Here is a 72,089-nt window from a genome sequence, read left to right on the forward strand (position 1 = left end):
AATGATGACAGGGAGTTACTAAACTCCCAGCACATAAACAGAGCATGTATAAACATATACATCATATATATCAGAGCCCTGATCCAACATAATTCCACCAGCTGGGCTCTTCCCTCCGCCCTAGGAGAGCTGCACTTTTCCTTTGATAGAGAGAGAAATCTCCCTCTGAGCTCCTGCTATTTTCTCTGAGGTTCTTATACCTCTTTTGTCTCCTGCCTCCCTAACGTTAAGACCAAACCACATGATTGCTTTTTGCTTAACATTGCTTCTTCCTCTTGTGGTGGAGTGGTGGTTTCCCCTCGATGCAACTCACAGCTGCTTCCTTGCCCTGGCTGTGAGAGGTTCCTTGATCTTCAAGTGTCTCTGGTTTCACAACTTCTTCCCTGAATCATGCTTTTACCTTTACAATTTCTTCTCACAAATTATTAACATCCCTATCATACAATGGCCATTAGCAGTGACACACTTCAACCATGCAATTTTACAATAAATTCCCTTGCACAAAGATTTTATTTTCTTTATTATCTCTTGCATTTCCCAAGAGTTACTCCTGCACCTACAGTAGCAGGAGCTAAATTTATTTCAGGAAACCAGCTGCTTTCTTCTTCCCTGACTCACCTTTTGCTGTGTGGTCCTGCTCTCAACCTTCAGCTTTTGGTCAAAGTTATTCTTGTTAGTAAAGCCAACACAAGGTACATGAGGGATGTATGGGCTGTCCTTACATCAACAAAGAGACCTAAGGAGACCTTTTCATGAACTTTGCAAATCTGAACTAAAATGTTTTTAAAAGGCAAAGTGTTACACAATACTTTAAAACAATGCTTCTCCTCTTTTCCAATTAGCAAGGTTAATAGCAAAAACCCAGTCTTGTATATGACTAAAGTAGTAAATCACCTTTTTTTTTTTTTTTAACACTTATAACTTCGTTTTCTGGAAAGTGGAATTAGTTATGCTTTCCTACAGAGAAACATCATATAAATTACATTTTTGTGTGCTAACGGACCCTAGGGTTTTATTCCGCGACTGCATCTTCTGCGCAGCTGAAGATGAAAAACTTACCAGGATGACACAGATGGAAAGGTCATTAACAGAGCTGGAGAAATCCATCTGCAAATCTCACTCTGTAAAGGTTTTATGTAACAGCTCAATCACACTGAGATGCTATTGAATAACAGGCAGCATGCTGGAAATCTTCTAATGCTTTACAAAGCCTGGATTTATGGACAGGGGGTTAAGTCATTGCTTATTGTCTGAAGGATGAAGAGTGGAGAGTTCTAGGCTGGTGATTTATTAAATATAGATGCTGTTATGATTCTTTCAAAATGAAAAAAAAAGCTCAAAGAATGATTTATTCTTCATTTAACACAGTTTCAGAAATGAGCAAGTCTTCAAAAGTTCTTGAAAATTTTAAGGACTAACCATTTTTCAATCAAATAGCATCAGAAAAAAAAATCAGATGACAAAGGCAATAAGATATTGTTTGGTTAACTAGAGTTACTCCTTGGCAACTTTAGTTACGACTTCCCATGCAGTATTTTTACCTTCATGAGAGAGTGTGAACTGTTTCACAAGACAGAAGTTTATGAGCTGTGTAACCAGTATCAGAGTTATCCAGTTCCCCAGCTGATGGAAAGTTCCTCTAAGTCCAATGCTCTCTGTTGTTTTATGATCTGAGGTTGTGGAACTTCTTTCCAGTTCTTACCACAATTCTGGCAAACCTAAGATGCTTAGCTGCCACTTCTTACTGCTTAGCTGGATTCACTTATTCTCTCAGGTTATCTAAATTTTCACCTTATTTACTAATTTTGCTAAATATGTGGTAAAGGAATAAACTGCAGCAATCTGACCACTAAACTTGAGCAGCACGAAATCAAAAAATCTTAATGGGCAACAGCAAAACTTACACAACTTCACTGTTGGATTTCACTGCATTTGAGAAACCTGTGTGTAAGCACAGATATCTTGGCTTTGATTCAGCTTCACAAAATTGTTACTCTTGCAACTGAAATTCTCGTTAAGATACAAGAATTGCAACATTGTTTTCCTACACATCTTGATGTGAAGTTGATCATTCTTAGCAATTTGCATTCCCCCATTTTTCCCTACTTCCCTACAGAGATGTACATTCATTTTTCTATGTAATTTTGTATGCAACGTTATTGGAACAATGGTGCTTCCAGGACTTAGGGTGAATACCTAAAAAAAAAAAAATTGAATGAAAAAAATTTAATAACTTGGAGGAATGAAAATAAATTCTCCTGGTTATGTCCTATTAGACCAACCTCTTAATACCTCACTTAAGTTTAGATACACTCCCCAGTTTATTGTCAGCAGATGAATTTATGATACAAGAGCCTTTTCACCAAAAACAAAGGTATCCCTGTTTTGCCTACTTGCATAATATTATTCCATCCATTCCTCAAACAGTCATAGACCTCACTCTAATGCAAACTGTAAATTTAAATTCTATGCAGCACCTGCCATGGAAGTAAACAGGTGTTTTCAAATACCTCCCAAGCAATGTTTATGGAATATTTGAGTAACTGCTGAAGTGCAGGGATCAAATATGCTTGAGCCTGGGACTTCAGAGCTACAGGCAGAAACAAAGCTGTGTGCCACCCCTTGCAGGAAAAATAATACTGATGGGCTTAGCCACGTGAATCCCTAGAGGACAGGTCTGGCTTCTAATACATGTAACTTCTACTCCTAACTCAAGCAATCAGAAACTTTTTAGCAGATTTTAGCAAGATTGGATTTCTGGTATCTCATTAATAGTTGATCAATAAAGCACAAAATATTTTTTAAAATAATAATATTAAGTTAATTCCCTAAGAAGAGTGCTGATGAATCAAAAATGCACCTCCAACAATTCCATATACAAGGAACTTTAGCAGCAGAAGCTAATTTAACAAGAAATAATATACAATTTAAAGACTTTCAGAACAGTCTGGCTGTTGCCTCAAATTTGGACAATTATTTCAACATCAAAGAGAGTCCAGATACACAGCAGCAATGCCATTTCTCCTTCCCTTTGCTTTTTGACTGGCCACAAGCACCAATAAATTGAAAATACTGAACAAAAGGACTCTTCAGCAGGACCAGAATGCAACTGAAAATACTGGCAAGGACTTCTCCCCATAGCTGGATCCCAAGAAGCATTCTGTGCATGTGCTTATGTGCTGGGGTAAGAAAGTGCAACTTATCCATTGCTTAGACATTTAAATAAAATACTTAAATAATTTAAATACAGCTATAAGAAAGCTAAGAAATTGACCTGCCATTTCATGTGTCTGCTTTTGAAGTGAAACTGTTTTGTTTACACAGAACACTTGTTCTGTTTACTCCGTGCCCTCAAAACAACAGACAGACACAATCTGTGAAAACCAAGGACTAAATGAGGAGCAAAGAGCACTGGAGAACCTGAGAAGTAACTCACAGCTTTTTCCTTGCCTCAGGTCACACTCATGCACAAAGCAATTACTAAAAGATTATTAAACAGAAGAAAGCACAGTTTTATTTCCGGTCACCTCTACACTGCTGATGGTGAACATGCAAGTCTTAAGTTTCAAAACAGCCCAAATAAGAAAATTAGCTCATGCTCAGGAGGAGTCATATCTGACAACATACCCATCACTAGATGTGGGTTGGTCTTAGCTGGGTGCTGGGTGCCAGGTGCCCACCAAGCCACTCTATGCTTCCCCTTCCCAGAGGGACAGGGGAGGTATAATAAGACACAAAACAACTTGTAGGTTAAGATAAGGCAGTTTATTAAAACAAAAGTTTGTGTGTGCACAAACAAAGAGTAAAAAAAAGAAAAATGTTATTCCGTACTTCCCATCAGCAAGCAATGCCCAGCCACTTCCTGAGAAGCAAGGCTTCAGCATGGAAGTGATTTGCTTGGGAAAGCAAACACTGTAAAAAATGAATGCAACACCTTCCTCCTCCTTTCTTTATCTTTTAAATGCGAGCTGATGCCATATGGTATCGAAAGTCCCTTTGGTCAGTCTGTGTCAGCTGGCCTGGTTGTGTCCCCTCCCAGGACCTTGCCCACCCCCCCCCAGCCTACTCCAGGCAGGTGGGAATGCTGAAGGGACAGAGCTGCTGCTGGGCCAGCACTGAGTTATCAGCACCCTCCCAGCTCCCAGTGCAAAGCACAGCTCTGTCCGGGCTGCTGGGGGAAATCAACCGCAGCTCAGACACACCCAGTATACCAGAGTAATAACATTTTACACTGATTTCAGATAGTTCTGTTCAAATGCATTACTTTGCTCTGAATGTATATATTTGACATATTTATTTGATAGGAAGATGGAAGCAAGAGAATGTGAACACCAATGAAAAACTACCAAAGAAGAACACCCAGGAAAACATCAGTGTCTCCTTATTAGGCTTAGGTTATCATTAATATTAAATATAGAAATATTCCTCTTTTTTAAGAATCAAAGTATTATTGGTATTATAAGTATTATAAATAACTACTATACTTAGTTACTTTAAAATACATAGTTCATGGAAAAAAGAAAAAGGTTGCTATATATTTCTCTAAATCATATTATTGATCTGTACAAATAGAGTCCTTATTTGAATACTACAAATTATTTCACCAGATTAAAAAAGCAATTAAAAAGTCCATAAAGTTTTTAGTTTACAGAAATGTAACTTCAACATGTCCATTTCTCATATTCTTACCGAAGCACTGCAATTCATTGGAAAGTTGGGAGATCCATGTTCTTCTTTCTTCCATACAGAACATCTAGATTTCATTACCAAACTCCTGTTTGCTGATGCTTAGTTACCACTATACTCAAAGAACATGAAATCCTAAGGAGATTAAAAAAAAAAAAAAAAAAAAAAAAAAAAAGAATCCTTAAATGTGGCTCTTAGTTCCAAGATCCCCTGGCTGCACTGCAAGGTGTACAGATGTACACCTTCCTCTAAGAAACCTGAAAGGGTGAGAAGAAGGAAGAAGGTGGGGGCACATTTACCATGCCCTCACAGCCTGGGTTTCTCAGAATGGGACATCAACAGGGACAGAAAGATGGTGAAAGATCAACATGGGAAATTTTAATTGATCACTAGCCAAAGCTATGCTTCCTTTACTCAGGACTTCTGTCCTGACTTTGTTCAACCTGACTCATTCCCTCTCCTTTTACCTCAGACTGGAGTCCATCACAATAATGGCTGTCTTTAGTTTACTGGTGGGGCTCCATTTCTGTGCCTGAAAGCTGGGGTTGCTCACACTGGCTAGTGCTGCACTTGGTAATGCAGGAACACACACAGCTCATCAAAACCTTGTTCGTGCACAGGGCTGTCAGAGGTTGGTGAGACCTACCCAAATGCAAGGTGCTTCACATGCCCCTTTCCTGCCCATCAGCAGCCCAGCCAGCACAGAAGCAGTGCATGTTTTGAAACGGTACCTTGATGCAGAATTGTACTGCTAGGTGGAAACAGGAGTGTGTTCCACACTGTTTCCAAAGAGGAAAGTGAGCGTCATTGCACTATTGACACTCTGAGTGCAGCTGAGAAGTGCTCTGACAAGTTCAATGAGCTTAGCCTCCACAGCAGTCCCTCCATTTGGAAATCACTGCTCTGAGAACATTAATCCTGCTCAATTCAGTGCTTCCCATGCTTCCAAAGAGACTTGGGAGGCAGTGGCTGCAGCACTCAGCTGTCCACAGCAGGCTGCTCAGGCTTTCGATGGGTCTCTTGGCTATTGCTAATCAGGATTTTTCTGGTTTCATCACCCATAAACTTGCTTTCCTCTGCCTAATGAGTCTGCAAGAAGACTTCCCTTTTCCTTTTTTCAGTCCCACCAAATATGAAACTCTTTTAAATACAATTAGCACTTCATGTAGCCTAGAACAAGCTCCTTGTCTAAAATAATTCTGTGTTGCCCTTTGTGGTCAGTTTTACTCACAGAAGTTCACAAGCTGTCACCCACTTGAAGGAGCTCAAAACTGACTCCTATACTACCCCAATTTAAACATGGAGATGAAAAAGTTAGTTTATGTTCATGTATCAGTGAATGACAGACTTACAATAAGGAAGCAAGCACCAATCATGACAGCTTTCATTTTCACATCAAGGTCCATTGGGAATGAGATTCCAAAGTTATCTGCATCTGTAAACATTTCCCGCACCAAACCAGTCCACTTCTTAGAAATCCTCCCAACAGCACAAGTCTCATCCAAAGACTGCACCTATGGTTTAACATAAAATTTAAAAAAGCATCATCAAACCTCTCATTCATAATATTCCCAAATCCATTTTGGAATAGATCCATTTAAAAGCTGCAGACTTTTATTTTAATTAATACAGTTATGGAGTGCAAGGGTTTGTACCAAAAGGCAATCAGGCTATCAGAAAGTTGGTCTAAAGTATCAGAGCCATAAACCTGACACTGAATCTGACTGGGAAGTTGAATTCCTTGATGGTGCTGGGATACAGCAACCACGTGCACACACTGCTGGCAGTGGTGTCTTTTAGCCAAGACAGTAAATCAGTTTCTCCTGCCATGCATCAGGACCCACTCAAGTGAAAAATTAAACAAAGTACATTCTTCTGTTCAAAAGCAGAGATTAACCCTCTGGCAACATTGTTTTCTACAGTGATATCCAGTCTTCTGGGACATGTAAAAGATTATTTTCCAAAATAAAGTGATATAAATTTGCTGTAGTAGCTATTTGCAACATTATTTTAAACATGTAATCATGGCCTTGTATATCTTCTACTTAATGCCCACAAAAACAATGCTGCATTAATCAATATTATTTTAAAAGGAAAGTTGTTACTCTTCAATAATTCAATTCTATATTTCAGGTCTAAATTATCTTTACTTACTAGTTTATTGGATGATTATTAGATGATTAAATAAGTGATTGAGGGAAGTAATTTTAATAAATACCTGACACGGCTGAGTATATTTTTCTTAGAGCCTGACAAAACAGAATCAAAAAGATTTTCCTGCTAAATATTTTAATTAAGTGATTTGTGTGCAGCCACTGGGAATTTTCAGTGATCACAGATGAGTGGCTTTAACACGTCATCTCTGGAAGTTTGTCTGGTTTATCAAGAGTAATTTAGGTATCCAGAGAAGTCATTTGATTATACCAGCATTAAAAGATGATATAGCAATTACTTAAAATATACTATGGTTCAGTTGATAGATAGTAAGTTGAGCAACAAACTAACATCAAACTACTATCTGAAAACAGACACATGCAAACAATTTTTACATTGCATACCTCAAAGTTAACGTCCTCACAACACCGACACACAATACATGGGCCAGTAATTTTCAGTACATCCATTTTTTTCTCATCTTGAATGGTAAACTTTGGCAGACAGGGATGCCAATTCTGGACAACATAGCCAACTGTTGATCCTGGAGGCGACTGGACTTCCATCTTCACAGGGAAGAAAAACCTTCAAGTGAATGATTATGCTTCCATATGCTAGTGAGACAAAACCCACACCAGCACACAAACGAAAAACAACCTATTTTTCCACAACAGTCTGGCCTCACAAAGCATTTTGCTGTGAGTGTTTTCAGAAGACCACTCAGATTGCAGACCTCTTATTCAGGTTTTGCCTTCAAGAAAAGAATAAGAGACTCCTCAGGCTCTGGAGTGCACAAACTATGCATCTACAATACAAAGACCAAAGTCCAGTGAAAATAAGGCAGGGAATATCCCAAAAGCATTCAGTGAAGGCATTCAGAGTGCAGCTACTACAAATGCCTCAGCAAGAGCTCTGAGTAGGCTTAGATTTACAGTTTCAGAAGTTGTATCATTTCAGAATTACGTTAATTTTTTCAAAATCTCATGATCTCCTGTGTTGAATGACACTATAGCTTTCAGAGCTGTAAAATGAAAACTCTAGCTGTTATTTTATGAAAGCTGTTGCCTTACACTTCCATTCCAAATCCATTCCATCCCCAGTGCAGATTTTAGCACCAGCCTCAAGTCCCCTGACATACTGTTCAATCAGGTTTTTCATTACCACAACCAAAACTGGCCAGTGAGTCCAAGTGTTGCAGCACGCTTGCATCTTCCCAGACCAAGAACCCCACACACAAATCCCACAGATCTCTCTTCCCACACCTTACTGGCAAACCCTGACTCATTTCACCTCATCTCCTGATTCAAGACAACCCCACCTGAAAGCCTGCACAGGAGGTGCCTGTCCCAGGTGGAGGAAGGCAGTGAGAGGCAGGGACTCACCTCCTGCAGGCAGCAGGGGCAGCAGCAGGAGGCACAGCGGAGAGGTCTCTGCAGCGTGATCACCTCACGGCCCAGGTTGTCAATGATGCGGATGGTGAAGGGCCGGGCTGGCCCACAGCAGTTCCTGGTAAGGCAGTCAGTCTCCTCTGATGCAAAGTACACCCTTTGCCCCAGTGAATTCTTGAGTTCGTATTTGTTGCTTGTTTCAAAGCCGGTCACGACTGAGAAATGGGAAAAAACCTGCTCAATTCCTAGGAGTGACTGCAGACACTCCCTGCTGACCTTGCAGCTGCTCTTTGGGGAGGCAAGCCTGGATCAAAGTCTGTCAGAGGCAGCTTCTGGCAAAGGGAAATGACAGAGAAGGACCCTTGAGCAGCAAAGCCTGACAGAGAAGTTCAGAGGGAAGAAGCCACTATGAACAAGGACAAATTGAGATTCCCATCTGTCTCCAGTGTCCTCCACAGGCACCTGCACAAGCACCACCATTACCAAAAACACAGCAGGGAAGGCTCTCAGGGGAGACCTGAATGGATAATAGATAAAGAGAGCTGTGAATTTGGGGGTGAAGCCAGAAAAGGGCACAAATACGTTCAGAATTAAAAAGCCATAAAAAAAACCTCTCAGTCAAGATTTACAGCAGCATACATGAAATTTTAATTAATTTCTATAACTAATGAAAGCACTCTTTTGAGTTTTAGAAAGAACCAGAAAGAAAAGTGCAGCAGCAACATTAGGGGTCAGCTGGGATGTATGGTCCATTTTATTCCTTCTATTTGAAAGACATTGATAATACAACTTGGATATTCTTAAAGCACAGAATGAGGGCAGGAGAAGGAAAGCCATTCAGTTTGCTCAAACTGCAGGATTGCCAGTAGAAGGGATCAAAGCCACATGCCAGTCCATGGAATTAGGTGGGATATGACAGGACAGGAAAGATCTTTAAGGAGGAGAGGAGAGGAGAGTAGAAATCATTAACAAGTTAACAAGTAACATTGGAAATGTGTGCCTTCATCTATAACTAGCTATATATCAACTATAGCATCTATAACAAAGATTATTCAGTTGCATTGCTGTGCATCTTTTGGGACATAGAACCCACTGAAAATCTTCTTCCTTCCTATTTTCTCTTTCCTCTCCTCCATTTCTTCAGGGCTTCTGCAGGAATTGACAGGTAATACAAGAAAGACAAAGGTGGTAACTACCTTAAAAACGTAAGGTCAAAGAAAGCCTAAAGTTTACTATTCTTGGGATTATTAGATTTAAATACTTTGTACTTACTCTCAAGAAGTTCAAGTTGCTGATGAATCAATATCTGGTCAATCTGCTCATGGTTGAAAAATTAAACAGAATAAACAGTTAACAGGTTGCAACTAAGAAAAACTGTAGTTTCAAGAAGCACTGCTGTTTCATTTTAGAATAAATGTATGGATGGATACATTGTGAAGAGGCAGATTCTGTGCCAGTTAAGCTATGGAAATAGCTTGCTTGCCTCCCTGTCTTGTCCTTGCCAGTTTAGCAGAAGATTCTCGTGGCACTGGAGCAGAGGGGGGGAGCTGAGCCCAAACTGGTCTGGTTACAAGCACACAGGGCTAACACACCTCTGCTCCTGTCAGGACTCAGAGCTGGCAGAGCTCTGACATCCTCTCCCAGAGACTTCATACACACAAAGCAGGAAATGGGGATATTTTAGAGCAGAAGCTCATCTATTGCTCAGTTCTAAGGAAAATTCAGGGGAAAATCAGCCTCTCCTCACCAGTGCCTTTTTTTCTTTTTCTTTTTTTTTAGCACTTTGCAAAACTGGCAACATATATCAGTATTAATCATTCCAGTGCTGAGATGAACTGTATTTTACAGTACAAAGACATATTCAGTAAGGTAGAAACAATTCTTATTTTGCTATTAGTATTCTCTGTGCTGTGAAGTCTGACTGGCAGCTCTACTAACAATATTAAGAGGTGTGAAGAAAAGCATCATGTAGAAAATTAAGGGCTTCTAATGCGCTACAGTTGCCCATATGATAGGTATTTATACACCTTTCCAAAGGACATTACATCTCCCAAACAGTAACTTCAGAAATGGGAAGGATGTATGACAACCCCGTGTTCCTCATCCTTCAGCACCCTACATGGCAGGAAGGTACTTCATGAACAAGTGCTACATCTCTAACAGGTTCTCTGCATTCAGACATTGCAAAAGTCTTCACTTAGCAGCCCACAAGCAACAACCCATGCAGCTGCAACACAGCCAGATGCTTTATTTAGCTATTTCATGGATGCAGGCCTCTTCCCAGAGCAGAACACCCCATCTCTGGGGAAGGAGGAAGGGTGCAGGTACCTGTGTGAGGTACTCCAGTCCAGGAGGGCAGTTGGGAATAGAAGGAGGGATAGGCATCCAGATTGCCCCACCCATGGTGGGCTGGTTCTGGACAGGCGGAACAAATCCACCTGGGAATCCCATGGGCTGTTCCTGGAATCCATAGTTCACTGCACCTGTGACATGGTAGGAGAGATACGGTTATGAAAGTTAAATGGTGGAAAAGAATTGCCCCGTCCATCTTCAAAAGAGTGATTTATTCACTATTTGGAACTATGGAGATCCTAGCACCTTATGTACTTCAGTTATGAATACAATAACTCTCATGAAGGGAGTTACACTGCCATGGGAGATTCTGAAGCCTCACACAAAACCAAATCAAATAAATAATAATAAAAAAATCTATCATTCTTGAATACAGAAGAAATTTCCTTCACATAGAGACAGTCAATTCATAAAACAGAAAAAAATAAATGAAGGTTATTTCTAAGTACAAAAGAAAGAATACTTTAAATTACATGAAAAGCATTGGCATTTACACACTCTCAGTTGATCAAATGAGGAATTTTAAGACAAAGTTTTCCTGAAACTATACCTGCTACTTTTGTGAAAGGAAATGTCCTTTCTGCAAAGTTCATCTACCATTTTCAAACCAGATCACTCAAAGGCCTTCAGCCTACACCAGCTCAGCACCAAATTTCACATTACATTACAACACATGCACCAGTGCACATGAAAGATCAGGCTGTGACCATAAGCAGGCCAATACCTCATGTGAACAGTGGCTTAAAACTTATGGGTGGCCACATCACCCACCCCAGAGGAGAATCCTCCCTTTAAGAATTAAAAATCACTTTCATGTCTGAGCACAGGCTCTGCACAGAAACTACCTACTGCTACTGTAGGCAGGTGCACACACAATTACCCAAAATAACAATGCTCCTGCAACCTCCATGGCACAAGCAGTGAGTGATTTTTCCCTGCTAAAGCCAAGTGTACTTACAGACCTCAGAGTGCCATGCACAAGCTTTAATTATGAACAGCACAGTAACTTAGGCCAAACATTTTGCTTTTTACCTCTGACTTCTGCACTGAGCCTGATTGATATTTATTGTGATATGGTTCTTCAGAAAGAAACCATTGACAGAATGAGAGAAGTTGTTCAGGAGTGCTGCATTTTGAAGTGGAGCAGAAAATGAAACAGAGGAGGAGAGAGTAAGTGAGGGAAAGTGTAAGGTATAACCACCTGCAAAGTACAGCAAAAGAATTCATAAATCAGGAACTGAATACACACAGAACTGCAAGAGGAAAACAATTTTTCCTTCACTTCTGTATTTCTAGAGAAAAATACAGTGAAATATTGAAGTAATACGATAATTTAAAAATCTGATTATCAGTAAGAGCCTGCTGCACATTAATTGCAATCAGTAACACCTGGCAAACCTCCCTAGCAAACTCCCCACAACAACCACTGAGGACATTTTTAATTCCTACCACTGCTGGTACTGCTCAGCACATACTAACATGTAGAATCACAAAGGATAGAAATGACTTTTCAGCAAAACAGAAATTTAAAGAAACTCTATAGAATTAATAGCAGAGAAGTAAATTTGAGATGATCACTCTTTTACAACCCCATATTCCCCATGCTTATTTTCTAATAGTCTTACAGGTCTGTAACCAAGCCACCCACCTTGGTAAGTCCCAGGGACCTGCTGAGGGGGGCCATAGGGCATTCCAGGTGCTGTGGCAGGTTGAGGTTCTGGAAGAATGGAAAATATGCTCTGAGTATGGATCATTTCCTCCTACCCTGGCTGAAAGATCCCCAGCATTGACTCCTTTTCCAGAGTGAACACAGAACAAAATCTAGGCAGCTGTTTTCTGTATAGCAACAATATACATCATAATCATATTTATGAACAAGGCATGCACCAATAAAACTTAATGGAGTTCTTAAAGCACAGAGAAAAGACAGGTACTGCTCAGGATGTCATGAAGATGTCACAGGATCACAGAATCATTTAGCTTGGAAGGGACCTCCTGAGACCATCTAGTCCAATGCTCAGACAGGGTCAGTTCACTCTGTCTGGAGCAAAGATGTCTTTGTTCATTGATATTTAGAAAGAGGCTTGAATTCAAAGCATTGCCAGGAACTGACAGGCTGCTCTCCAGTACAGAACATGGCAGTGAGCCATTCCTCTCTGTGTAAAACCTATTCTCCCAACTTCTTCAAGTTCAGACTGTACTAATACCTTACCAGCAGATGGAGAGGGTTATGGATTTAAAAACATTTACCGCCTTCAGTTTGTAAGCAGAAATAACTTGAATTTCAAGATTACTAAATTATTTATTATTTTTACTTAACTTCAGAAATCAAGATCAATAAAATGTAAGCCCTACATGTTGTAAAATATACCATTTTAAAATGTAAATAATTTCAGGTTAGAAAATTCATACATATTTCATATAATTAGAAGGTAAGCTAATAGCTAAGCTAATATTGCTTAAATGAGCTGTCTTTAATGTTAGCAAAAGTTGACAATTTGGTTATATTTTACTCACCTTGCATTGCCGTAGATCTGCTTGTAGTTGTTCTGCAAAATATCATTTTTGTGTCATGATTTTTAAAACACATAATTTCACACAAGAGCTATTTAGAGTTCTTTATTATTTATAAAAGATATTTCCCTCTATAAACTGTATGGGAAAGCAAAATTACAAATACAAGAAAAAAAAAAATCTCGGCTTCCTTCTAGGTTATGTTGCAACCACTATGTCATAGTTTTGTATGCCTACAGTAATGCTTAAAGCATCCTGAAATCATCCTCAACTCAGAAAAGCATTGGGATGTGCAAGATTCCACTGTGCAGCCATTCAGAAACATCCTGAAATTCATATGAACAACTTACTGCAATAATTTAAGGGCAGCTGGTTCAGTGTATTGATGCTGACCACAAAACCTGCTCAGGTAAACCCTGGAGCGGCCAGGCTACCACCGACTCAGTTCTTTAAGCTATTCCATTTCTCTAGAGGTACTACTAAATGTCACATATCCAGTATTTGCCTTCACAGGACAACAAAGGGTGCTTGCCAAGAGGAATAAAATAACAATTTAAAAAACAAACAAACAAAAGCCCAACGGAACTATACAGCCCACTCCAAAGAAAAACTAAAACAACCTAACCCAAAACAAAATAAAATAAAACCACACATAAAGAAAAATCACAAAACCAAAACATCCCCCCCCCCCCCCCCCCCACTTACTCATACCAGCTTAAACCTTGAGAGTTATTTCTTTCTCTGGGGTAATGAGTGAAGCAAGACAACAGCAGCAACTGCTGTTACAGACAGATCCAAACCAGTCAGGAGATCCACAAGTGGAAGTGTAAACAAAAATGGTACAGGCACTCCTTTTTAATACGACTGAAAGCTTTAAAATAAAAAAATAAACCAAGTTGTTCTTTAAAAATAATCTGGTTCAAGTTAAACCATGGATATAGTTTGTCTGGTATGATTCTCCTAACTACTTCGATTCCATGAAGATGGCTGTTTAAAGCAGGGAAGTGAAACTGAAAGTAATTATTCTTGCCTGTTGTTCACTCCCCGAGTAAAAGCAGATCTCACAAGGCAATGTCAAATGCTTCTGAAATGTCATGGAACTTCCCAAATCCTACAGAACATCCTATTTCAGCGCAGCTGATTCAATAGCTCTTGAAGCATTCCTTTTTTAATACACTTTTTCTTCTACGTTTCTAGCAAAATCACTCTCCTGTTTCACATCCTCTAATTGAATTCTGGTCATAAGGTAGATTGGAATGTAGTCACCATATGAATGTAGGAATATCACAAATTATAGAAGGATTTCTATAAAAGATTTCAAAAGATCAGCTTATACTGTGAGATGTTCCAGCTACATGAACTTCAGTGAAATACTAAGTATTGCAACTAAATCCTTTGGTAAAGGGGGAGAAGAGACAGAATCACATGATTTATTTAAAAGAAAGGCTTTGTAGTCATCCAGAATCTTTCATTGTCCCTACAACCACACACACAAGCCACCGTACAATCTAGGATTTAGAAAAGGTTGATATGCTCTATAGTAGAAAGCAATAAAGATTTTACAAAGCTCAGCCCTCATTTCACCCCTAGATAGTTTCTTTTCTATGAATGTCTGTGTTTCTTTTTGGTCACTTCCACATTTTCAGAACTACACCGCACAGCTACATGTCCCTTAGCCTGATGCTTGTCACTAGATATGCTGCAAGTAATTCAGACATGTCATAATTACAGTAACTATTGGGCTTCTGCTTTTTATCAGAAAAACAGAATACTAGCATGACAAGTAGTTCCATTTCTTATCCAGGTCACTAAAATGCTGCAAAGAGCATCTTAATGTTAGTTCCCATGCACAACCATGCTTCAAAAACAGGAAGTCAAACAGCCAGGAGGCATGCAATTAGTTCATTTTTTTTTATGTTGCTTTATATTAGACTGTTCAGCACCTGGATTTTAACCTCGACCGCCGGAGGAACTATGCTTAAAAATCGTCTAGTTCATCTAATTAAACGAGCTATTTTTGTCCAATTTTTGCTATTTTGTTAACAAAATAATATTCAGAGAAGGAATTCACTCTTTTGTTGCTGTTGTTCTGATGCAGTAGGGTACCCTCTCCCCTTACACTGGCTATTTCCCCCGAGGCCTGGGAGCGGCAGCCCCTGGGAGCGGTAGCGCCCGGCAGGCACAGGAAGGTCCCAGCCCGGGGATCCGCCTCGCTCAACCCAGGGCACAGCCGAGGGCACATCATGGCTGATGCCACTGCCGGGCACAGGAGCGTGGCTCCAGCACCAACCTGCAGCTGCCAGGACCAACCTGCGGCTCCAGAACCAACCTGCGGCTCCAGAACAAACCTGCGGCTGCCTTCCCCTCAGCGGGGCTCTCCCGGCACAGCCTGGGCAGCAGCACCTCCCTTTCACGCAGTCTTTGCAAGCGTGTTACTCCTCTAAAGGGATCGGTTCTAACTTAACCCGCACTTTCCAGCAGGAAAACGTGCTCCTTCTCCTCGTCTGGCCCCTGCCGCAGCCCTGCTGATCACTGGCATCCCTGTGCGGAAAACCCCGGGATACCCGACAGCAGCGCCTGGAAGGAATCCAGCTAGGTGAGGACGCTTAAAGCCGCAGCCAGCTGAACGTACCGATCCCCAGGCGCGGCTCCCGTGTCCCTGTGTGCCTGAGTGCCTGTGTCCCGCTGTCCCGCTCTCTCTGTGCCCCTGTGTGCCGCTGTCTCTCTGTGCCGCTGTCCGTGTGCCCCGCCGTGCCCGCGCTGTGCCCTTCGGGCACTCCCAGCACTGCGGGGCGGGGAGCGAGGGCAGGGCCAGGCTCCGGGCAGGAAATTGCAGCCAGCCCTGCCGAGAAACGCCGGGATTTCTACAGCTTTTCTCTTCGTGACATTTACCTTTTCCAGTTCTGTCGGCATCAATGCAGATTCTGTCCTTTTAAATTAATTAATTAATTAATTAACCTAATTTCTGCCTTTTAAGTCAGAGGACATCAGGTTGCATACAGGTGATAAGGCTAAGTTATATGTCCACCCTGAAAGGAGAATAAAAATCTATTTGGAACAATTTTACCTTGCTTATAAGGCAGGACCTCAGGCGAGGAATATATTTATGTGGACTTCATAGTTCCAGGAACAAGAACTCACAATATTGAATTGTTTGGGAAACAAAGGACTTGAAGTAAGTTGGCTCACACCCTGATTAACAGCTCTGATAAACAGATCTTCTGCATCCTTTTTTGTGCATTCATGTACGTCAAATTGGAGCTGCTGGTGTCCACCTATGGGTCACACAAAGGAAACTCTGTATTTCATGTAAAAATATTTAGGTCACACAAATCTGATCACAATAACTGGTCCATGCATGAAACCCAAGACTGGGATTCAGTAAGTGCAGGTCACCTTGTACATACCCTGTAGTCTTTTGTCTTTTACCTCCCAAAATAAGGTCTCCATTTCAATACTGATCTTTCCATAAACAAAACAAAACCCAAAAAACCTCCATATGATTATTCTAGGTCTGCACTGAATTTCACCTAAACGCCAGATTTGACAGGGATTTGGCTTATTTCCTCAGGTACAGAAGAATCTAATCTAAAGCTGACTAGCATTTTCCCACACATCTGCAGGGTCCACTAAGAGGATTAATAGCAGACACCAAGAAATAGGTTTTGAACATCTCTTAAGAAATATGTATAGAATTATCTTGACATGGTTGGGAAATTGGAAATGCATGGTAGCTTTTGATACTACCTTTCTTTTTTACAGGAATATAGCATAGTTATACTTAGCTTGTACTTATACACTGAAATACCCTGACTTATACACTTACACACTTACAGACTGACTTATACACTGAAATTCAAATTGTATTGTGCAGTAAACATGACTTTTTGACATAGAGATTTTTTTTTCTTTGATGAGAATATCATTGTCCTATCAGAGAGAACAAAGATAGCAGCATCTCTCCTCTTTCACACATCTGTAAGTAGGAAAAAAACCTATTCACCTGCAGTGGCAGAAAAAAAGGTGCCATGATTCACAAAATACAAAGTAATTTATCAGTCTTTCTCATATCAAATAATGTTCCAGTTCCTTTGTTATCTAGCTAGGATCATTGATGTTTTAACTGACAGTCAGTGCTTTTCTGTTAGATCAGGAGGCTGAAACAGTCAGTACCTTTTAATTTTGTCCAGTGAGCAGATTTAATAAGCAGGGGAATGCCTAAAACGATAAGAAAAGAAGTTGGACTTGTTTCAAGAGAAATAAGAATATGACCATGCTCCTAGTAATTTAGTCTTTTATGTTTAAGCATGTTTACCTGAAAATAAACATTATTTGTAGATTCTTGACTCTGATTTCTAGGATTTCTATGTTGCTTATGGTCTGGATATTCAGAACATTATTTTCTACTGTTTTCACTTCTGATGCTCCTGATGTTGGCTCCTCATCTGATCCTGTGGTGCCCAATACCAGATGTGGGACCAGTTCCTCCACCCACTTCTCATGCAGAGGTCTCCAGTAACTCGGAGTTGAGCTGATGAAAGCAGTTCTCACCTTTCTTGCTAACATCCACTAACCAGCTCCTTTTCCCTCAGTGCTCAGGCAGGACATCTGTGTGAGGGCACATGGAAGGAAGTTCACTCAGGGCTACACATGAGAGCAAACAGCCTTTGTGCAGCTCAAACTCTGTTTAACTGGATTTAACCTCAGGCATGGCATTGTTTGCACTGCTAAAGGAAATAAAAGTGGCTGCTAGGAGGTTTGCCTTCTGTGCCTGTGGACACAATCCCACAGAAGACTCCCTTCTCCGGTGTGTGAAATCTGGAAAGCAAACCTGGAACAGCAAGCAGACACTGGAGATGAAGAGAAAGGTAAGCTGAGAGTAGTCGTTGTCTTTATAGAAACGACATAGGATGTGAGATTTGAGGCACAAAGTTGAGGGGGCTAGCAGAAAATAAATTGAAAGAACAAAAGAAATAGAAAGAGGGAACAAAGAAAAAGAAGATGTCTGTCAGTGGCAGGCCAGGAAAAGCTCCTGAGTTGCACTGACTGGAGCACCAGCCATGGGGCACAATTTTTTTTCTGCTTTTTGCCATCCTTCACTTGTTCACATTTTGGGAAAACCTTTAATTGTTACAAATAATGTGTAAGTCTTGTGAATTCCTTTAGCTTATAGTGCTTAGGCCTGTATTCATGTGTGCAAGTGGGTATCTTAGCCTTAAAAACTGTCGGTCTCAGCAAAGATGCTGGAAGGTGATTTAAATATGCAGAAGAATTGGCAGGAATGTTTAGCATGTATGTATGAGTTTGGGGAAATGTAATGAGTTTGAATTAGTTACCTAGATTTAAACTCATCTGTTCTCTAGCTGTGGTGCAGGGGTTAGGCAGAGAGATCCCCCTCATGCCCTGTGCTGAAAATAAGTGATTCCACTTTCTGATACTGAAATTACAGCGTTAGTTTTATTCCCAACTTTTGATGACAAAGTGATAATGACCTGATACAATTTTCACAATACTTAGAACTTGATTAGAAAGTTTAGATTTTAAAAGACTGCCTCCAACCTAACTATTCACATGTAAGGGATCTTCTCCCAAATCAGTAAGTTATTTTCCTTTTTTCCATTTATACTACATGTTACATCCAAACTAGTAGTGGTTTTGAAAGCAGGTAGGCAAATAATGTAATGTTCCAATAGGCAATATCTACGTTTTAATACAGCATGAGTCTAGCATGAGCCTGCCACCAGAGTGACAGACATGATGTACACACAGCAAAATGCAGTTTAAATCCAAGTGTTTTAAAAAGTAGATAAATTGCTATTCCTAGTATAAGTATTACTATTACTATTACTATTTCTTTTATGTGGAACTGGGGAAATGGATTTCATCCTACTAACTTTTGACAGGCATCTGGCATACCCTGAATCTCAGTGTAGCTCTCCTTTTGATTTTCTAGTTAAGGCCTTCCCTAATTTAATAAAATATGCACTCATGAAGCCAGAAGAAGCAGCTAACACATCATTGTATTAAAGATTTGTAATTGTGAAATTGCAAACAGGCCTGTTCACATATTTGATTTCATTTAACAATGTCAAATCAGTCATCAAGCCTGCAGTCTAACAAATGAGGGTTAGGTTTTCCGTTGAGAGGGAAAGTGGGTGAAAATGGGTTTAGTGTTGTAATATCTTAGTTAATCCAGCATCCAGATAATATCAGTGGACAGTTGTGAGTTCCAAACCACATAACGTAGCATTCCTTATATTTTTATGTATCCTGAGGAGCAACATGTCCCCCTGGGCTGTCACTAACAATCGTAATAATCACTCACAGAGGAAAAGCAATTCCCACAGAGAGCTGTCAGCCATCACCATCAGTCCTTCTTCAAGATATTCGAATACAAGGGGAAAACAACAACTAAACAACAATGGAAGCAATGCCACACATTTGGTTTTGCTACTAAATGTTTTTGTGCCACTGCAATTTCTTTCTCAGACTGAGAAGGAAGCTACATAAAGTTTTACTGCTGCCAGTCATGCAAGGTTTTGAATGTCAGCACTGTAAATGTACTGGCATAAGCTGCTTTGCAGCCAGAAGATGGGATATTGGGAGGAAAAGAACAGCTCAACATAAAGAAATAGGCCATTACAGTTTACAGCATTTAGGATTAACTGTGGTACCAACAGTTTAAAATGCAGCTTGTGTAAATCCTGTTTTCTGCTAAAGGGATATTGCTACTACAAATAGATCCGTACAGGGAACATTTTCCTAGGCATGATTTTGTTCCTAAAAAGTACAAATAATACCACAGCCTAATTAATGGCATACACCAAACAATGAAGTCAGGACAATCCCATCCTGGGCAGGCATCCAGCTCTGTATGTCAAAGCTGGCACTCTGAATGGCCAGGCTGCTCAGTTATCTGTGTTTGTGTATTTTGATGGAGAAGGAGGGGTTTGAAGGTTTCTGCAAAGCCAAGTTCTTTCATTGAAGCACTGTTGCAGGCAACACTGAATCATACAGCAGCAGTGCTGTGTTAGTGGTCCTTGAACTCTCCCTCCCTCCCTCTCTCCCTCCCATGTCTTTTCTCACAAGCACACACCATGCGTGGGTGGGATTCACCGGCCAAACTGCTCTGGAGCCAACACTCCTGCACTGCTGTGGAACTGGAATCCTGTAAAGCAGTTGTCAGGACACCACGGTCCTTGAGCTGACAGTCGCCTTTGAAAATGAACATTAAACAAGGAAGCCTGCAAGCAGCAGCCCTTTGCCTTGGTGCACAGGGTACCTCTGGCTCAAGGGCAGGAGTCCGCTCTGCTCCCTTTGCCCATCCTCTGGGACCCCTGCTCACCAGTCACACCTCTGAGCACAACAAAGAATGTAACGCAGCACTCAGACCCACGTCTGCTTTCATTTATATAGTATCTTAGTCTTTTGGACACTAGCATTGCATTTGAATTTAGCATTATGAAAAAATAAGGTCTTTTAACCTCACATTCTTGATTAGGCACTCTTGGCTTGTTCCGGCACTGCTGATAGAGGAGAAGCTGGGTTTGATTGTGCTGTGATATACACTGGCACTTTTATCAACATGAGGACAAATAGAGCAATACGGATATAGAGAACCAGGCTGAGGGGAGGACGTTATTAAAGCCAATGAAGTCTAAGTTAATGTGTTTCATAACAGACTCATCTGATAAAAATGTACTGGGACCTTGAGGCTTCTGTTAATTAAGAAGATAATTAAAAAGTTGTAAATGTAGAAGGACCACTAGATCTGCAAGAGTTTATGAGGTGAATTTACAGCTCAATTAAGAATGAAAATTGAGGAAGCCCAGCAACAGGCACTGCTTCTTACACAGACAGCTGGGGGATTTGGGGAGGTTTGGAAGCTGGAGAGGAGGAAATATAGGAAAAGGAAAATGGAAAATATTTACATCAGATATAAATCCTGTTCACTATAAGACCTAGTCACCAATGTCAGGTACTGTAAACTCTTTCCTCACACTGATTACCTGGGATGTGGAAAAATCACACATGAAGAAATTGCTCATCAAAACAGTGGGCCTCACACTCAGGCCAGAGCCATTTCCCAGAAATCCTGAGCACAGCTTTCAGGAGGTTCACATTTAGTCCTATTGTTTCCTAAATCAAGTTTGCCAGATTTGTTACTCCCAGCCCAGAAGGTTTTTCTCCCCGGTTGCTGCATCATATGGTATTATAAATTGTATTTGCCATCCAATCTCTGATTCAATTTTTTAGTGTAATTGAGCTTCTGGTTGTTACTGATCAGGTTGTTACATATGCCCTCTCCCCTCTTCTCCTGTCCCCTTAACTACTCTCTGCTGGCAAAGCAGAGCAGGATGCATCCACACTCCCTGTGCTGAGGGGAATCCCAGCCAGGCTGCTGTTTCCCTCCGGCAGTGACAGGTTTGCTGTGTGCTGCCAGAGGACACCATGCCAGGGACACACAGCACGAGCCAGCCCTGCCCTGATGCTCCTGCACTGCTGCAGGACCAGGTCTTGTGACCCACGGTCCCCTGATCCTGAGAGGTCCAACACCTGCACTTGCAGCTTCTGCAAGCTGGATGGGACAAGGTGGCCCATGAAGTCTATGCAGGCAGGCTCTGCAGGTTTCTGGAATCAATATGTTCCTGAAGCAGGTTTTCAAAATTGAAGTAAAAGTATTTTTCATGCTGGTATTTATAATTATTATCTATGGTTCTCTTTCAGTGATCTTTCCCAGAATTTCAGGGTGTATGATTTCTGCCCAATTAGATCTATATTAGCATTAAGAAGTGTTTTCTATGGCTTTACTACAAATATTTTACACCATTTCTAGTTATTCTCTCTGAACTAAAAATATAAAATACTTGCTGTGAGAGCTGTCTACAGTTGCATTGGACTCATCTGACAGAATGCCTTATGACCTGATCCAAAGCCTAACATTTGTTTTATCACGCCTCAGTGAAACCCTGTGGTTTTAATGCTTCACTGAGGTGCTGGAATTCTAAAATCTACTACATTCACCAAGACTACAGTTCAGATAACACGTTTGCTTTATAAATTAGACAGTGAACAAAGCAATTTACAAAATTTTTTTTTTCTGGGACATCATGGGTAAAGAGAGGAATCCGAGAGTTTTTTCTTTCTTTTTTTTTTTTTTTTTTTTTTAACTACATCTGCAATGATGTATCTGCTTCAGGAAAGGCTTCTATTTCAGTGTATTATAATAGTTTTAGATTAGAAAGCTCACCAAAAAAGCTAACACACATTTGTAGTAATAAATATATGTAGTGCTAAGCACATCAATCCTGCATGAGGCATTTTGCATTTCTGCAGATTTTCTTAAACATTTTTTCTCTGTTAGTCATATCTTATCAGTTATGTTCCTGAAGTACAAGACACAAGAACATTTTAGTTTGAACAGATCAGCAATGCAGTAAAGAATTATGACTTCACAAACAGCAAAGATCCATAATTCTTTTCCATTGAGAATGTATTTGTAAAGACTGTATTAGACTTCGCTTCTGATTGAAAACATTAATTTACTCTTAGAAATATCTTATTCTCCTTGTGTTCTCCTCCACCTCCTGCTAATTTTGTTCCCATACTCTTACCTTAGCTCATGTTACCCTGATTTTGCAGGGATTTGTTTCCATCAGACTCTTCCTCCTCCCAAGCTCCACAATCATTTCCCCTTCCCTTTTGACTGGGCTGAGGGTCTTACCCGGGGTGGTGGCAGTTCAACTAAAGCCTCGTGTTCAGTGAAACCATTCAAACACAGTACTGGCAGGAGAGAACTGCAAAAGGCCACAGGAGTTAAGATAAACCATTTTATGGGGCTCATTTTCAAAGGAGCATGTTAGTCAGGTCATGCATCTTTTTTATGCCCCAGCCATAAAACCACACCTCCTTATGACAGCAGCAGGTTGTATGGAAGTCCAAAGCAAAAACATATGGGAGGAGGTAAGTTCAGCTGTTGATAAAACACAAATCATGGACAAAACACCTGGTCCCACTGGTTTCAGTCACTGCAGCTAAAAGCAAACAGTTTCACCTTACAGAAGTTTGTGTGGATCACATGCACTTGCTTTATTTAGGTGTTACGTCTGCTGGCACAGATGATCTTGGTATGTCAAGTGGTGTTTCTGTGCTCTTATTGAACAAAGTATTTGCCAAAGACACACCTGCCTGTTTGGACAAGGACTTTCTACAGTCCTGCCTAGATTTAGTGTCTTTTGTCCTCATTTTATTGCCCTGAGACCTTCACATCATTTCCTTACTCACTGTTTGTAGTTATTGAGCAAAGCACAAAGCAAATGCACCCGTTCAACCTTTTTCCTCAGTGGCAAAGAGAGAACCAGCACACACTGTGTGTTTTTAACAGTGCCAATACTGGTTTGCTGTCACAACGACGAATACTGTGCAAGCATCCACTGTAGACAAAAGGCATTTAATGACCCATCTTGCAGATCAGCAAAAGGAAAAAAATCTCTTTGATCTTCTATTAGGCTCTATTAGGAAAGGGGAGTGATCAGACTTTTCGAGGGCAATATGCACTGTGTCAATGGGGATGAAATTCGCTGTACACCACTAATACTTGGCAGGATTTCACTCTTCTGTGAGTTTTTATTTCATTTTATTTCAGACTCTTGAGAGTCTGAAAGCGATAAAACCAGAGACAAAACTCTTCCTGATAGGGAACCATTTAATTAATATATTTACCAAATTTTTCAATTAAGTCATAAGCCACTTGTCCTGGCTTCTACTAAACTTGTTTTTATCTCAACTGTTGCATTTTCAGAGCATTGAAGTGATACTGCTCTCATATCGTTGGCTTATTTAAGTGAAAACATTTCAGAATCAAATATTTAAAACTGTTCCAAACTCTAAGGAGTTTCAAGTGATAACAGTTCTTGGTTTAAATACCTGCATTTTTTAAAGTCCTTTGAATTTCAAACTGTAACATTTGTAAACTAGTGTTACTTTCAAGGATTCAAAGTGCAGGAAGTGCCCAGTCCTGGGCAATGCCGAAGGCTAAAGAATGCACCCATTGGGTCTTTACCCAGGTGTTCTGAGCCTTAATTGGCAATTATTTGGAACTAGAGATAGAAGATAAAATAAACAAATTCTTCAATGATTTGAGTTGAAATGGACTTAGAGCTCATCTTGGACTTATCCAAGCCATGGGCAAGGACACCTTCCACTAGTCCAGGTTGCTCAGAACTCCATCCAGCCTAGCTTTGGAGACTTCCAGGCAGGCCACAGCTTCTCTGGGCCACCTGTGCCTCACCACCCTCACAGAAAAGAATTTCTTCCTTGTGTCTAATGTAAACCTCCTCTTTTTCAGTTTAAAACCATCCCCCCTTTTGTCCTGTCACTTACACACTTGTCAAAAGTCCCTCTCCAACTTTCATGTAGCAACTTTACGAACTGAAAGAGGCTATATGGTCTCGCTGGGCCCTTCTCTTCTGCAGATTGAACAACCCCAACTCTCCCAATTTGTCACAGAAAGTCTTCTGGATTATTAATTATTAACAAATTATTATTTTAAATATTTTTTACACCTATCCTATACACTCAGCACACTATCCTATACATAATAACCAAAATATCTCCCCTGGATTTGCAAAGTAAATAGGATTTTTCTTTTTTAAATAAAATAGTATTTTGACACTTTGGGTTCTTCAGGGAGTCCAGAAGAAAATAATAAAAAAAAGCTCAAAACTTTCTCTTGAATTCTAGAAAAATGTGAAGCATACAGCATATTTCTAGTAGTGATCCTTGTTCTGATCCCAGGCTGCATTTCTTTTCTCAGCCCTTGCTGGTATAAACAGGCATTATCATGACAGCTGCTTAAAATGATTCCTGATGGCAAAATAGAATTTTTCAAGGGTCTAGAAAAGACATGTGGATAGAAAATTATTGCAATCATTAGCCTGGTCCAAAATTCACCCAGGATTCTTCAAGAAATCCATAAATGACTAATAAAAGACTTATGAAGCAATATTAGACCTTGACATATGCACTGTGATATTTCCTTGACGGCTTTGGGCAACGTGATCTAGTGAAGTGCCCCTGCCCATGGAAGGGAGGTTGTACTAAGTGATCTTTAAGGTTTCTTCCAATCCAGACCATTCTGTGATTCTGTGATCTGGGAATCAGATAAGGGAAGGGGCAGACAGAGAAAATGCCCATGGCCATTTCTAGAGAGAAGCAGGTATTTCTCATTGAGCGATGTCTGCAACAGAAGCTTGCAGGATGTTTTGTGATTTGGCTGTTGTTGTGTATGGGTTTTTCTAATACAAAACATCAGAAGTTTAAATACAGCACATAGAAAATGTGACTGGAACAGAGAAAAACAAGTCCCTCAAGTGAGTATCTTAAAGCGAAAAAGCACATTAAGTCAATGAGTCCTGATGAAATGACTTGCAAGTAATATTTCCTTCAATACTCACTGTGAGTTGAATTAAACTAGGATTTATGATTCTAACATAGAAGATACAATTCGGATTGAAATGAAACCAATACAACTGAGGGTCAGAAGGAGGAAATTTCATTTTTTTTTTTTCAAACAGCTTGACTTAGACAGGTCTATTAGAAAATGTGTATTTTGGATCATTTCCAGGTTTGTCTAATCCTTAAACAAATAGGATTAGACAAATTGACACAAAAAGATTTTTTTTAATACACACAGAAAAGTCTGTGAAGTACTTTTGCATCCACCAAATTATCAGACAACCAAAGAATCTCAGAACTTACAACTTACAAAGAATCCAAGAACTTACAACTTAGAGCCTGTTCTTGGATGTCACAGAAGCTGCCTCTGAGTGTAAACAGAGGCATTCAAACATACTCAGATATGTCACTCTCTTACAGGAAGTGCCTGATCTTCCCACGTGCTGATGCCACCTGGGTTTGTGGCACTACAGGGGATTTCCCCCTCTCTGCCCCAGCACATAGTGACAGACCATCATGACATGACCTTTTACCACAGAAACCTTCTGCCCTTCTAGGTACACCACCGCACAGCAATCTCCTTAGCACGTGGCACTTTCTGTTTCTGCAGAAGATGAGGAGTGTCTTGGGGCTGCGGCTTCTTCTCTGTCCACCTGCAGAAGCTGGAGGGATGCTCCGGGTGCAAAAACTAGGTTGGGTACTGACCAGAGGAGCTCACTTTGTGGTAGACTGTATTCTAACCCACACCCTGACCAGATCTCATAAAATAACCAATAGTTCAGCTGTAAATTGCAGGCAATAAAGATAATCCAGTATTGTGTGGCAAAGGTTTAATATCAGACAGAGAAAATAAAACCCTTAAGTTAAGAGTAGAAATCAATTAGAGGTTAAAGGTATGTTGAACTTCAATCAGCATCCTGGGTACAGCTTATGATGTATGAAAAGCTAAATATTGTCATAATGAGCTGTTGCTGCCATCTAGTGAACACAGGAGTGTGAACTACACAGATTTATGGTTTGGCTACTGATCAAAAATATTTGCTTGGCTGGATTAAGTAAAATTTCTGTTTCTTTAGAGTAATCACGTTTCTTTCTAGATGATATCCAGGGCATGAATTTGCTTTAGAAAAAACTTGTGATCCTTTGGGAGATTCTGAATTCTCCTTTGGTAGCCACTCCTAGCCCATGGGGGAACCGTGAGCATATGTAGCTCCCATAGTATGAAACATATTGCTATTAATAAGAAAGAGTTATTAGTTAGAGCTGCAGGTTATTAAGATCTCAGAACACATTAGCTCTTCTTGAGCAATATCATGCAGAATCCATAAACTCTGCTGAGAATGGATACCTGCCCTTGTGTGGCAACTGTGGTTTAGATGAACGACCTCCCAGCTGGAAAAGCGCTGGCATTGGCACCGAATTTCTACAAGGATGCTGAAGGGTGACACAGAGGTCAAGCAGGCTGCTGAGGGAGTTTTAAATAGCAAGAGCTACCCCAGTCCCACAGCTTGTTTTATCCATGGGATGAGCCTGTTCTTGGATGTCCCAGAAGCTGCCTCTGAGTGTAAACTGAAGCATTCAAACACACAATTAACAGCAGAAATCTCTTGTATTAACACACAAAAAACCAGCGACAAAGTCACTATGTGCGAGAAATCCAGTTGGTTGCAATTCATTAAAAATATATATGCACATATTGCACACCTACAAGGTATATACATGGACACTCACAGCCAAATTCAGCCCTGTGGGTAAATATAAACTTATTTTGTGTTGACTCCAATGAAGTTGGACACATTTGCTTAGAGATGTCTTTGGCTTGTTTACGGCCACAAGGAGACAGGAAATTGCAGAGGAAAAGTGGGAGATAGGCGGGGTTCCTGCTGACCCTAAGGCACTGAATACAGTCGAGTGTTCAGACACACACAGGTCAATAACAGTGCACAGGGCCAAGACTATGGGCTACAATAGCAGTGACTTCTGTCTAAGATGGCAAAGGGATCTAAAGAGAAAAAAAAAAAAAAAAAAAGAATCTGGTTCTTTTTCTCAGTCTACTGTCAGGCCTGCAGGAGTTGCATTTAACAGAACGACACTAGCGTGAGACTAGCGAGAACAGCACGAAGCATCCTGTATTCCTCTGCAAATTCCTGAATTTCCACACGAGGGAGCTTCTTGCCCACGAAGCTGACAGGGCGCTTCCTCCTGGGAAAGGCGGCAGCAGCGGCTCCCTGTGAGCTCCCAACTCGTGCAGCCTGATTGCACTGCTAGAATCACAGCGAGAGCCAGAAGTGAAACGGTTAACAGATAATGATGATTGTCAGAGCTTGTTAACCACAATTATTTTCAAGACATATGTAAATCTGTATAACTACCTAAGTGTGGTATATAATCTAAAACATACTGTTTAAATCTATAAGCATTCCTGAGTTAATTTCACTATGGGAACCTTAGTTGCAACTTCCTGACTTCACTGTGTTTGAATGCATATCCATGAACATTAATTTAAAATTAGTCTAAATATTTGTTGAGAATTAATCACCTGATAAATTTAGCTCTTTTTCATTTTTATGAATTATTCATTATCTCCTCTCTTTCCGTTGATGTGTTGGTTGTTTGCAAGAATTGAATTACTGGTTGACACTGAAAAAAAAAATCCAGCATTTCTTGTGATTTGTAAAATGTTCCTCTTAGAAGCTTGACTGGTGACTATGAGAGAAATTGGGTGTGCCACCAATATTTTATGATACTGGTTGGTTTCTTGAAGGGAGTTTTTATGAGGCATAAGCAAGTTCATACGGCAAATATTTTGCAACAGCAGCAAAAAATCTGTTTATGTCTTTCATATCATATCATTCCTACGAAGAAAGTTTGTATTAACAAAAGCCTGTTGATGGAAATGTTTCAGAACAGTACAATGAGTGTGGCTGCAGGAATGAACAGCTATGTGAAACTGCTGAACTGCAAAAAGCTCCTTCTGCAGAGTCATCATTGAAAATACTTGAGCTTGCCAAGGGGAAAGAATAATTCTGTTCTAGGATGGCCTCAGGCAACTCTGAATGAAAAATTATCAGCCACCAGATATTACAAAGAGGAACAAACCTTTTAAGGAAAGCCTTGAATAGATAGCAGCAAGGATCCTTAACGCTGGCTAGTACAAAGGAGAGTGATTTGTGAGCCTCTAGCACAGAGAGGACCATCCCTCAAACGTTATCTTTAGCCTGCCTTCAGTGGAAATAGTGGAAGACCAGATTTTCAGAATAGACCTTACATTCACAAGTCTAGGGCCAGAAGCCTAATTTCTGGCTGCCATTCATTAAAACAATCTTTGTCACAAAATTAATTTACTAGCAAACATAACTTCACTTCTTCCAACTCACTGAAACAGATAACATCTTGAACTTCCCATCGGGTATGTCTTTATATTTGTTACTTTCAAATCAGTTTGCTACTATTAATTAAATAACAAATCAGAAAATTACTTCTAAAATTATAAAAAAGCAAAACCCCCAGAACACACCCTCATGTGGTTACTAACTGGTACCAGCACTTGCAGAACATCAAAGGCTTCTCTAAACACAGACTTTCATCAGTGATGCTGCAAGCCTTCATCTAATCTTTCATGATTTCCCATGCAGGAACATCAAAAGAGAAAGAAGAGAATAGCACCGTTCCAAAGTAACAGCGCTCTGTGTGAAAAGTACATGTTTAGCTACAGCACATATAAAATGTAAGTGGGAAATAATTATTTACATGAGACATATTTTAATAAACATCATCATTAGCTCCCTGTCTTTTCCTATAAGGAACAAGGATTTTCGCAGTTTAAAATCATGTCCAAAGCTCAAGCGATTTCTGGAAGAAAATGAAAAAGAATTAGAAATGTATAAGCCTTCAAAGCAAGAAGATCAATTTATGTTCATTTTTACCTACTGAAACACATTCTGCATATTTCATTGTTTCTGTCATCTTGTTATAATCCATCCAAAGAGTTTTCAAAGAACATTAAGTCCTACAAATAAACAAACCGTGAATTAGATATGGAAGGCAAAAAATTGCAACAATTACTATCAAGAGTCTTACACGTAGGCTTTTGTTACATAAAGTAATTATATTAGTCAATCACTTTTTATCACTGCTGCTGAGAAACAGGAGTTTTGGAGGGGACAATCCGAAAATCTTAACTGTCATTTCTATTCTACTAAAAGCAAAATTTCTGAATTGTTGTTGGAATTTTAAAGCTAACACTTTCAAGTGAATAATTTAAATAGTACTGTAATTTTGGTTTATAGTCTACAATGTAAGTATCACAGATGATTTTGAAACCATTTCATGATAACACAATTATGTTGGCAAAAGAGCTACAGAGAAAGTATCAATTTCTAATGCTAGAAAACATGCATGTCAACTTCATCTTTACCCCAAGCAATGAGTATTCTCCTTCTCATAAATCTTACGGTTATCTTCACAAGAGAATTTTTGTAGGAATTTTCATGTGACCTGAAGGTCTTACATACAACACTCAACAGAATTATTGAATTGGTTTGAAATTACCATTAGAAATTACTTCTTTTTTTTTGGTTCATACACTTTTTCAAACACAATAAGGGGTTTAGGGGAGTTTGGTAGGTTTGACATGCATGTTGATATTTGATTCTGCCATACAAAATATTGAACTGCATGTGTAATACTATTTAAACAGCTTAATATTCAAAAATTTAAGAACATTAAAAAAAAAGCAGACATAAAAATTAGAAGGTTTTAGTTGATTTATCTTTTATGTAGGGTTTGGTTTTCCAATGCACTTGCACTTTTGTAGTTCTCAGCTGACAGCAAAGGCCCCTTTGTCCCTGGTCTGCACATCTCTATGGGTCTGCCTCTCCACTCTGCACACTTACAATGAGGAAACAAGCACCAATCATTACTGCCTTGATCCTCACATCAAGATCCACAGGGACCTGGATCCCAAAGTTGGCGGTGTTGGTAAAGACGTTGTTAACAAATCCAGACCAATACTTGGAAATTTTGCCGATCGTCGTCATCTCATTGAGAGCTTTTACCTGCACAAAGAAAAAACAGGAGCAGACATAAATGTAAACAAATCAAGTGCACACTGATGACATCTCCACAGAATTAATGACTGTGTCCTGACATACAGAGTATGCTATAGTTGTCAGGTTCTCCTTTTATTCTTATTGCTGCAATGTTCTATTAGTGTCAAATTTCCCTTTACGAGTGGCATGCAAGAAACATCTCAAGTTTGGAAACATCAGCATCTTTAGAGCTGGGAGGAAGCAATCTTGAAAGTTTATGCCAGTTTTACCTTTCTTTAACAGACTTGTGGGGTTTTTTTCCTCTCTCAAGTTTTTTATATTCTCCTAGCCCCACTGCTGTGGACCACTGTCCCCTCAGGGGACAGGCATGTTCTCATTTATGCAGCCATCTGCATGTTTCTCACAGTACACTGAAATTTCAGACAATACCCACTGGAGTCTTTTGATTTGGCTAATGAGTTGATAAGCTGATAAATCCAAAAATTCCTTTATGATTCTTAACTAAGGCAAAACACTTTGTTCACATCAGAAAACTCTGTTCGGGGTTTCTTCAAGTATCTCCCATTCTCCCTCTCATCTGAGAAATTTATTCAAAATAGTAAAACTTTTAAATCTTTAACACCTGTACGAAACATACCTCAAAGTCAACATCTTCAAAACAGCCACAGGTTGCACATGGGCCAATTATTTTTAGCACATCTTCTTTACTTTGATTCTGTATAGTAAACTTTGGCAGAAAAGGGTCCCAGTTCTGTACAACATACCCAGCTATTGTACCTGGTGGGGACTGAACTTCTAACTAGCAAACAAAAGAAAATAACAACAAAAAAATTTTTAGCTGATTATAAATCAATATATTTTTTTCTGTGATAGCATATTTTTTATATAATGACAAAATATTTATGTACTGAATATATAAAATTTTACTCTATCATTTTACCAAACATGGAACTGGATATTGCAGAACTGTCTAACAGTGTTGTTAAACACAGTAGACAATCTGAAGCTCAGAAGCTGCACCAGAAGCCAAGATCTTACATGCAATAAAAGACTTTATAAAAGCTATGAACTAGGGAAAAAAAATTGTTATTGTATTCAGTAATTATCCTACAAGCTTTTTTCAAGTAGCTGTATTACCAAAGGACCTTTTCTTGAAAAATCCCAACAAGGATAAGTGCTAAGAAGGTACATGGATGAGCTAACCTGTAAAACATTTTCTTAACACAAGAAAGATGTCTGAATAAAGGAAAGTCAAAAAATACGGAGGAAAGATCTGATGCTCTATGGGGTCCACATTTTTCACTCCAAGCAGCTTACTTCCACGTTCTGCAATTTCCCAGAGATGTATGGCCCTGAAGAGGCAGATCCGTGGAGGGAAGGCTCAGCCTCCGCACAGAGCTGCTTCCAAGTCACCCCCACAGACCCCTGTGGCCTCCATGGAGTTTCCATCCTCCGCCCTCCTGTACGCTGAAGTGCTCTCTGCCTGTGTCAGGGCAAGCAGTGTTTTGGGGTGTCACTTGACTGCAGAGACATCACCAGACACCAAAGCTTTGTGTGGGGTGTCAGCAAAGCCGGGTCCCATGGAAGGGAGGAGGCACGCAAGGAGCAGAACTCGTGTCAAATCAAAGGCCTCCCCACAGTCCCTGGGCTGAGAGGGACCTGGAATTCCTGAATTCCTCCTTGCCACCCTCGAGGAGCTGCACAGAGAGATGCTGGCACCAAGGGCATTCCCTCACCTCCTGCAGGAAGCAGGGGAAGCAGCAGCTGTTGCACCTCAAGGGCCTGATGACTCGGATCACCTCCCGGCCCGCGTTATCCGCAATCCTGATGGTGAAGGCCCTGAGGGGCGAGCACAGCTTGCGGTCAAAGCAGCCGTTCTCTTCCACAGCAAAGTAAACTCTTTGTCCCAAGGGGTTTTTTATCTCGTATTTGCTGGAAGTCTCTGTGCCAAGTATGGCTAATAAGGCAAAACAAGTAGAACATTAACTTAGATTATGCTTGTTTTCACCTAGTATAATGTTAGTGTATATATACATATATGAGCATTAATTCCAAAAGTCTATGAGACAGGTTGTGAAAAAAATTGTTTTGAAGTAGCAAAACAAATAAAATATACAAGTATATGGAATTAATAGTGCCAGGTCTGTATTTGGAAGGAATTAATTCAGGCTTTGATTTGCTGTACACTGAAGTAGATATCACAAGAGAATTCAGATCCTGAGTTTCGGTTTGGGCTTTTTCTGGCTTTATCATCTGTGAAAAGTAATATCCTGAGACTATCCCACTTCAGTGACAAAGCTTTCGCCCAGCAGGTCATTCAAGAATCAGGCCAAAACCATATCGAATAGGAGAAATCTATCTTACAGTGTTTTACTGGCAGAACTCAATACTTGTTCATTACTTTGAAAATCTGAGAAACTAAATAATTAGAAAATCTTTTGCTCCATTTTATGTTTTCTGACCTTCCTTTCTCTGTTTGCTTTTTGCCTCATAGTATGTTATTGTTAAGGGCAATAAAATTTTCCATGGATCGGAAAGATGGTTAAACTTTAATAGCACTGAAAGGGAGGTGTCTGAGGGAGAGGATTTAGGACTGTTGTAGAGGTTACTCACCCCTCAGTGGTTTGCTGCTGAACAGGCAAACAATAAAGTGAGTCTTCCCCACATTATCAATGCACAACAGCCTGACACAGGGGCAGCAGGAAGGTTCACAGTGACTCCAGTGAGCTGGAGGCTTGGATGCCTTTTGGAGACACCCATGTACCAGCATTATTAAAGGGTGACAAGGATTGCACCATACCTTCCAGAAGCTCCACTTGCTGATGAATAATTATCTGGTCCAGCTGTTTTAAAAGAATAAACAAGATGGTGAGTTTTGGATAGGTCTGGGGCTGGCAGTGGTCACGTGTCTATTTTTATTTCTCATCTCCCTGCAATTAAGATTTCTTTCCTTATAGAGGTGCACAGGGTGGGTGCCTGAAGGATATCTCAAGTCACACTTTGGACTTTTCCCTGAAATAATGGCTGAGGAATGTGACATTAGGTCCTGTCCCCATGTAATTCACCCACACATTTGAAGAAAAATAATCATCACTGGGGGAATGAGGAAGCCAACAGCAACAGAAAGCTGTGCGCAAGAAGCAGGATCCACTTCTTGCTCCTGTTGCTCCTCTTTGTCAGAGGGGAAGCTCCTTACCCCAATTCCAGTGTTGGTGCTGGGCACCATGGCAGTGCAGGGGTGAGCAAGCCTGGGCTCAAGCACGAAACATGCAGTGGCCACATCTTAAAGGACCTTGGCTGGAGCAGCCCAGCAAGGTAGTCAGGGGATGTCAATGATGGCACACAGTGGCTTTAACACTCTGATCTAAGGAGCCCTGCACCTTAAATCTGGCAAGTGATCATGCCAGGGTACCAGAATGAGCAATGAAACACTCAGCTGACTGAAAATGTCTTCACCCATGAACTAGTTACAAATGCAGGAGAAAAACTGCTTTCCATGACACCCAGCTTGGCTGTGCTTATTGTCCCTCTGACATTATTCTTTCTTGGAGAACAGTTGTTAGCATTATAAAACCAGCAAGACTTAATTTCAGTCTACCTTTCAGTTTTATGTGACTTTTTATGCCTGTTTTATGTGACAGTTTTAGGCTTTACCAATCTCTTTTCCATAATTTTTCTGTAAATTCCTGATGGGCAAATGCTTGGCACAGGTTTTGCCATTACTCACAGCTGCAGACACAAAGCACACAGCGACCTTCTGAGACCAGCCTGTCACAGCTTTCCAGTGCCTGGATATTTTAAAATTGACAAATCTCGCCTGGTACATATTCAAACTGTTGCAGCCATTTGTCACCTCTAGTCAGCTCCTGCAGCTAGTTCAGGCTGCAGAGAAAAGCTGGCAAAAAGAGGAACTTCTCTATCTCTTTGATTAATCTCTGAAATGTGCATGCCAGTAATTGAAATAATAAAAAATATTTAGACATAAAAATATTCTCCCAAGAATCTTTGCTGCTTGTTGTTTGGGTCTCATGAGAGAGCTCTTGGAGCTCATGGGAAGGGCTCTGCTGATGGAAAGAGAATAAACAAGTTAAAGATGGTAGAGCTATTTTAATATTTTAGAATTTATTTTAATATGGATTTCTTTGCCCCATGTAGACTTTTACAAGGAAAAGTAATTCATGAGCCTGAATTTTTAAAAGCTTTAAGTGATTTTGGTCTATGTATTAGGTTACTGTGCACAATGTATAAACAATACTGAGACTACACGGCAGTACCACTTGCTATCCTTGTTTTGCCTTTCACTGGTTTCTGCAGGGCAGTTATTCTGATGCATTTTTATTGGGACACTTGTGGATTGAGGGAATTCTGCACTTGCATTTGAAAGCACCCAAAGCCCTTTGGCTTAACAGCAGTTTGGTCCCCTTGAGCTCAGATATGTTAAAATTCCTTATACACAGTTAATTCTCAGTATTCAGTTCTGTGGGTATCAAATTTACATCTGATAAGTCTAACCAAGTCTGAACAAAGAAGGTCCTTACAAAGGTAGTTAAACCTGAGTGGTGCCACAACATGCAGCTGAAGTACTCAGAAAATTCTTCTCCAAGGTTTCCCCTGTCTATTTCTTTTCTGTGGGAAAAGGTTAATTCAATTTTTATTATGGACACTGAACTACTCTTTGAGTTATGGCTGTAATCTGGAAGACAGTAGTGAGGCTTAGGTAACTTTAATAATTAGGTAACTTTAGGAAGTTATTAAAGAGTGATAGTCCTAGAAAGCTGATGTGTTGGCTGAGGCAGAGCAGTTTTTGCCCTTCTCTGGGGCACGTCAAACAGCCAATCGGAATGGTTCCTTCACTTGAACTCACTTTGGGTGTGAATCTGCAGAGTGAAACGTTGCTGGCTGGCCTTTACCTACAGGACATACACTTTCCTTTCCTCTCATCCAATCCTTGGGCTGCTATCTAGAATAAGATTGTAGGGATCTCTCTGAGAGTGACTACATTTGGATCCTTGTATCAGAGTCAAACAGTCTTACTGAGAAATAGGTTCAGCTTTCTTAAATGTATCCAGTTATCTTGCCCTCTTGCTGGAGAATGTAATTTCTATTTGTTATTCTGTATTTATTCACAACCACTCTCTATATAATCTTTCTTCCAGTAATGTAATCCTATAAATTAAATATGTCTCTTTCCCACAGTTTGTTTACTCTCATGGGCACTCAGTATGGCTCCCTTTCCAATAGTGTTGTTTTTAGTCTAGAGATAAAATAGACTGAGTCTTGTTTTAAAGGAGGTTCTCTATTCCCCATGCACTTCCAGTAGCACCTCTCTGTGCCTGTTTCAGTTTGGACCCACCTTTCCCCAATGCACACAACACTAGAACGACACACAGACTTCCAGAAGTCTTCCCAGCAGCATAGATAACTCCAAGTTCTGCTAGCAACATCTTCATTTGAGCATTTAATCACATGAAAATCTCTTAGTCCATGAGGATAAATCCCAAGGGATTACCCTGGCAGCTGTGAATGTCACATGCATTCCGCAGGCAGACCTCTCCCTGCTGGAGGGACTCCTTTCTACTCCCATCTATCCTGAATGAGCTCCTTTCATTTGCCCCACAGCCAGGACAGTTTCAGCATCACACAGTAAAGAGTTCTGCAAGGCACAGAAACTCGAGCTGTGGGTACATGCCAACAGTCATACTGCTCACATGCTTCCCACTTTTCAGACTGCAGAGAAAATTAAGGATAATTAGCAAGGGCTGCAGCACAGGCCAAGAATAAGCATGAATGAGGTCTTCAGTTCCAGTTGTAGCTCTGGGAGTGACCTGCTCTTTTGTCTTAATGTCAGATGCAACACTTATATAACATGGAGTGATGGTATTTGCTTGCCTACGTTGTCTGGGTAAATCTGAGGTGTAATTCGTGTCTGTACAGGAGCCTGAATATGTAACCTTCCAAGTACTTACTATCACAATCACTTTTAGACTAAAAAATGTAGCTTCCATGGTCTGAAAACAAATGCTCATGTAATTGACAACATGTATCATTTTGTGCTCAGGCATCTTGAAATGAAAGTCATCACCCCACACAAAAGACTGCTTCTGAAGAGTCTCCCCATTTCATTAGCTATCTAGGTAACTTAGCTCCTAATATAAAATATATTCAATTCCTGCTTCTATACAAAACTAGCAGAAATGTGTGCCTAAAATACTCATCTTGAGTGAAGTAAACATTTCCCAGCATCACCAAAATGCAAACACAGCAGAGATATATCAGAACTGTGATCTGACTATGCTGGGGGCCTGATTCTGTCCCTGCCATACCAGGCGGGGCATGTGACACCTTGCTCAGCATGCAAGAGTGGCACAATACAGCCACATGTAAAACCTCAGTCAGTGTCAAAGCAAGAGCAGGGAGTGACCCTCCTGGTAAAAATGTTCAGGAAAAGAGGGAACTTCTGGAGCAGACCTGGAGACCATCAGTGCTCTGAGCTCCAGGAGCTGAGAGGTCTCACAGAGCAAAAAGGACAGCCACATGTCTAGCAGTAGGATGGAGAAGATATAAGCATTAATTTTTCTTCCCCATCTACGACCTTCTTCTCCACCTCCATTTTCAAGCATTTTTCTCTCTCAGGCATAAGCACTTTCTTCCCCACACAGAGTTAGTGCAAGTTTGCAGCCACTCAGACTTATTTATGTTCATCCAATTTCTATAAAATGAATGGCAGCAATGAAGAGAAAGCTTCTTTCTCCTATGTTCCTTATTTCATAGTAACACCAAATAACAAAAAAGCCTCTCCATCCCAATCTACTCCTCCCCCAAGGGGAAAAACCCTAAAAACCTCATCCTCCAGGGTACAAAATTAACATAAAATGAAAATATAACAATTCTAGCATTCAGAAGGATTCAGAACCTGGTTCAGATACTCCAGACCAGGTGGCAAATTATGAGTGTGTGATGTTTGCTTCCAGAGACTTGGTTCAACAGGTGTATTCTGCTGAGGAACATCAGAAGAACCAGGGAGGTAATCCTTAAAGATTGAGTTGGTTTGTCCCTGAGATTCTGCAGAAAAAAAAAAAAAGAGAAAAACCCAGAAACATCAGGACCAAGGAGCAGCTAGCTTCTTGGATCAAAGCTGGAACAATAACATCATTCTGCATGTGACTGCATCAGTACTTCAGGTCAGGAGTGAGGACCCAAAAGGAATCTCCTGATTGTCCCACACATCGAGAACTCTGATTATAAAGCTGCCTTAGAATATGCGAAGAGGAATCACTGCAGATGAAGTTAAATCAGGAGATGTGGTCTTGGAGGGCACCTGATCTGCTCTGACAGCTGGTGAGCACAGAGCCTGTGTGGCAAGGCTGGAGCTGGTCTGGACTCATGCACAGGGTGGCCAGAAGCCCCTCAGCACAGCTGCCCAGCCCTGCTCCCTGTGAGCTGCCCTGTGTGCCAGTGTGCCCTGAGCTGCTGAGGGCTGGCTCCCAGCAAGATGCTCTCCAGCATCCTGAGGGCACCCATAATTTCTCTTAATTAGAGATAACATTCCCAGGGATCTCAGATTCCCCAAGACGGGATATTACAACCCTGATATCAAAGTCTACGCAGCCTCTTATAGTGTATTATTCATTATTATCTTAATGAATAGATCAGATATCATTATGCTGTGTTTTCTGGTTTTCTACGACAAAGAAGTCCTTTAGGGCACAGTGATGGTGACCTCGGCAGTGCTGTGAAGGTAACAAGAGCATTTACTACCACAGGCACCTGTACATCCACACTCCTGCACAGGCACCATCTCCCACAGCATAGTGACTACCTTAAACACTGGACTTTCAAAATACTCCTGCTAGTTTTTCCAGCTACATTGTTCCTCGGCCTTCAACAACAGTGTTTCTGCAGGAACCAGGAGGAGCAAAGTGAAGGTCTCCCCATATAAATGGCAAATCCTTATATTGAGCTAAGCCCCTGTGTTTTGGCAGGAAAGCAGTCCCCAAACTGATCATTTTTAACTCCCATGTGACAATACTTAGACGTAATTGGGTTTGAGGTTCCAGAAGGAATTTTGACTCCAAGTCTGAATCTTTTTTTGCTGTTGTGGGTTTAAATTAGATCCTTTAGTATTATTTGAACTCACTGTGAAAGATTCATCATTCAATCATATTTTGATCTTAATTTGTCTTTGCAGCCACTGCTTTCTTTCAAAGTCTGAGACCACAGGAAGAAGTAACCCCTTTGAATTTGTTGCTGGCTTTTAAAAATGTATAACTGCGTAATAAATATTTAATATGCTCTTCTGCATCATTTTACCTCACAGGGTTCTGTTACTGCCGTAACTCTTGTTGTTACATGAAATGCCACGAAGTAGCCCAGTGTTGGTGTTATTCTTGAATAATAAAGAGGAAAAAAGACAACAAATTGCAGTTCTACCTGTCAAATTTTAAGCTATACAAAAATCAAACAGTAAATACATTAAATATTAATGACAATTTGAGCTAGTCTGACACTTTGTCTATTTTTGTGTATGATTCCCATTTCATTACTAATATGGAAATCCTTAACGTTACCATATGAAACAGTGAGTATTCTGTACAAACACAATTTGTAGAGTTGCATGTTCCTGAAAGAGGTGTATTGTCAAGTTTCTTCATACTAAAAACCATATTCCACACCATTACTGTTTAACTGTTTCTTCTAACTGATACACATCCAAAATATGCAAAACCAGATTTCTCTTATACAGCTAAAGCTAAACAAAATAACAAAAAAACCTATATTGCAAGAGTACAACAATTCTATAAAATCTGCTTGCTCCTGTGTACCTTTTAATGCTCTAATGCAGAATGTCTTGAGTGTTTTGAGGGCAAGAAAGAAGGGTAAGCATTTGGCAAACCAAGACAGCCATTGCTGAAACTCCCTGGGCCAAAACGTGCCTCTGTACATGCCAACAGAACGACCTCCATGGAGCTGCACTCATGTTAAGAGAAAAAGAGACTTGTATCCTTCTGTTTAGTTTGAAAACCTGGAGAAAATTAATTGAGAAGGCTGATTAGATCAGATGCTGCACATTTGCACATTGCCCTGAGTACTCAAATGGCTACAGCTAAAGTCAGTACGTGACAAAGACACACCCAGATAGGAGTAATCTGATTAACTTCAGTTATTCTTCAGTTATTATTCTCCATATGGGGTTATCAGGTCTCTGGCCAGTTTTGAATGTGAAAAGCATTTGCTGATGTAGTATTTTCAAAGTGAAATAGGGAAGAAGTGTGCAAAAACAGTGATACCCTTGGCTCAGTACCCACCCTTCCCAGGCATTCTATACCGACAGGTTTAAACACTAAGATACCAACACTAAATTTTCTGACTGAATGCAGAGGCTAACATTTTATAACGTATTTTATTCAAATACCACCCTAGTATAGATTCTAGTCTCCTTAGGAGCCTCTTGGATGCTGAAAAATTAAAGGAAGACGAAACAGCTGTGTTTTGACTGATGTGGTTTTAGCCTGAAACACTCATTTCATCAGACTGCTGATTGCTGGGAACGCACAAGACCAGTTTTCTGTAAACACGATCTAAAAATACAGACTATAGATGCACTTACCTTGAGAGGCCATGAAGCTTCCTGAGCTACTTCTTCAAAGGAAGCCGGGTTAAAAGAAAAGGCTTTTCTTGTTGCAGCAAATAAAAAAAAGGCGCACAGCATGCACCAAACTTCAGAAGGTGTCTGTCTGCTGGCTGTCGGCTGGCAGAGCACGGGAGGAGCTCACGGGCTGCGCTGGCTGAGCCGGGCCGCGGGGGGAGAGGCTGCGGGGCCGGGAACGCCGAGCCGTGCCAGGAGAGTGCACCCTTGGAGAGAGGGAAAAGGGTTTCGCCAGCGCGGAGAGACAAAGCTGCCGTGTACCCACGGGCTAAATGAGCACCTTAGACCTAAGATCCTCTCTGTGTTTACTCTGAGAATACAGAGATTCTAAGTTTTTAGTTCAGTGTTTGTGTTTCCACTTCTTCAGGCTGTCCACTAAAGACAGAGGAGTTAATGAAGCTGTGGATGGCCCATCCCTGGAAGTGTGTAAAGCCAGGCTGGATGGAGCTCTGAGCCCTCTGGTCGAGGGAAAGGTGTGCCTGTCCAAGTCAGGGGTTTTGGAACTAGATCATCTTTAAGGTCCTTTCCAACCCTGGCCATTCTATGATTCTATGTTTTCCCTACAGCTGACCCCAGTCAATATTTTCTGTGCACAAAGCAGGAATAGCTGCCTTGGATTTCTCACTGTATTCCATCCATGTAATATCAGCCAGAGGATGCCCTCCAAGGGATGTCATACCTACACCCAGTCCCAGAAAGTCATCCTGTACATTTCCCCACCACTGTGCCCCTCAATATTCACATCCACGCAGGGTTCTCCTGATCCCTGTGAGGTGTTTGAACTGGATTTGGAGAACTGAAACAGTCTGGCAGTGCTTTGTCCTAGACTAAAACCATGACATATGTAATTGCCCTCATTGCACTGGGAGGAAAAGATGAGAAGAAGGAAGAGTAACCTTGACTTACCAGCTCATATTCCTGCCTTGAGTGCCCAAGTTGCTGTGGAAATCATCAGGCAGATGTGGTCTGCAGGCAGCTGTGATGTATGGCTGCAAGAATGGCTGAGCCTATGCACAGAGCCCAGCAGAGTAGAGGGAGGTGCTGGGGACCATTTTCTGTCCTCTTTGCTACTGCAAGTTCCACTGGTTTGAACCTGTCTCAAGTAGGATTGAGCAGATTAAATTCCAGAGTTTACAGCTCAGGAAGATGTTGATGAGGATTCTCTGAAAGAAGAATACAGAAAACCCCCAAACTATGTGGAAGCTGATTTTTATAGACTACAACAGCAAATGCAAGAGCGTCAGATGTACTTATGGATTTGGCAATGTGAAATTTCCCAGGAGTTTGTCATTGCCTGCCTGAGAACTCCCTGGGTGCAGTGGCAAGCACAGGCCAGCCCAGGAGCCAGACCCTGCTGTGCTGAGCCTGGAAACAACCAGAGAAGTGACAAAAATTTTGGTGACTAAAAAATGAGTACTAAACAAATCCATCTGGATTAGGAGGAAGTTTGACATAACAGGAAATAAGAGTTAAGAATGACCAAAAGTTTTTGCCTCCTTTCTCCCTGTCAAGGATGGGCTTCTTTGGAGCACAGGGCAGACACAAAGCCTAAGAAAATAAGAAAAACTGCAGGGAAAGCTCTGGATAAATATAGTAAACATATCTTTAAAAATGACAGATGAGAATTCAAATGAGATGGCACTCATTTACCTCTAAAAATAAATGAAGACTTGTTTTACCTCCCAGAAAATTACAGAGAAAAAAAGTCCCAGTATTCTGTCAATGCATAAGCAAAATGTCTCAAACAGACAAAACACACTAAAAAATATATGAAAGAAGACGTTTCAAACGTTTAAAAAGCATTTTTGAGAAGTCCAAGTGATTCAGTTGCTGACCCAGAGGAGGCGTCAGGCACAGCCTGTGCTGCACTTTGCCTGCAGCAGGGGCCAGGCCAGGCTGGCTGTGCTGGGAGCTGCTGCTGCCCTGCTCAGGCTCTGCCCCAGAGCTGCCCTGGCAGCTCAGGCAAGCTCCCCTCCCTGCTGGAGCCGGGTTTCATTTTCCTGCCACTCATGAAATAAACGTTTCCCTGAAATAGTTCTGTCCCAAAGAACTAACTAATTTTGCTGACATTATTTGCAAAATTGCAGTAAATAGGTAACAGAAAGAAATACAACTTGGCTTTAAGTACATTTTGGGGTTTTCTTCCTTTTTTTTCACGATTTTCCACATCTTTTACAAAGTCCCCTTTTACCCCATTCCTACTTTTTTAATTCCACAGCAATAATTTTGGTAGATTGTATCAGTAGACTTCTGAAGGATTTGCAAATGAGAATCTTGCACTGGCATAAGTCCTTACAGGTAAAACCACATATTTAATAATTTCTTTAATCTGAATTTCTGGTGCGCTTTTTTTTTTTTTTTTAATAAATACTCATATATCGGTCCAAATAGGCTGCTGCCATGATTAAAAGCATTCTCACTAAGACATCATGTACAGAAGACTTAATCATATTTATTCAAGCACAAAGACGGTCATTCTTTGGTGCCCTTTAGATATGCACAGGAAGAGCACTCAAGAAATGAGGACAAGCATTTAAAGAATTGCGTACTGCTACTTCTAACCATATTTTAGGGCCTTCAGGAAGCAGAGCATCAGCACCCAAAGAAGAATTTCACCAAGACACAGAACTGGCTGCCTCTGCCCTTTGAAGAAGGCCCTGGGAAGGGTTATCACTGCCTACACTGACTCTACCAGTCAGAGTCTCAGCACTAAAACAGAGTACACTGCCTTCCTCTGCATGAATATGCTGGGGAACTGAAACACATTCACAGATATTAAAAAAAAAAAAAACAAACAAACAAAAAGCAAACAAAAAAACCCCAACCAAACAACAAAAAAAATTGAGTATACATACATATATTCCTGCTACCTCTAAAATACTCTTGCTCCATCCTATGCTGTAAAGCTGATAAAAATTGATGGGCAAATCCTTAGAAGGCATAAGTTAGCATGGATCCATCAAAATCAATGAGCCTATCCAGATCAGGGCAAGCAGTGCTTGGCTGGAGGAGTTTATACATCTAAGACCTTCCTTTTTTCCTTAAAGAAAAATTGCATCTCTTGTATAACTACCACTTCCACAAAGGCCCAGAGATCCATCCCTGCTGAGCTGATGTCCAAGCACCACTGCAGTCAATGGTGATTACATAAATTACTGCAGCCTGGAGGAAACATATCCATGGACTAAGACATCCTTGTCCTCAGAACAGAAACAGAACACAGATTTTCCTCCAGAAAGCATGCAGTAATAGTCAACCAGGTGGATCAAGGGAGCAAAAATGTCATATGGCTCAACATAGGTGCCATTTCTCTGGAGCATAATCACTCTTCCATTTTCTACAGGAGTAGAAAATGCAGGAGTATAACGACAAAAAACACCTTCACAAGAGAAAACAGGAGACAGTAACAAATTTCAAAGTATTTGGAAAAGCTGTTTGATTTCTCGTCCTGCTCCCTGCTGCTCAGAAAACTGCTCCGTGAACCTGGTGTGAGGTATCTGTCCTTGTACTCAGCAGGAAAAGATGGTGCTCCCCTTTCCCCACTCTACCACTGTGGACTCCTCCAGGTAAGAAACTGCCTCTGCCCTTGTCCCCACAATCTCCACAAGTTCAGGCAAGAGAGCTCAGCCCCTCCCTAGCTGCCCTTCCTGAGCTCCAGGCAGCCGGGGATGCCCTGTGCCATCCAGCAGCAGGCTGAGAGCAGCGGGCAGTCATCAGGAAACGCTCCTGAGCATCACCAGGCAAAGCCTGAGCTCCCCTGCTGCTGAGAGGGGTCATCACCAATCACCGTTTGCATTCTAAATTTCCTTACCTCGAAATATCAATTGTGACCAGCATTAAAATGCATTGTTATTGCCATTTTTTAAATATTAATTATTATAGCCTTTTTTCTTCCCTTTTCTTGTCTTCCCTTCAGCACAGGGAGAAATACTGAGTGTGATCATAACTATCAGACTGTGACCCCGTGCAATTACAAGCCCCAAGTCACATTATTTCAGCCAGTATTGCTTTCTGCACTGGAGAGAAAAAAACAAACCAAACAATTTCTTAAATCAGCCATCACCTAGCAGGGTTCTCACCTTGAACTTTTGTTTGTGAGGCGTCTTGCTTCAGCCGGTGCCTCTAGGAGCTCCTCCCCTGCAAGGACGTCTGCAATCCCGCTGGAATTCCGCAGGCAGGTCGCGGTGCCGGCAGCGCACGGAGCGCCACTGCGGAGCTGCCTGCTGAGGTAGCACTGCCAGGTAGCTGCTACACGAGGTGTCTGTGGTGCACCAATTAACAGCTAAATGCAAGCTTTAAAATAACAGCTCTTCAGCAACCCGATCTTTATTTTGCATTTAGCTCCGCTGGGAGAAATGGGATCAAAAATGCAATCTTAAAGCGATTGTGTAAGGAAAGAAACCCTTTTTTGTGTTTAGAGATGGCACATGGTACTGAAACATATCAGAAGTTTTAATGCTATCCCCAGCAAGTGTAGATGTGGATCAGAAACTAAATATAGATGTCAGCAAAGTACAACAATCCACTGGAAATTCATAAAGCAGCTTCCGTACCAGATCTTGATACGAGGAAAAAAGAAGGCTTTGGCATGGGGTTTGTCTGTTTGGGAGGCTTTAGGGGGACAGGTGTGTTTGGTTTCTGGTTTTGTCAGGGGTCTTTTTGGAAGTAGGTTTCTGTTACACTGAGTTTTTAGGTTTTTCTAATAACCTCTAAAATCTTGTTCTTATGAAAATACAGACTTCAAGGGGCTGTGGGCACTGTCACTAAGCTCCTGCATGTCCTGGTTTCCTACCAGTTCTGAAACAGCTGCACGAAGCAACTAGTCCAGAAAACTGAATTCATCCCCACACCCAAATGTTTCAATTTTAATCACATTAAGCAGGTTTTAGAATAATAGTAGAGGAAGTGTGGCCATCAAGAGACTGATTTATGTAAGCAGACTGTGTGATTTAAGCAGAAAAATAAGACCAGGAAGGAGCAGCATAAAAGACGTGAATACGTGTTGCACCAAAACCTCTACCAAAACTAACCACTGGTCATGAAGAATTTTTCAAACTGGCCTCTCACTTCGGAGTGATTTTGTTCTAAATAATGAACACTCTGAGGGAATCTTTTACGTCTATCCTGAAGGTGAATCTATCCTGAAGATCTAGTCTGCTTCAGATAAATATCCTTTAATATTAATTAGGTTTGAGTGTGAGAAAGAATAACTTTCTCTGTGGCAAAGGCACACTGGAGATACAGAGTTTACTTGATTTGACTGTACATTGGAAACAAAGATATTTTAGGATGCTTTTCTGCTTACTTTAGTAAGATGTCATTAATCTACTCTTTGAGAAACTGACATTAATTTCACCTGTTATTATTTTTATTTTTGCCTAAAACCATCTGTCAAGTTAACTGAAATTTGCAAGACATCTCAGATTCTGTCTGCTGATTAAACACAGTCTGTTAGGAACAGCAACAGAACTGCATCTTGCCTATCTTATACATAACCAATGCCTCTGAACACTTTACAGGCTGAAAGCAAACAGCAGACTTTATTCCTGGGAAGTCAGAAGCTCTCACAGGACTAACCAAACTGCTACTGTTCAGCAGTCTCTAACAATTAGATTTAGTGCTTGTCTCTAATTAAACTTTACACCTTTAAGCCTATAATAAAATGGGATAAAGTGCTCAGTATACTCTGAGGTATATTAATAAGATTATTTCTGTCTTCTAGTACATTGAATGACAGAAGTCTTGGATACAAGTTGCAATTAACATTCTTGGTGAGGATGGAGAACTTTGCTGGCCTCGAAAATTCATCAAGCAAAATTAGAAGAAAGGTGCTGTAGAAGAAAAACTCTCCTTTTCCCTTTCTCTTCTCTGAAACATCTAAATTGGAAGTAAGAGTATTGAAAAGCCAGAGCATCAGAAAACACTGAGGATATGTCAGGTGCTTTTCCTTCTGTAAAAATGGCTTTGAAACTGAGGTTGGCACCAGCTGTCACATCAGCAGAGTGAGCTCCTGCCAAGGCAGGTCCAGGCGAGCTCTGGTCAGCCCCAGCTGACCCAAGAGCAGAGCTCAGCAGCAGCAAACCTGCAGAAAGAGGAGACACCCAGGGCTCACCGTGCTCAGGATCTGTGGGCTTTGCTTTGGCTCGCAGGTGGCTCTTCAGTCCAACACCCCTGGCAGCTTTTGGGGTGTTCCTGGAGCGCCATTTGGTCCCACCAGCAGGAATCAGTCTGCACACTCCAGTGCTCAGCAAAAACTACTCTCAAGCACATCAAGTGAGGATGACCAGGAGATTCCGCTAAAACACTCTCTATGAACTAAATCACCAACATGGACAAACCCAGCCCACCACAGGATCTGCTGTCAGATACCACCTTCCCTCCAACAAAAACATCCCATTTAAAGTGCAATATGTTTTTAGCAGCCCTTACAATGCCTGCACAATGGTTCAGTTTTGCTAGTTTCATCTCTGGAAAATATACGACAACATTACTCTGTGACTCTAGCAGGCTACTGGAGTGGGGGTTCACACATCACACAGAACAGCTCAGATCTGGGGATCCAAAGGTGAACTCATGAGGGGATCAGTCTGTCGCTCACCTGAAGGCCACATTCCAAGATTTTTGGAAATCCAAACTATTCCAAGATTATTTGTTGATCTTCTCCACATTTTCAGAAAGTCACCATTCAATATTCTGATTCCAAATTTAAACTAAATAAAACTTTTTTTTTTTTTTTATTTTTTACTCTTTGAGGGAAGGAAAAAAGAGAAGTAGATAAGACATCCATAAGATTTAATGGCATAATGGTGACTCTATTAGGACAGCAAAATTAATTTCAGTTTCCCTGAGGTATCTTATTTTAATTAACAAATTCATGATCCTGCTCTATTAATTAGCATACTGAAAGAATAATAAGTTTTAGATGAGCTTAGTTCTGATAAAGCTTTTCATCCCCTAAAAAAATAATAAAAGGAATTAAGAATCTCAATCCAATTTGTTTTCTACATTTAATATCAATGTTTTGAAATTCTACCCAATAGTACAGAACAACTTGTAGTGTTTTCTTTTAATTTGAAAATGCTTTGGTTTTGCATTTACTGCATTTAAGACATTTTGCCTACTGAAAGGGGTAGTAGTGGTCTACTAAGAAAAGTGATCCTTGCAGGATTCCAGGTAATTTCATTTTTCATATTATTTCCTACTGATAATCAATAGGGGAAACAAATGGAATTTATTACAATCCTTATCCTAATTTATTACAATCCTGTGGATTTACATACAGTACATTTACGTATAGTAACAGTTATCCATTAGCATCCCAGCTGGGTCAAATAAAATCCTAGGAACTCATCTGGAACACCAAACTATACAGTAAGTGTTTTGTGCCTCTGTTTGCCTGGACCATTCAGTGGTCACTGAGTAGCCACTTTACTACTGGTCCAATCACTTCTTTTTATAGACATGTTCATTAATCTGCCTAAAGCAGATCTGGAAACCTGATACTTTTTTCTCAAGTTTGTTTTATATTCCTCTCTTCTTGTATCACAGGTTAATTACTGGCAAAGAAAAAAAAAAAACCCACAAGCAAAAACCACAACAAGTTTTTCCATTTGTTTTTGATCCCAAAAGCAACAAATCTGTACTTTTGATTCCTGCAAAGCACTTTGCCAATTTCCTGTTATACGAAGGAAAAGAGAAGGGGAAAATGTTAGCAAATCACCAATGGCTTAGGTAAGCAAAGAAAACTAAGGAGAAAACTTTTGCATACATGAAAATACAGAGATGCTCAGAACTTCAGAACTGCTTGTCCTGCAAAGACAGGCTGCTTCTTTGACCTAGCACCATCTGTAAAACAAATGAGAGCAAAAGTGAACACTAGGAGGTTGCGTGTGCACAAGTTTTCTAATTAGTATGTCTTGACAGCATTTTGCTTATGTACTTCAAACTCCCAGGTTGAATATTTTCAATGCTTTACTGAAGTACAGGAGCCAAAACAGTTACTGTGTAACAGAAAAACAATTACCAGGAACAGAGTTTGTAGAAACAGTTGAACATCTTAAAAATCTGTGTTGCAATGGAAAAGCCATGTGAACTTCTCTAACAAGTCTGCCAGCCCCATGGCTGAACAGCTCCTCTCTCCTCCAGCAGTCACAGAGAGAGGAATGGCAGGACATGCTCTATTCCCCTAACAAGATGCTCTGGCAGGAAGTTGCCCCCGCTGTTTCCCCATCTCAGCTCCCTTAGGATTGATCAGTTCTGTTGTATATCCCATGAGATTGCAAAGTGACACCCTGGTGCTACCCTGCCTCTGATGTATGCAGGAAAATGACAGATATTGTCTCAGATGTTGTCTCTAAACACTTTAAAACCGTGGACAGTTCATTGTCATAGACAACAACTTTTTGCAAGGCTGTCTAAATACTTCAGCTTTGTTTGCTTTATTTTTATCTCCTTTTCATCTCCATGTGGTCCATTGAGGAAGCCTAATTAGCATGTCCCTCTCATATCTTTGTTTTTTCTTCAGGCACCTAATAGCAATTATTGTCTGTGCTTATTTCCTACTGTTTATGTCCCAGGCATGTTAAAGAAGGATGACTGTCAGCAAAATTACTAACATGCCTTATCACCACTTTATTATGTGTCTTTTAGAAAGGCTTTGTAATGTGTTTGGTAGTTTACTCAGAAAAATACAGAAGTTTAGAGAAACTTTCCCCTCCACACAAGAAAGCAGGGCAGTGCTTTCAGAGATTCATTGCTCTTAAGATTTATCTTCTCAGAAGAATCTGAATCATGGAAGACTGAGACCACAGAAGCAGGGAGTATCCTTATTTCATATTTTATGTTTTTTAATTATGGCTTCAACATCTCAGGATTGATATTTTTGCTGTAGTGGGGATTGGCACAGATAGTTTTTTGTTGTTTTTTTTTTAAAGTAATTTTTCATTAATAGGAGTACTAAATGAATGCTCAATAATAGACTAAATAACATCTTAATTAGCCAGTACTTGCCAGCTCTCATACTTATTGTGTATCAGGTAATACAGAACCGGATGCAGAACTCCAGGTTTCAGATTTGTTCAAAAGAATGGGAAGTTAAAAGAAGAATCCCCCTCCTGCTAAACACACACACACACACCCCATTTTTATGTGGTAATTATACTATTTTACTCTAATACTTACAGTTTGAATACAGTAGAAAGACAGGGAAACACTTAGCATGCCAAAACCAGAAAATGTATTTATTATAGCAGCAAGAAATGAGAATAATTAAATATTGGAGGAAATTCTACTCTTGTTTATTCCAGCATAATAGCTTGTTCTGGTGACTAGTATGTGAATGTAGCCTCTATATATATACACACACACAAACACATATATGCATATATGTGTATATATGTGTGTGTGTGTGTGTATATATATATATATGTATGTATATATATGTGTGTGTGTATATATATACAGAACTATACATTACATTTTATGGACTCTAACATTTGGTTAATGGTTACTAAATCTGGCATTTACAGAGACATTAGGAAAGATGGTATTTATTTGCAATTTTATTTCCCTCAGAGTGAAACATGGAATCCGTACAGCTGTACAATGAAGATGATTAGAATTGCCAGAAATGAAGGCCTCCTGGGAAAAAAAAAATATCAATAGCAGAGTTTAACTACACGAACCATAATTGCATTATTAGCTCTGCTGTGCTCTACCACAGGAAAGCTAATGACATGATTCTGAAGAAGCTTTATAGATTATGGAAAACTACATAACCTCTTGCTCTCTCATTGACAACACAACTCATTTGAGATCCCTGTCATTAAGGGAGTGAAAACTGTCTCATTTTTCACAAATCCTATAAATATGTCTTTTTGTGGATTTTAAACTTTAACTAAATATGTGCCCATGGACCAGTAGCTGAAATAACAAATAACCATTTGTACAATCTTAGCTGTACAGCAATTTTAGCTGTGAAATGTATTTTCAGTCCCAGTCCAACACATAAATGACTGTTGCAGAAGGAGTGAGGAAGAGGCATTCCCTGCTCCAGATATGGACTTGGCAGCACCTGGAAGGTAGCAAGAGGATTATTATCATAATAATTACTATATTATATTATTATATATTGTTATTATTATCATCATATTATCATAAGCTGTCAGTGAAACTAAATGTCTGGGGTTCTTCAGAGTTCTAATTGTACTAACTGTTTAATCAGTCTGCCTACAGTTTACTAGCAGGAGTCCATCTTAAAAGCAGAAGACCAAGCAATTTTCATTATGTTCTGACAACATGCAACAGTTATTGTCAGTGAGTGACTCTCCCTTTGTCCCTGTATTTTGCCCTCCCTCCCAGTCCCTAGGTCGCAGAGCCATAAATATATGATAACCATGACTTTTTCAGTAATTACTGAAATAGAAATGCTTAATCAAGGTTATTAAGTCTTGAAACACAAAACAATCCAAAACAGAATCTTCAAACATTGGGCCTGGGAGACCAGGCCAGACCAATGTCTCCTCCATCATATGACACAAAGGCAACTTGCTCAAATGTTAAACTTGGACACATTTTCTCCAGGACTCCTCAGAGACCTGCAACAACCACCAGGGATTGTGTCTCTTTACGTGTGCACTGATAGGCACCTGTGGGTCTCCCCTGAGTTCGCCACCATACAAGGATCAGCCATTTCTTTTTTCACTGGGAAGGCTTAAAACTGAATTTGTGACCTCTGTGGGAACTGAAAGAGAACCAGCCCTGGGGGTGTTTCCCAATCCACAGCTCAAAGGTGGGCATAATTAATTTAATCCAGTTTAGGTTTCGGACCACCTCAGCATCCTCCCTGGAGCACCCTGGGCATGCCGTGTAGGACAGGGGAGCCTGGCCCAGCTCTGCCCTCACCCCACACTGCTTGAAGGGGCAGCTTAGCTCCTCTCCCAGCTCTGCTGCGCTGCTTCTGTTCTCATTGCAGCATGAGACCATAAAGAGACCCAGGGCACAAGAGGGAAGGCTTGCCTTTAAATGGGACATGGGGTGGCAGGGTAAAAAACGAGCAGTGATTTACCAGCAAAACATCCTGTCATTATTCACACATTACAAATTTACTGCTGGAGTGACTCCCCCACTCTGCAAACCTGCCACTGCTTTAGAGACCTGTCAGTTTGTGCAAGCTGCAGTTGCATTTCCTCTCAAGGAAACAATGAGGGAATACTTCCATGATGTGCAGAGCGCAGGAGTGTTAGATGGCCTTTTGCATCTCTTCCTGAAGGTTAGCCCCTTGCTTTGTACATTCATTCAGAAACACATTTATGACACTTTGCAGATTAATCTGCACATTTCAGACCATGTAAATGGATCTAAATGAAGTTGCAGATAAAAAACACGCATATCCTATGCTGCTGGCAAGGTCGGGCTGCCTGAAGGAACCCCCAGCAGGCGAACGAAACCCTCCAACAAGGGAGTTGCTGAGCGGCCGTTCCCTCCGGAACCACAGGACACAGCGGAGGAGAGCCTTGTCCAGGAGATGGTACAGAGGCGGAGGAGAGCTGAGGTGCGGAGGCTCCAGAGGTGCGTGTCCCTGCGTCCCAGCCCTGTCGCTGTCCCCATGTGCGGGAGGATGTTGCCATCAAGCGGCCGCTCCCTCAATTACAGAGCGCTTCCCCCCGGGCCGCTCCCGGGATGCTCTCCCGCCCTGAACTGCCTGCTGGATGACTGCAATAGCCCAGCTGCTTCTGCATGACTCAAAAAACACTTTTGATCCCAATTGCTTGGAATCTCCAGAAAGGAGGAGGGTGTTTAAAGCATCTGAATTAACAGTATCTGACCTATTTATTAATAAAATCCAACCTGTTGTTTTTTTTCCTCTCTAGCTGAGGAGCATAACATATAATTCAGATTCTACTAAGAGAAGGGATGTAGGAAAGCATTGCCCTTAAAGCTGTTGTACATACTGCCTTACAAACCATAGGGGGCATTATGTTACCATGGTTTGTTCTTCTCATTTATCAATTTAAAATTATGTTCTGCTATTGTCACATTCATCCAGCTCTCAAAATGCCTGTCTTTACACCTATGTAAGAAATAAACACAGAACATAAAAATATGTTCTACATAGTCTGCTGTTTCAAAAGTCCTTTTCAGGACATTCAAAGTATGGGATATGCATGTTTTTATCTGCAACTTCATTTAGATCCATTTACATGCTCTGAAATGTGCAGATTAATTTGTAAAGTGTCATAAATGTGTTTCTGAGTGAATGTACAAAGCAAGGGGCTAACCTTCAGGAAGAGATGCAAAAGGCCATCTAACACTCCTGTGCTCTGCACATCATGGAAGTATTCCTTCATTGTTTCCTTGAGAGGAAATGCAACTGCAGCTTGCACAAACTGACAGGTCTCTAAAGCAGTGGCTTCCACAAATATTTCCCAGTCTGTGCCAGGTGTCCATGGAGGGAGGGTTGAGGGCTCATGGCTACAGGTGCTCCCAAAGCACAAAGAAAAAGACTTTTCCCAAAGAAAAAGCTTTCTGTGCTTTCTGCAGTAAGAAAGTTTGAGGATCCTGTAAACAGCAGAAATAAAGGTAATTTTAAAACTGGCTCATAATTTTTGCTTACAGAAATTATCTTTCAGGCAGCAAGAAGGAAGCCTTTAAAGAATAAAATTCACTGTGATTTAGCCCAAATTTAGGTAAAAAAAGCAGGCATTAAATAGCAGGCTTTGTGTTGAATCTAAACTTATTTTAAACTTTAGTCTGACAGGAAAAGGTTAGTTGAAGAACAGATCCTCATCTTGTTTCCTTTATTAAGAAATATAGAAAAAAAAAAAAGGCAGATTTTGTAGATTGTTTTAACAAACAATATTTAGGGCACTTCAGAATAAATATCAACCTCTCAGGGTGAGATTTGATACCCTCTATGGTATCAAGAGGTCTGTCCAGTTCCTTGTTCAAATAAAGGCTTGCCAAAACAAAAACCAGTAGTACTAGACAAAACCTAAAGTATTAGACTATAAAATGGTACTGAGGCTTGGGTTTTACAAGGAAAAAAAATGAAATAACAGCCATTATTATTTAGAATCTTTAGAAAATTTTAAGGTTTTAGTATTCATAAATTCACTGCTTATTATAGACGGTGATCCTGCGAAGAAGGATAATACAATGAGAAAGGCAGGAATATTTTGTGGAAAAATGTATTTTTCTGAGCCACTTCTAGGAACAAACTACCAATTTGATTCTAAGATCGTTCTTCAGAACTGCACTCTGTGTTTGATTTTGAAAGAGTTTGGATTGCATCACACCATCCAGTTTCTCTCCCATTCCTTTCAATACAGAGATCCATCAGATGCAGAAAGGATGTACTGATACTCCTTGGTCTCACATCACATCTCAGCCACTAAATGCTGGCAAAAAGCTTCTGCTGAAGAGCACAAAGCCAGCTGCACCTTTCTAACAGCAAACAGTGCCTGAAATCTCTAATAGAAGGAAGGTGTGGGTGCTGACAGCGATCACCCTGGGTTTGGATAGCTCACAACACAAACCAGTAATGAGGCACTGAAGAAGCAGCAGAAGACAGGCTCTGATACAGGAAGAGTGCCAGCTCCAGGCGCATTGGGAAAGTGCTGCTTGTGCTGCACAAAGACATGAGTGACTGAACAAGGGGAGAGCTCAGTGCTCCTGACACCTATAGAAACACTATCCAGAGAAAGGAAGATGGGGCCATCTGATTTTACATTATTAGCAGGACACTTTCACAATTACAGAGAGCCTGTGACAGCTGCTTACGGTGTCTGTACCACGCGCTGCAGGTGGAGATTTATCCGTAGGTCTCCCATTCCTCTGAATGGAAAGAAGCAGGGGGTGGGCTCTTGGCATTCCATATAATGGCAGACACTTCAACTACCATGCCTTAGGCCCCCATTTTAATTTTGGTGAAAGGATATGGACTCACCTAGAGCCAGAGATGGCACAGGAAAAAATAGGAGATGAGCAAGGAGCTCAGTCTTCCTAGGACTGTTGGCTATACAGGCCTGGCTTCTGGAATTTTCCCTTAAGATGTATTCCCTATTGAGTGTTTTTTACAGGAGACGGTAAGGAGAGCTGTGCCATTTAAAATTCAGGACCCTAAAATACCAGCAAGTGCAAAGACAACTGTTGGTAGTTTGAAATAATAATAAATGTCTACAAAAGCCTTCTTTGTTATTTTATTTATGCCTCAATTATATTACTTCCAAAAACACAGTTTGGAAAGAAGGGCACAGCTCAGTGCGTATCCTTTCACCTCCTTCATGCATATGAGTACACAAAATTCACCTCAGGGTCAGAAATCAAATGGTTATTATGGCTTCAGAAGGAACATCACACATGCCGTGCTCTGTGGTATCTCACAATACAGTCTCTTCATCTCCTCAGTTACCATCCAGCCTTTATTAATAAGCAGTGAGCTGAAAACAGAACAAAGCTTTAATCCTGTACTTCTTTTGAGCAGGATGGTGTGCTATCCTCACTTGTTACAGCCTTCTCTTAGTGGTATCCACATGCCATATACTTACAGTGATATTTACACTATTTTCATTTCCATTTAAGAGTCTATTTTTCACATTTTCCCTAGTGTATTTTAATCACTTGTTGAGCAATGACAGTCTGACTGTCTTAGTCCTACCATGCTTGGTGAGCTGCCAGAGCTTCCAGCAATAACAAAAGCCAGTTGCAGCCATTCCTATTATTCTCACTGCCACTAGGAAAAGCTGGCAGATTCACTTTGTCACTTTTGCAGCTGGGTGGCATTTATGAGGTGTGTTTCATGTTTTCACAGCACTAACTTGCATCACAGAGAAACACAAAACTATAATTTTAATTGGAGTGATCATAGGTATCATTCTTGCCTCTGTATATTACATTAAGGTAATGAACGCTGGGAGATACACTTGAACACATCATCGCCATCAGCCCAATTCATTACAGACCTTATGCTTCATTTACATGGGTTCCTGGGTTATTTTACTGGGGATGAGGAATATGCATCCTCTGTTAGCAGCTCAACTTTTGTTCTCCCATTCACGAATTATTACTTCTGACAGACAGTCTGAAGTGACAGGGAAACCAAAGAAGCATAAAAAGAATATACAGTACCCTAAAAATCATTTCTGTGCATTCAGGATTGGATGCTAAATACTAAGGAGGCATATAATATGATTTTGCAAAGCCGTTCTCTTTTTTTTTTTTTTTTTTGGTGGGGGTGGGGGGTAATGTTTGTTTGGTTTGGGGTTTTTTAATCCTTTTACTTGTATATTTGTAATGGGAGACCGAGGCAGCTTTTCCTACCATTCAACAGGACTCTGCAGTTGTGCTTTCCAGCAGACTCCACACACAGGAGGGAGGGCTTCTACCTTGCAGCTTTTGGTTCTTGTTTCCCTGGCCCCTTTCTCCTTAAGGCTCAGCTTGATTAAAAACAACAACAACAACAACAACAACAACAAAAAATCACAGCTGGTTTAGAGTTAAAATTAGCTTGAAGGAAAATGGTGCATCTCAAAAAGAAAAATGGCAGAAAACTCACACTCCCTACAACTTTGTCTGAACAATCGCTTCCGTGAGTTGACTAAGGAACTCTCCCATCTCTGTTATGCCGTCCCATTTTACTGTTATGCCATATATAGGAAGCTATTTCTGAATGCAAACACACCTGTGTGTTTTTATTTACTGTAGCTGAGACTGTTATTTCTTTAGAGCTTGGTGTGAGGCCATTCCAGGGACAGGAGCAATGCTCTTTCTCTACCTGCTGCTTTTCCTTGGAGTTGTCAACCAGTTTACCTAGAAACTCTGCTCTTGAGTAACTCATTTCTTTACTTCATGCCTTTTTGTTTGTTTTTTTTTTTTCTGTTTAATGAAGCCAGAAAACAGCAAAGTTTTCGTAGTTTTCATAATTTTCACATATGCTTATTAAAAGTGAGCATTTAAAAAATACAACTGTGGAGTAACTCACAGCTCCAATGGCAATTTTTTTGAAAGAGCAGTTCCAGAGAAGCATACATGAAGCATAAAACCCTCAAATTTCAAGGTCTCTTTCATCAGAAAGCCTGACTCAAGCCCAAGGTGTGACAGAATTAGCAGGTAGCCCATGTAGTACCTCTTAGTAACTCTGTCTGGGAAGATGATGAGTAGAACAAACAGATCCTGATGACAGCACGCATCTACTAACTAGCTCACATGTTAACTAAAGCTGGCAAGTGGAAATCAGCCAAAGAATAGTTTGTTCCCAAACCCAAGAATTTTCCTTCTAGTTTTGTCAAGTTGGGCACTGTCTCCTGATTTGCACATACCCATGTGATATCGCTTTCTCCTCATTAGCCATTAATACATTAAAAATGGACAACTGTAATTAAGATCAAAATTCCCATTACATTCTCTCTGTTCTAAAGATGAACAAACTGCAAAACCCAGCAGTATTAAAAGACCTCAAGCTCTTATCACAAGTCCCAAGCTATACGAAAGCTGAAAAATTTGTCATGGGAGAAAAAATACATTCTCTGGTGGAAAGCAGCTCAGGCTGTAACACTGCAGTGTTGGGAGCACATATCTGTGCCCATGCAGGAGGTATTCCAGGGCTGCAAGGATTTATGCTGGAGGGAAGTGCTGTACAGAACCTTGAGACATGTGTATGAACACCAGAGACACTGGGACAACACCCAAGTCTCAGCTGCTGTCAAGTGCTCTGTCATCCTGAAGGTGACTCAGGCCATGTCAGCATATTTTGACTTCTGTTAATCTTACCAGTGAGGCAGCACCAACATTTAATTCTCAAAAAATTTCTTATCTATCTCCCCACTCTTGCCTCCTTTGCAAGTTTTCCACAATGAGAATATGAGAATATATGAGAATATAGCCAGTGGGTGGATAAGAGTAAAAAAAATATGAAACTGGATGATGTGAATAATTAAAACCACTTTTCTATCTACTGAAGGAACAGAAAGCACAAAGATGAAAGTGAGGTCACTTGTTTTATGAGTCGCCTGGCCTATCAATACCATCCGTCAGCAGCAACTGTATAAACACATCCCCTCAGCAAAGCCTTTGTAGAGCCACCTGCACCCTGATCCAGACTGAACCTCAGTGACACTTGAAACATTCTCACGAGAAGTTTTCTTCATTCACTGAGTACAACACACTGCACGACTGAGCAAATTACTGGAACATATGCAGTGGTAGTTTAGGATTTTCAAGCAGGGATTTGTTGGGAGTTTTTCTAACCAGCACTGCTTTTTAACATTTGAAACCCCATATTCATTTCCATCCATGTCCCAAACAGATTTGACAAAACTTTTGCACACTTTGCAGCTTGATTCACAACTGCCAAATTCCCCAACCACAGTAAATCAGTTTAGCAGCACAGAACTCAATGGAGAGAGCTGAATCCAATCTACCTGAGGATTTAGCTATTACATTTTAAAGAAAGGAGAAAAAAAAAAAAAAAGGCATTTTGAGCAGTTGTATATTATTGGGCTATCGGGTTTATTTGGTTTTTGCAATGTTTGACAGAATCATAGGAGTGAATTGTCACTCCAGTAAGCAGGGGGTTATACATACAATTCTCATTAACAGTAGCATTTTTCTGGGGATTTTGCAATGCCAATGCCACCTAATCAGTCCTAGCTTTCATGCTTCTGCATGCACAAAGCAGAAGGAATAGGACTTAAGGAAGGTGAAGTGAAATTACTATGCCAAAATAAATCCCATCCTGATTTCATCACTGAACTTCACAATCCCCAAACAATGTGAACCATGATATTTAACGACATTTTACACTGAATTCAAGGCAGTCATTACCTTAACCAGTCTGCTCTCAGTTTCCAGGTTTGCTCTATGGAATGTTTCCTTAATATAGACTTTAATATAAAAGGTCTATTTTGAAATTCTATTAGGAAGTCCATCTTCATGTTAAACTTCTACCAAAAGAAAATTAGTTTATTAAAGATACTATTTACTCTTCTGTTTAGGCCAGAAATCAGCAGGTATTTTTCAATTTCTTCAATAATCAAAAAACAATAACCCACAACTGCTTTAGTGCATGTGAATAAAAGGGAAAAATCACATTGCTTCCATCTCCTCATATTTTGTACAGGGTGCTACTTAATTTTGTTGCTCCATTCTCAAATTGTGTAGTGGTTGTCTAGAATCAGGGTAATTCAGTGTACAAAGGAAGAACAGAAATGAGAGCTGTGGCAGGAGTGATGTAAGAAGTATTTCATGCTAGCATTTTTTTTTCTTCTCTGCCCAGTCATACATGGCAGGTGGTGCTGTGGATTCACCTTTTTCTTCTTACACAATATTGGCAAATTCCTCACCAAAACTTTTCAATCAGTTGATTCTCAGGTACTAAATAGCACTGTCATTGATAGAGCTTCAAAGCAGCTGACGTTACAGTACCAGCAGGGACATTGGGACATAGAGGAGGCAGAAACCCAAGGAGAGAACACAGGCAGATCTACCAAGCTTTCATGTGAAACTTCCAGTATTTCTTTATCTCAGTCATGAGACAGCGTTCATTAGTCAGTTCTCTCTTTGCCATCAAGACTGGGAGAAGAAAAAACGCAAACACAACCAAACTGTGAACACAGTAATTCAGAATCAGTTTTGGCAAAGGAAAAGGGAAAATTTCTTCACCTGCCCTGAAAATGAAATAAGCAAAGAAGTATAGCATAAAAGTTCTGTAAATGGGATCTGTTAGTATGATAGAAACTGTGGTAGTTTCTCAAAGCAGACAAAATATTTGATAACACATATTTGGCTTCCTGAAAAAGTGTAGTACTGAAATTGAAATATTTCAAACAAAAGCTTACAAAAAGTATTATGCAGTACATGCCATATAATTCCGTAGGAAATATTAAAGGAGTAAAGGGGGTTGAAGCATAAAGAGCATGACAGAAAATTTGTTTTTCCAGTAAAAGCCAAAGGCATTTATTGCCAATACAATAAGATTATGAAGCTCCACAGTGACTACTTAGGCAACCCTATGTGGCTTACCTACACAAAACTTTTAGTACAGTAACCACCTAATAATTCATTGGTAGATGTGTCAAAAAACAAACAAACCCAAACCCAAAGACCCCTATAGGCAGAATATGTTCAGTCTCCTCATTAATCAGTAATTATCTTTCTAAGTGCACTTCCCAGAACAGAAAAGCGTTACTGGAAGCAGTGGCTAAGCAAATACCTCACCCTTTAACCTCTTTCTGACCTTAACCAAAGGATAATATAGCATAACAGTTTTTTGGGTTTTTTTAGATCTTTTTCTTGCAAAAATATTGTGAAAATGGCTTATTCAATATTAGAACAGGTTGTGTTTTAGCTTGGAAGTCTGAGCAGTGGCCATCCTTTGGCTGGGGACCCAGTGTTCACCTGTGCCGAGCACTCAGCAGCACACACAGAGAGCCTGGATTGTTCTGCTCTGGGGTTAGATGGCAGAAACAGCGCTGACTCCAGAGGGATATTTTCCTGCAAAACCCATTCTTAAGTTTCCACTGTGGAGCATAGGAGTGCACAAAATCTTATGTTCTTCTAATGAAATAAAATAAGCATCAGGAAAAAGCACTGAAATATATCTTTAAACTGGAATGAATTCAAAGGTGCTGCTGTCAAGATCATACACCACACAATACAGAAATGTGTCTTAACTGATCACATCCCACTGTAGTATAAAATAATTTTGAAAAGGCACCTTTTTCTGTCACCTTGTCTGACAAGCTTTATGTATTTTATTTGTATGCAAGTGAATGGCAGTTTATTGTGTCCCAGGGGATGAAGTATTAATGATCATTTGCTCCCTGCTGTGTGGCCTGTCATAATTTTGAAGAAAGACTGACAGAAGTAACAACCAATCAGTCTGGTAATACTCACCTGACAGTGGCCGCTCAGCCCTTTCTAACCAAGGTCCTTTGCCAAATCCTTAGGTAATTTTCATTTTAAAACCACAATTTTTGATAGCATCTGCCGATTGCTAGATAGGAGCAGACTAAACAAACTGTATATTTCTTTTGTGCAGCTGTCAGATTTCTATCTCAGCAGGTGTTTTCTGGAAAAAAAGACTTCCAATCTGAAAGCCCATTTTGGTCAGCAAGAATCAATCTCTAAAACATTTGGCAATTTGTTATATCAATATCTTAACGTGGTGAATTCCTTGCAGCATATAAGAATTAAATCCAGTTCTGACAAGTAAATAGAAGGCAGAATTTTTTAAAATGATAGTACAAAGTCAAGTGTCAGAAAATCCCACAGATTTGTACAATGTGTTGTCATTCATTTCTCTCTTCTCTGCAATGCTGCCTGCTTCATTTTACCTTGAGGCTTGTGGAAAAGCCCAGATAAAGACAGTTGTTACCTACTCTGACATGGAAATAACCCTACATTTTATTAGTCATTTTGTATCCTACAGCCTCACGGTAGATGCACTCTGAGCTATTAAAAAAAGTTTCAAGGAAATTATTTCTGAGTGTTTGCTGAGCACAAGGTACAGATGATTGTGGAGAAGATCAGCAGATGTTGGTATCGACAGGCAGTTGCCATGTCCCCTGCAAAAAGTGCTGTGCTCCTTTCCAAGAAACTGCATTTTATTCCTATTCACACTGAAACAATATGGAATCCCAATACCCCTGCAATCTGGCAATCTGTCTGAGAGCTAAATACTGTTATAGCTGATCTGGGTGAAAAGCTGATATTGGGGAAGAGGGAAATTTTAAAAAAATATGTATATATATATATATATATATATATATATATATATATATATATATATATCAGTGACAGGTGCACATCAGCTTGAGGCAAGCCCTGCCTCCTGGGTGACAGATAGGTTGTGACAAGGTGTGACACGGCTGATGAACCCTACCTGGAGGAAGCAGCATCACCAGCTCCCTTCCCAGGGCGTGCTTCTGAGACCTAACGACAGCCAATATCACTCAGGTGTTGCAGCAATAACATTTTGATGGAAATTAAATAGATACATTGCATCAAAGGCATTTGTATAAATGGCATAAGAAAGGGAAAGAGACTTGTTTGCTGCCTGCTGTTCTTTATATGCAAATCTTAATATATTACATGGCAACATACTTGCCTTCCATAGCCACATAAATGTTTTACTGTTTTATGAGATGTTTGCAATAAATGTGATTGATGATGATTTTTTTTTTCATAATTGCCTATTAGAAATACACTATTTTGGTGACAAATCCTTAAGGGATATCTCAGTTTCAAAACTGAAGGGAATGAGAAGTACCTGTGCTAGGAATGGGGTGGTGCTGCTAACAAATGTCAAAAGGCACATTCAATCTGCTGGTTAATTTTACTCATACATTTCTTTAAGCTTGTTAGCATCCTTTCCAGGTTTACTGAGTTTTGCATTTCAATCAGTTACAAAGATGTATAAAAATACTGCTACTGTACCTTAGGGCAGGCAAATAGCTTTAAGCTACACACACAAATAGTCACAAGGGTGAATAGCTATAATTATATTGGAGTGCATCCAAGAAACCAGCTATTCTGTTTATACTTCTTGCCTCTTTGAATTTATGTGCACTTCAAGCAAACATACTGTAAACTGATTTTAATACTAAAAATGTTGACCTTAATATTACAGCTTCCTGACTATTTTTCATAAGATTGCTGTTGTGCTGGAAAAGATGTAAATGTCTGGATAAAAATTTATAGCAGGAAAACTGGACCATTTGTAAAATCATCTTGGATATCACTAATAGTCACTTTAAATGCAGGAATGTTAAAGATCTTTGCCCTACAGATTTAAAGCCGAATCCTGTCCTGAGCAATTCTGAAATTGATCGAGGCACACAAACAGAAAGAAACCAACTCTATTATGCTGATGTACACAGGCATTTTGAAATCCTGGGCATCCATAGGTTTCTTCCAGCACAAGCCACATCAGAGCATGGAGACAGCTGCACAAATGCTCTAAAGGTCATACATGGATTTGCACTCATTAGTGGCCCTTGTAATTTATTTGTCAGGGGTTTGGCTCCATTGTGTACATTAGACCTCTCCACATATATTAAGGAAGTGGCAGGAAAGCGGGACTATAGCTGTTGGCATGAAGAATATGAATTATCTGCCCACAGTATATGCAACTGTATCCCTCTTATCCATATCCTGTCCACATAAAATCAAAGTAGCAACACAGACAGGCTTATGTTTGTGTGGTGCTGCTGAACCCACTCCCACTCACAGCTTGGCTTTGGTTTTTGTGGAGACTTAGAGCTTTGGTTTTTGAAGCATTAAGGCATGAACAATGAGAACTCTTTGTACCACTTTGAGTTCTAGCAAAATTGCCAGGAATACACTATTGCTGATGAAAATGCATCATCCACTCATTAGCAGTGCCCACAAAATATCAGTAACATATCAAGGAAATCAATTGGAGAATATAATACTCAATAAGTATGCAAATAATCACTTAGGACAGAAAAATCTTCTGCAACATTAACTGACAAGAAATTAATTTGTTATCATTTGTCAAGCTTTTCAAATACATACGTGGTACAATGGACTTTTTTGAGTTAAATTATAGGAAACAAAAATAGCATTTGTAAGCTAGTAAATGAATGGAACCAAACCCAGGACTTTCGCATCTGTGAATTATTAGTCCCAGATTTCCACAACAATACATTTTTTTCTTCTAGGTTAATTGAATTAAGAGGAAATTTGTCCAATTTTTTTGCCAAATAAATTAGATTTAATATATTAACTTGGGAAGACATCAGAGGAAATTTACTGGGTTCATTAGGCTTAGGAAATTAAGTTACGGAAAATTGTGCTTCCTTGTAATGGATTTGAGCAGTAATATTTAGCAGTCTGCCAAAGATACACATTTCTCATACAAAATAGATATCTAATAATCTGAAAGAGCCACTACTTCACAGCACCTGCAGTCATGACTTGTAAAGGCAAGATTATTCCTACTTCTGTAACGTTTAGAAAACTCTACATCATGGCAGACAATGTTAATTACAACCACAAAAATGAACCACTTACCCATTATTGGGGGTAATGGCAAGGGAAGGTTACTCTGAATAACCAAAAAACTTGGGTAATCTGCTGAAGACATCCCAGCCAGACACTGCAGACTGGGCAGTGGCTGCATCCTCCCCTGCTCAGCTGTGCTGGCCCTCAGCACCACCCAGGCAGGGCAGTGAGCTCCCAGTTCGGTGCCCAGCACAGCTTCTGCGTGGCTTCAAATTACAGGAAGATTAATCCACAGCTCAGACAAAACTCCCATGATTACAGTATGTTCTGAGGTACAGAGGTGCAAATTCATGGTTTGGGAGGCTTGGGATATGCTCTGGTGGGCTGCAGGTGTGCCCAGAAAATGTAGGGTAACACACACAGCAATTTACAGAAGTGCTCCTACAACACTACCTTGAAGCATTTTCCAATAACGAGTTGAATAAGGCGCTCACTCCATTGCTCCACACAGAGACAAGCAGCCCAGACAGAACTATGTTGTAGAAATTCCTTTGTACATACATTATCTCTTATTGAAAAAAAACTACATCAAAGAAACGAGAACAGGTGGGAAATAATCTTCCTGTCCAGTAAGGAGGTAAGGACCAAACCCTTTTCCGAATAAGCCGAAGGAGGAACCCTCTGCTCCTGTGGCTGTATCCAGCCCAGAGCTATTCCTAATCTGGATCAGGCCAAGGAGTTCAGTATCCTATGTGGTTACAACCATTTCTGACAGCTCAGAGGGTACAAGAGGAGAGACCTTAAAAACTCTCAATCTAATCATCAACCTGAATAGGAAGAGAAGAATTTAAGATGCTGAGTTCTCCTCCTGAGCAGGATGACACAACCACCTGGGTTGTGACCTTTTAGGAGAGCACTGCCAAGTCTCATTAAATTCCATCCTAGAGGTACAAAGATTTTCCAAAATGTATTGGCACAACTATACCATGTTCCTACGAATGCTTGATGTTTGAAAAGTTACCTATGGCACGAAATTTTTAAAAGGATCAAAAATTCTGAAATAGAACTGCCTTCCACATGAAACAGAAGCTAAAAAGTTTTGTCATGATCACCCTTAATTCTAACAGAGAGGATATTGCTCAATATGAGGTCCTCCCTACCAAAGCAATTTATTCTGTCCACATAAAGATTGATCTGAGTCAGAGAATAAAGTGGCAGCTTCCTCATGGTATCACATGCGTAGCTTAAACTCATATGAAGTGTAGTCTAGTTTGGAGCAAAATTTGGCCAAAATATCACAAATTAAAACCTTCTATGGGCAAAAAAAGCACCAAGCGTTACAAGAGTAGTTTCCTAATCAAAACACTTTGATAAATTGGGATCACACAGTCACTAAAAATCTATCCAGAAAGAGCATTGCACGCTCCACAGAAAATCCTCAGTGCTACCACCTAAATTAACCCACCCGAGTTCAGTATCCAGTGTTGGTTCCAAAGTAGAGAAACACACAACTTTTTCAGACGGAAACTCCCAGTAATTGAGGGGTCTTATAGCAAAGCTTCTCTATGTCCCTTGAATAACTGATAGCAAGGCTGCTCTGGAGCACCATTTCAGAGACCTGCAGCAAATAGGAATGGAGCAAGACGAACCTGTACCACTGCACTTGGGTCAGTGTTTGTGGGCAAACATCCCTTTCTTCCAGGGTTTTATCAAGTGAAGTAGTTGGAGTTGTTACTACTTCTCTTTGCTTTCCTTTCTTCACACAAATTGTCTTTTGCATCTTACTGCTCTCCCAGTCAGCAAGCAGATAATTTGATTTGCAGAAGAAGGCACAGAGGACTCCTTAAGTGCCTTATTCCAAACTACTGGCAGTAACAAAATAACACTTCCATGGGCAACCTTAGCTCCCAGAAGGTTTTGTGTGATCTTGCAACTATCAAGCAAACAACACTTCTTCAGAGGTGCATAAGATGGCATTTAAAGAAGTGAATTGAGCCATGGGTTTAAAATTCTTTATTTGGTAATAATAATAATAAGTTGGTGACTGAGACACTCTGGTATATGCTACTGGTGAAATGCTAAACAATAGAGCAGCAGAAATGTGGTTTGGGAGTACTCCTTTTTCCTTGTCTCCCTCAACAGTATTTCTAAATATGATGTTTGTACTTTCATCCTATTTTCATCACTGCCTTTAAGCATAGGCTGCTGGATGTAACCTCTGAAATATTTGATGATAGCTAGAAGTGTCTGTTTAAGGAGGTGGACAAAAATGGGTGGGAATTTATGGCTTGCTTTCAAATTCTGGCATTGAGAACTAATGCTTGAGAAGAATAAAATGAGAGACAACAAAGGTAGTAGATTATCCCTTGTGATTGTAGGCTCAACTCAGTCATATTCCAAAGATGTATTTTTTTAGTTTAAATTATAATAGATTGATTTGATGGCTAGAATGCACGGAGCTGGAAATATTTTTATATTTAAAACTACTTCACCCAGCAAGTTAAAAAAATAGTTTAGATTGATAAGGGTGCAAAAGCAAGTGTAACAAAGGAATGGGATTTTCTAGGAAGACAGCCAACTAAGCAGAAGTGAAGGCCAAATCCTGGTGTGAAGCTCTGCAATCCTCTTCTTCTATTGTATCTAAATATGTTCAAAAGAGTCAAGATAACACAAGCTGCTTAGCAACCAGGACCATCCTACTAGGATATCCTAGGATATTTGACCATCCTAGGGTAAGGATGCTGCTGCTAATTTCCTCTACTTCTTGTCCTGTGTCTAATGATTCTCCTCCACTTCTTGTCCTGTGTCTAATGATTCCTTTCCCCACTTTTAAAGGACACAGGTCTAAAACAAATGTCTGGACCATGAATAAGCACCAGGAGGGTTTGTGTGATTCCTTAGTGTTCTGCGCTCAGATAATAAATAACTGGCAAAGAACAGCCCAAAAAAGGAAGAGAAGGGAAACCAACCTGTGGTGGCATTTTATAATGGGGCTCTATTTTGGAACCAGGCAGGTACAAACTGTTAAACTGGAACACTGCTTAACTAAATTATGATGTGCATTGAACTGGCTCTTTGAAGGATATTTCCTGTCCCATCTACCACAGAGGGAACAGGTCCCTTCCTGCTTCTCTGATCCCAGCTGAGAGACAGAGTTTTGTGCCTTCCTTAAGACACCCAGTAAAGAACCCTCTTATTTTTTCAGCTAAAAACTCAAAAGAAGGTGCATGCTTACAAGTGCCAGTTGCACTGCTGAGCTTTGTGAAAGGCTTGCTTGGAACTACTTAAAACGCCAACTTCAGCCCATATGAAATATCAGCTCTTCAGCATTTACTCCTAAAGCTTGTACAGCTGGGACTTTGACCTTAGTGGAGCAGATGGTGTACATGGCTTAGCATATATTTCCAGGATCTATGAAAATGAAAAGCACACTATCATGAGAACTTCTTTATTATTACTCCTTGCAGCATCAATGGTTGGTTAGGGAGAAAAACAAGACCTAAAGATTTAAATTTTCTAGACATTTTAGGGGTGTCCTAGAATATATACTGCAGACTATAAACCTACTCTTCACATTTGATGAATACACTTAAAAGTGACCATCTGGAAGTTATCAAAATTCACAGGAACTAGAAGATATATACACAGTGTGGTTTCATTATTCCCCACACTCCCACATTTACTCCAATATTTAGGAAGACAGAACGGCTCATTTATTTATTTCTAAAATTCTTGAGCAGATTAAACTCTTAGAGAGGATGACTAGAAGCAGAATATAATGAACCTAACTGGACAATAGGGCTTTTCTATTCTTGGTCATCTCCTTCCCCTTCCAGTGCCATTCCCCTATTATACAAACAAATGCCACTGGACACAGGCTCTCCCCAAATGCGACTGTCCCCAGGCACTGGGTACAGCCTCTCTCCCAAATGCCATTGTCCTCATGCACTGGGCACAGGCTCTCCCCAAATGCGACTGTCCCCAGGCACTGGGCACAGGCTCTCCCCCAAATGCCATTGTCCTCATGCAATGGGTACAGGCTCTCTCGAAAGGCACCGTCATCCCTGGTGAGCTGTCTGACACTTTGCCCATGCAAATCTGTGGCCTAATGAAGGCTCTGCTTTTTCTCCCTCTAATTATCACATCTTTATTGCCATGCAATGGGAGGTATGACACAACCTCCCCACTCCAGCGCTCTCCTAAAGCTTTTTTCTTTCTTCTGAGGTTTACAAAACGCCTGGTACTGTTGCAAAGCATCAGCTAAGCCAGTGAAAAGTATAATTTCAGTTTGGGGCTGTCTTTTATTGGAATAAAAGAAAAGACCAACAGTTTTCACACAATTACTTTAGGCCTGTGGGGATTGATTCATTAAAAAATAACTTTGTGGCTTCCATGGTTTGATGCCAGTAGAATCATTAAAATAATGTGTCTTATATTTCTTAATATGAGAATTCTCATTAACATGATACATCCACTATTACCATATTCATCTCAAATTCGGTGCCAACAATTTCCAGAGTGACTTCCCACATAAAAAGGTTGATTGGAGAACTAATAATTGAAACAGACATTAACAAAGACAGTTTGATTATTAATAACCAACCTGGGCACCTTCCGATGGTAGTTTAAGCATGAATTGATTGTCTACCTGTAACATTTATTTTTCTCTGAAACTTTGAAAATAAATCAAGAAAAGCCAAAACAGCTACTATAGGTTGAAGTGTGTGAAAAAAGTTTTTCCTACTTTTATTTTACTCCTTAAAGGAAGACTGAGTATTTCAGGTAGTGTACACAGAGTAGCTTTGCTTAAGATGCTGTCTCAAGGTTCTGTAAATTTTTAACAGTGCCCTTTATAAATGTTTCAGGGCTATAGAAATGAGACAGGCCTATAAGAAGTTTAATGGGTCCCTGTTTAGCCATTTGTAATGGGGATTTAACTGCTTTGTTTGTGAGCTTCAGCCAAGAAAACAGATTACCTTCATCAAGTACTAATACTCCAGAGTCAATCTAAACTCCGCTCAGCTATGGAAAGGTATCATGGGATGTCAATAAGTATTATAAACACTAATCCAGCAAACCTGTCAGCTGCTTTATAAAAAAATTATATCTAAATTCAAGCTCCAAGTTCAATACTGCTCTTCCATGTCCAAAGCCTTTAAAAAAAATTGTGATGGATCATCAGGGGCACATTTCAAAACATTCCAGTCATAATTGAAACCCTTGCAGGGAAAGTGATGTTCTCTCAGCACCAGCAAGATAAAGACATGTATTAAAGATTAACTAAAACAACAATTTTAAGGCCTCAGAAATGACATCATCTGCACCATTTCCATCAGAACAGCTTCCTCCCCATATTTGTTGCATCCAGCTCACAGGAATGAAGCTGCCAGCAGAGTGTAGAACCACTGCTGAGCCCAGCCAGAGCATCCATGGGCTAATCCATCCAGGATTTACTGACATCACTCCCTGTGAGTCCCCTTGACTCTGCTACTGTCAAATCTTAAACACAGTACATGGGAGTCAAGAATAAAAGTGTGCCTCTCCCTCCTCTCCAGATTTACTTGCACAAGGTCACAGAAACTGTGCTTTGCTCCTGCACAGCCTGGCAAAGGCTGAGCTGGCTGCAAGGAAAGGTGATGCAGGATGCACTCAGAACCTGTGGTCCAGAGTGGGACAGAAACCCAGGAGCAGCACAAGCCAAGCCAATTCTATCACAGGACTCTGCCAGCAGCAATCACATCACCCCTGCCTTTGCCTCGGGGACCATGATTTCCCATCTCTCCTTCAAAAGTTGTTTTTCCTTAAACCAAGCAGAGGGATGCACAGCTAATCCATTTGGGACGAGAGAGGAGCTCTGGGCTGGGTAGCAAGGTGCTGCAGCCCCTGTGTCAGCCAGGCCTGTCCCTGGCAGCACGGGCAGCCCTTGGCTGAGGTGCTGCTGGGGCACAGGCTCAGCCTGTTGAGGAGCTGAGCAACATGACCCAGCAAAACACTTGAAGGTCTGCTCAGCTAACCTTGATTTCTCGTTGACTTCAGACAGCAAATGTGTCTTATCAGTCTTTTAGACCAGGGACAGCACCACTGTGCTTTGGCCCAGCCAAAGAAATTCTGCAGTGCTGCTGCCTGACACATAAGCAGAAATTTCCTTTCTTCAGAGCTTTCAATCTGGTACCTTTTATGACCATTAAAAAAAGAGAAAAGAAAAAAAATAAGAAATAGGGAAGTACTATCTTACAGGCTTTATCCTTCAGTTCTACATCTTTGCCAAAAACAATTATTTACTAAATATTTGTAATGGCATTGTCATATTCCTAAAATAAGCTCTTTTCTCAAAAAGTTTGGGAAGCTATAGCAGGCTGCTGTAATATAACTGTCATACTTACTGCATATTGTGTGCTTGGTAGTAAATATTCCTATGAAGAGGAATGTTTAGTGATGGAAAAATCATAAGAGTTATATATGATTGGCATATGGTAAATATAAACAGAACACTATTTGCATAAGAGTACATTAGGAGAATTTCTTTTATGTTTATTCAACAAATGTTTCCTAAAAGGTTTTTCTCCAAACCTAGCAATTTAATTTTCTTTTTAATGTTATTCTCAGTGGTTATAAACTTAATTAGCTTCTTAAGCTTCACATTTATTTGCATTTGAGATAAATGTAATCTCTTCTTGGTATAACTTTTTGAAATCAAAATATGGACTAAAAAGGTGCAAGTTTGATTAGTGGAACAGATACTGTAGCAAGTAATCATAGCAATGAGATGTTAATTGGTGTCTGGGTGGTTCTATTCATAGCAACAATAGGCCATAATAACACCCGGTGTCCTCCACTGTTCAACAGTATTTTGCCTTCTCATTTATCATACTGACAATTATATTGTTCTCGAATTTCCTGCCTGTCTTAACAACAGAAAGGTATATAAAATGAGTCAGGCATCTGTGATTGTTTTGAGGCAGTTGAAATCAGAAGGAATGTGCTGTAGTTTAAATCCTCTTTCTTTCCACAAGTTAGCAGCCTCAAACAAGTCAAATCTTTTTTCCACAAATAAATTTTAAAATAATTATTTTAAAACTGCATTCAGGTGTTCATTTTTTTCTCTCCTGGATATTGTGCTCCACTATTATTGTGCTCTGTACATCCCCTAACATACCTAGGGACTGCAGTGGTACTTCACCCAAGAGAAAAGGCAACAGGATGAGTCCCAGGGATAGTCCTACTCCCCTTCAAAATACACACAGTGAAGGACAACATTTAGGGCACAAAATCTTCATCCACCAACCTCATTGCTACTACTTTTGATTCTCTCTGGCTGTATTTTCCACCTCCATCACATTTTCTTTATTTGAGCAGAAAGATTTTCACTGTTGAGTTTGTCTGGTTCTAAATTTAGTTGATTTTCAATTAGACATCAAACTGTCATTCATGCCTTAAAGCTTGAGTACATAGGCAGAACAGTTATCCACACTTGATTTCCACTTTTGGGTCCAACAGCAACGTCATTCATTCCCTGTGCCCCCAGCAGCACAGGAGGAAACATTTTTGTCCATGGGCTAATGTGAGCAGACAGGTCATATCATGGACAGGGCTATGAGAGGGACAGCAAGGGCAGGATGGAGAAATCCAAGAGCCCAGGAAAGAAGTACCCGTGCTGCAGTTGCTCCTTCATTGATATTGTATGGTTTAATTTCTCACTCATTATTTTAAACTGAATGTTAATGTTTCTTTCTTTTCCTCCACTTCCGTCACTCCAGTTTCCAATTATGTGGTCAAATTTATGCTCAATAACTTTAATTCCTGGTTCCCCTTGCCTGATCTTTGTACTATTTATCCCAAAAACGCAGATTTCTTCATTGAGGTAATTTCATTTCGTTGACAGTTCTGTTTTTTCCTTCCTAGCAGAAATCTGGGATTCACATTAGCTTACCTTCCTTGCCACGTTCTGCTAATAGCATTTTCTTCAGTAAGCCACCCATACCCCTGGGTCAGGAGCCCTTTCAATTTCCCCTCAGAATTTTGCTATTTAATTCATCTGAACAAGTGCTAATTTTGAGTGTTACTTCACAGACAGCAAGAGTCATGGAAAAACCAGCAAGTTCCTGAAATCCAGAAAAACACACATTCGGGTGAGAAAAAGGACAGCCTTGCAGCTTATTTCAATTTAAGGAAACAAAAGTCAACTTCAGGTTTAAGAAAAGAATAACCCACTTTATGCTCTAATGTGCATAGTGTTTGCTTAAGACATGCAGACCATGAAATTATACTATGGGATATGTTAGGAACTCAGTGATGAAACCGTAAGTTCCTTCTTCTTTTTAATGGGACACATCATTTTGCTGGATTGAAATGTTTACTTGACAAAGATTCCAAAACCCCACATTATGTTCCAACTATAATGAGCTCTGCTTTCATTCCATACACAGTAAGACACATCCAATGCATTAACTGGCTCATTAGACAATGAACCTTATTTGACAGCCAGACATGGAAAATTAAATTGTAATGGAAAAGAAGTATGAGAGGACAGACTATTTCTCAAAAAGTTCTGAGTAGATCAAGGCTGTTTACCAAGAATTCCATAAGTTGCCCTTCCAGTTTACTATGCGTCCACACTTCACAAACTCTTCCCACAAACACTTTGAAGTACTGTCTTTAATAAATAAACAACCCTATGTTGATAAATGAGAGATCCTGCACAGAAATCCAGTGGCAAGAACCTGATGCCTTTATCAGAAAAGCTGCTGGACGTGTCAAGTTCAGAGATGGTTCCTCTCCTTCACACTTTATTTTTCTTTAATTTAAAAAAAAAAAATGGTGGGGGATAAAAAGGTTTTAGATGTTTTTGTCCAACTTTTATATGAAGGATCCATACTCTCA

The 72,089-nt window shown here is 40.3% G+C and overlaps 2 protein-coding genes across 3 annotated transcripts; both read right to left on the reverse strand.

The window, feature by feature from the left end:
• Positions 1–3,510: 3,510 nt before the first annotated feature.
• Positions 3,511–15,980, reverse strand: PLSCR1 (phospholipid scramblase 1). The gene is given in 10 exon segments (XM_066193288.1): positions 3,511–4,793; positions 4,795–4,821; positions 6,039–6,200; positions 7,245–7,406; positions 8,223–8,443; positions 9,501–9,543; positions 10,557–10,711; positions 12,229–12,297; positions 13,098–13,129; positions 15,727–15,980. Coding segments are annotated over 9 exon segments (876 nt in total). The 5' UTR covers positions 13,105–13,129; positions 15,727–15,980; the 3' UTR covers positions 3,511–4,763.
• A 13,287-nt stretch (positions 15,981–29,267) lies between these two features.
• Positions 29,268–40,240, reverse strand: LOC136295326 (phospholipid scramblase family member 5-like). 2 transcript variants are annotated; one of them, XM_066193825.1, is made up of 8 exons: positions 40,209–40,240; positions 37,515–37,663; positions 33,402–33,444; positions 32,338–32,558; positions 31,239–31,400; positions 30,488–30,607; positions 29,481–29,559; positions 29,268–29,402 (listed from the first exon to the last, which is right to left on the reverse strand). In XM_066193825.1, the coding sequence occupies exons 1-7, from the start codon at positions 40,219–40,221 to the stop codon at positions 29,521–29,523; spliced, it is 747 nt and encodes a 248-aa protein (XP_066049922.1). In that variant the 5' UTR covers positions 40,222–40,240; the 3' UTR covers positions 29,268–29,402; positions 29,481–29,520. The 2 variants fall into 2 exon arrangements, with proteins under 2 accessions (XP_066049922.1, XP_066049921.1); XM_066193824.1 differs by having other exon boundaries at positions 30,446–30,607.
• Positions 40,241–72,089: the final 31,849 nt, after the last annotated feature.

The sequence above is a fragment of the Chamaea fasciata genome, unplaced genomic scaffold, assembly GCF_029207755.1.
Source record: "Chamaea fasciata isolate MVZ Bird 193981 ecotype frontalis unplaced genomic scaffold, bChaFas1.0.hap1 SCAF_11, whole genome shotgun sequence".
In the NCBI taxonomy this organism is placed as follows: Eukaryota; Metazoa; Chordata; class Aves; order Passeriformes; family Sylviidae; genus Chamaea; species Chamaea fasciata.

Excerpts from the sequence above, each read along its gene's own strand:
- LOC136295326 (XM_066193824.1), bottom strand. Across the intron at positions 33,445-37,514 it reads GTCTGGAGTATCTGAACCAG|CTGGACCAGATAATTATTCA; the intron begins GTTCTGAATCCT and ends CTTTTAAAACAG. Across the intron at positions 32,559-33,401 it reads GCAAGTGGAGCTTCTGGAAG|CCATACTTGGCACAGAGACT; the intron begins GTATGGTGCAAT and ends TTGCCTTATTAG.